This window comes from Alexandromys fortis, unplaced genomic scaffold, assembly GCF_014885135.2.
Source record: "Alexandromys fortis isolate MF-2015 unplaced genomic scaffold, M_Fortis_MF-2015_v1.1 scaffold_17, whole genome shotgun sequence".
Lineage (NCBI taxonomy): Eukaryota > Metazoa > Chordata > Mammalia > Rodentia > Cricetidae > Alexandromys > Alexandromys fortis.
In genome coordinates, this window is record NW_026067896.1 from 4,266,322 (window position 1) to 4,327,269 (window position 60,948).

The 60,948-nt window shown below is 48.5% G+C and overlaps 1 protein-coding gene across 2 annotated transcripts; it reads left to right on the forward strand.

Annotated features, from left to right (window-relative positions):
* Positions 1-2,637: 2,637 nt before the first annotated feature.
* On the forward strand, positions 2,638-49,286 carry Baalc (BAALC binder of MAP3K1 and KLF4). Of its 2 annotated transcripts, XM_050163424.1 has the most exons (3): positions 2,638-2,951; positions 38,318-38,484; positions 47,165-49,286. In XM_050163424.1, exons 1-3 carry the CDS (start codon positions 2,792-2,794, stop codon positions 47,273-47,275), a joined length of 438 nt encoding a protein of 145 aa, XP_050019381.1. In that variant the 5' UTR covers positions 2,638-2,791; the 3' UTR covers positions 47,276-49,286. The 2 variants fall into 2 exon arrangements, with proteins under 2 accessions (XP_050019381.1, XP_050019383.1); XM_050163426.1 differs by lacking the exon at positions 38,318-38,484.
* Positions 49,287-60,948: the final 11,662 nt, after the last annotated feature.

Here is a 60,948-nt window from a genome sequence, read left to right on the forward strand (position 1 = left end):
TCCCTTCTTTTCTTCTGCCCTACATTAAAAGGTGCCCGCGGTAACCTCTGTGTCTGCTGGGGTTGATTCGGAGCCCTGGACCACAGCACACAGTCCTGGCTAGCCTGGGACCCCCCATCCTCCTCCTTTAGCTTCACACAAGCAGACTTACAGGCGCACAGCGCCACGCCGGACTCTGCAAACGTTTCCCAGCTACTTGGTGAACACAAGATTGGCTCTTCCCTAGGTTTCACAGGACCAAGGCTCTCTGAATCTTTGGTATTAAATCCTAACAAGAAGGGAGTCCTTGGAAAAACAGAACTTTGCCTGGTAGATGATTCTGTAGGAATGATAGGAGGAAATGTTATTTGCAGAAAGCCCACCAGTAGTAACACCAGAAGGGAAGGAAAAAGGAAACTGGAGTAAAGATGACTACCTTTACCAGACTTCGAAGCCAGGGAGATCCACAACTGTTGTCTTGTGAGGATGACTCCTTCAGAGATGCTGATGTTGCGTGTCTTGTCCCACCAGAGCAAACGACAGCAGCACAGAGCTCTCCACGTGATGGATACTTGTACAATTGTCGACTGGAAGACTTCCCAATGCTCCCTACAGCTTAAAGCTTCTTCAGCCTCACCAGAACCCATCTGAGGACTAAGCCTTACCCCATGGACCTCGGAGGGGCATTGCTGACCCACTTTCTGGCTGGGCAGGTGCAGAGAGAGCATGGGCACACCGGATAAAGGAATGGTTTGTACTCGTGCAGAACAGATTGTGGCGGTGTAAGAGTTCATCACGCTCTTTAGAAGGGTATGTGATTAAACCATGAATTGTTTATTGCATGTGATGGTTTTGGACGTTCTTTAGAAGGGTATGCAATTAAACCATGAATTGTTTATTGCATGTGATGTTTTGGACGCTCTTTATTTTTTTTTAAAGATTTATTTATTTATTATGTATACAACATTCTGCCTCCATGTATGCCCGCACGCCAGAGGAGGGCGCCAGACCTCAGTACAGATGGTTGTGAGCCACCATGTGGTTGCTGGGAATTGAACTCAGGACCTCTGGAAGAGCAGCCAGTGCTCTTAACCTCTGATCCATCTCTCCAGCCCCCCTTGGACGCTCTTTAGAAGGGTATGCGATAACCATGAATTGTTTATTGCATGTGATCCTTTTGGACTTTAGTTGACTGCAGAAAGGGAGGACAACTAAGTCTCGACTTGCCCATCCTTTCTAGACCCCTGCACCTAGCAGGCATCTCTAGCACTTTCCTCCTCAGTAACTGGCCCATTCTCTCATCTCCAAAGGCTCACCAGAATCTACGCTGGCCCCTCTGTCCATTCATTCTCCCCTGGTTTTTGAGTAACAGTTTCCTAGAGCAGATCCTGGTGTCGCTGGTGAAATGTAACTTAAAACCTTCTTCCCCCTCCCTCTATTTTTTTCAGCAAAGCCTACACCTTTTCCTTTGTCTTCTCCAGCCTACTCCACCTCATCCCATGCTCGTGTAGTTTCCTTTGCTCAGGAGGTCCCAGGGGCAGGGCTTGTTTTGATTTTCGAGAGCTCTCCAGGCCCATTCCAACCCAATCATCACCTCTGTTCCAGCTGCTCTTCAGGCATTGTCATGGTAAAACACCTGGGTATAAAATAGTTCTTTGCTGCGGAAATGAAGGAGACACAGTCTCTGTTAGAGACGTTGAGACTTCTCTTTGGGAGCAGGTGCCTTTTGACATCATCATCATCATCGTTGTCGTCATCATCGTCGCCATCATTGTCACCATCAGTGAGATACTGGAGAGTGAGCACAGCACCTCACAAAGACCCAATTGTTTTTATACCGGAATATGCAGGGGAGGAAGCAAAAGGTGTCAGAGGACCTGGCCTAGTTTGCCTGCTCACCCTCTGCCTGAGGTTGCAGAGGCCTGTTATCTAGAGGGAAGATAAGCCTGGGCCTTGTCTGGAGGATCCAAGTCTCTTTTCTGCCTCACAGACTGGTCAGTGCCTGCCACCAGAGACTGGACTCTCTCTAGCTTGAACCTAGTCTCTCCAAGAGGCTGTTTGATTGCTATTCAGTGAGCACTCATTGGTGTTCTCACTGGTTGATGGTCCTGGTGGTCTTTTGCTTTCTTGGGAACAAAATTCAGAAGATCAGGAAGTTGCAGACCTGGCAAGGGCGTTAGTGACATGCCCTGAAATCATGGGCCCTGCTTCCTATGCACCCAGTAAATAGGCACCGACTCTAACTTAACTTTAGGGGACAACATTATTTCCCCAATTTTCTAGTTTATCCGTTGCTTTGATAACAAGTGGCTCAAAAACTTGGGTGGTTTTCTGTGAGCTGTCAGAGCTATCCAGAGCGAGACGGTATGATAGGATGGATGGGTAGATGGATGACTGGGTCAGCAGGCGGGTGCATGGGTGGACCCATGATGGCTGACTGGTTGGGAATCTAGGAGGTGGACCGAAGACCGAAGAGGGACCCCTTCCCCTCTTCCCACCTGTCTGCTTCTCCTTAGCATGTTCTCTTGCGGAGCACTGAAGGAGGGACTTGCAGCGGGGCGGTGGGAGAGGCGAGGTTGGGGGGAGCTGGGGAAGGAGAGTGGAGAGGAGGAGGAGGAGGGCCTTGGAGGCGGAGAGGAGGGGCGGCGAGCGCCCGGGGAGCCTGGTGCTGGTAGCGGCTCTGGCGGTTAGGGGACCAATGTCGCTGCCGCTGCGGCCGCCTCCTCGCGGGCCGGAGCTGCGTCGCCCGGGCTGAGCTGCAGCCGCAAGCCGCAAGCCGAGCGGCCGCCGGGCTCGCCCGCAACACAGGAGGATGGGTTGCGGCGGGAGCCGGGCTGATGCCATCGAGCCCCGCTACTACGAGAGCTGGACCCGGGAGACCGAGTCCACATGGCTCACCTACACCGACTCGGATGCTCTGCCCAGCGCCGCCGCCCCGGACAGCGGTCCCGAGGCGGGCGGCCTGCACGCGGGTGAGTGAGCCCCGCGCCCGCGAGGCCCGGCTGCCCGCAATCAGCTAGAGCTGCAGGGGATCCCAGGGCAGCCAGGAACCCCATGGCGTGCTTGCGGGTGGGGTGACAGAGGGACAGAATAGGACCTGCTGGCTGACCAGCTGCCAGAATGGAGCCCAGGGAGCCAGGTCAAGAACAGCTTCCCAGAGGACTGAGCTACCTACCACCTCTCTGCATCCTTTTGATCCAGCGCTTCTTGGCCTCAGCCAGCCAGTGCATATGCATTGGCCCGGGCGTGGGAGGGCGGGATAGGAGGACAGCCCACTTCACCCGCAAACCTAACCCTCAGCTCACCCCTCGTTTCCCACCTGAGCCGGTGGGCCTTTACCCAGCCTTGGTCCAGCTTCCCTTCTGGCCATCTCTGTACTCAATTGGGTAATTCTCCATGCCCTGGGTTATTTGGCCCTCACATCTTTGATGTATGGACAAGAATCTTGAGCAGAATGGTCGGGGTAGAGCCTTCCTGTCTCCTCCTCCATCCCCCCTTGTTGGGAATGAGCCCCGTGGCTGGGCTTCAAAATCCTAACCCAGTTCAGGGCACCAGTCATGCCTGCCCACCACCAGTGTGGCTCTCCAGCTCCCTTGCCAAGTAGTTATGTCATAGTGAAGGACTTCTCTCCTATCCCAAGATGCTTGAACGCTCTCTGTAAAGCAAGACATAACCGGTTTCAACTATACAAATGCTCACCTAGGTCATTCGTCAGACAGCAGAAATCCCATGAGGGTGTGCAGATGTTGGGAGCAGTGAGACCCCAGATCCTGAATTTCTTGTTTTCCCCTGACCTGAGTGCCCACAGCTGCTCTGAGCACGAGACCTTCAGGAGTTCCTGATGGCAGGAGAGTGGTTTCTGGTGGGTTTGGCTGGGGCGTGGCTATCTCTATATAATCTGCCCCTGTACACAATAAAGGGGGCATTCTTGGGGCTTTCTGAACCAGCGTTTGGAGGTCCGTGTGTAGGTCTGTCTCTGCGTCTATGTATTATCAACCTCCAGCCCCCTTTCCCGAAGCTCGAGAACTGGGTAATAGAGCACAGAGCACAAGGGGGCGCGGTGTGCGGCATGCAGAGACGTTTCTGGTCTAGCCATGAGTCAGGATTTGAGTTTAAAGCAGACACTCACACACACATTGCCGAGGTAGATACTGTTGAGGTAGACGGACCTTTGACCCTAAATGTGTTGGTGACGTCACAAGGAGAAACCAATGAAACCTTACCTCTTGTTACATAGATCAATATTTGGGTTTTTAAAGTTCTGTTGCCTGATCTCATTGCGCTGCGTTACTTTATAATCTTGGGAATCAACATTCCCTTTAGTCCGAGCAATTGCTCCTTTTATTTTCTTAAGGACACCAGATCTGGCTATATTGTCCAGACTGACTCTGAGCTCCTGGGCTCAAATATTCTTCCTCCCCCCAGTGCCCGTCCTCCATAGTTGGGAGCCAGGTATGAGCCTCCTCGGCTTGCCTGGGGAAACCGCGGTCACACTGGATTCATCTTAAAACTGCTTGAGTCCCAGCGACCACAGTGGCTATTTGGTGCTGGTGCTGCTGCTGTTGTATCCCAAAGGATGTTCTGGCTGAATTCGGTGTCAGGAGGAGAATGAGAAGAGCCTCTCTGAAGGTTCTGCAAATGTTAGCGGTGACAGCATTTCCCCAAGAAAGGGTCACCCTTCTCTGTAGAGTCCAAGGCCAGGGAAGCCCCGCCAGCAGACAACGGTCAGAAAGATTGGGCCTGGAAAAGAAGGAAGTACAGCTTCAAGGAGCAGCTGTTTGGCTGGCGCTCGCTCGGAGCACGCGTGTGTGCATGTGTGTTTGTTGTGTGGGTACAAAAGTTGCTATGGGTTGACTGAATAAGCACATACGTGTTCCTCGTATCTTTCCCAGCATTTGTTCATTATTTTCTGTTTATATATCATGAAGTCTGGTTGCTGCAAGGCGTGGGACAGGTACACTCATAGACGGAACCTTTCCAAACAGGAACAGCCTTACGAGGTCCTGAAGACAGTGCCATTCAGAGAAGGGCCTCGTTTCCAGTCCAGGGACAGTGTCCGAGACGCGCAGCAGCACTTTGATTCCCTAGCAGTGTCAATCAGAGTGGGGGGACACTTCTGAGGCTCAAGAACGAACAAGGCGTGCATGGGCCTAAGTTCCTCCCCCCCCCACTCCTGCCACGTGCCGTCCTCCATGGACCTAAGTTCCTCCCCCCACCACGTGCAGTTTATTTACTTGGTAACTACTACGTGGTGCACCTTCTGTTAGTCTCTGGACTTAGCAAGCGCAGGGCTGAACCGTGTGGTGACTACACATCGTACGCATCTTAGCTTTCTACCTCTGCACGTGGAATTGCACTGGAGCAGCTCAGAGCAGCTCACGTTGCTGACGTTGTCCCCGTGGTTGGAACAGGCCGTTCCTTGGCTAGATCTTTGCTTAGGGTCCCGACATTTCAGACAAGGTAGCGTCAGGCTGTGCTCCTTTTTTTTATTGTTAATTGATTTTTTTTTCCCAGCCCAATCATGGGTTTCCCCTCCTCCCAGTCCCCTTCCCGTGGGCTCCTCCTTTCTCTTTGAAAAGGACACGCCTCCCATGGATGGAGGTCAACCATGATACAGGAAACTTGCAGCGAGACTAGGCTTCTCTTCCACAAGGCTGGATGAGGAGGAAAGGGTCCCAAAAGCAGGCAACAGAGCCAGAGACAGCCCCTGCGGCCACTGTTAGGAGTCCCCCAAGAGGACCAAGCTACACAACTGTAACATGTATACAGAGGGCCAAAGTCAGTCCCAAGCAGGGTTCCTGGATGTGGGTTCAATCTCTGTGAGCCCCTATGAGCCCAGGTTAGTTGATTCTGTGGGTTTTCTTGTGGTGCCCTTGACCCCTTTGGCTCCTATAATCATTTCTCCCCTCTTCTGCAGGCTTCTCCAAGCTCCCCCTAATTTGTTTGGCTATGGGACTATGCATCTGTTGCTATCAATTGCTGGGTGAAGCCTCTGATGGCAAGTGAACTAGGTAGCAACCTATGAGTATAGCAGAACACCTGGTCTCTAGGTTGTCCAGTCTCTGGGTCCTGGCCCTCCAGGCAGTGTCAGGGATGGGCTCCCTCTCACAGTATGGGTCTGAAGCTGGACCAGTTGTTGGTTGGCCATTTCCATAATTTTTGGGCCACCTTTGTCCTGGCTTAACTTGTAGGCAGGGCCAATTGTAGGCCGGAGGTTGTATGGGCCTAACTTTTATGGGGTGCACCGGTACTGGTGGGGACCAAAGGGGCTTGTTTGCTGTGGTTTCGCAGGCTGGAAACACTCATCTTGGGTCAGCTTGGGTCATATGAGAAAGTTACAAACCTGCTGGGTTTCTGCCACCCTGGGCCAGGACTCTCCATTCTTCTGTTCCTCCCAGCCCCCTAGCCCCCCACCCATTTCATCTTTCGTGTCCCCATGTGTGAACCCAACCCCATGGCTTATGGTGCCTGTGCTGTGTAGGGGACCAGAATGCCAGTCTTTGTAATAATCCATTTCTGACGGAGGCAGGCAGATGGAAGAGCTGGATTTAAGGCAGTGCAGGTTGTAAACCAACCGAGATGCCTTTGCTCTAGGACAGAGCTGGAGAGGACCCTAGAGGTCATCTGTCCAGGGCCAGTGGACTTTCTAGGATGGAGCTGGAGAGGACCCTAGAGGTCATTTGTCCAGGCCCAATGGACTTTCAGATCAATTGTCCTCATCTGGAAACTCCCTCAACCGTGTACCTTCAGTTCCTCAGTTTTCCAAAAACCTCTCTTCCCGGGGTCCTGGTTCCTCTTCCTTAGTGTCCAGTGGGTGCCACCTTTCTCTTGGTGACCTTAACCCCTCTCTGTCTTCCACATCTAGGGGATATGTGACACAAAGCTGGGCTCCATGAAGGTTCTCTCCAGAAGGCTGAGCACCAACCGATAGAGGTTTTCTCTGAACGAGCAGCACGCGGTCCACCCTGCCCCTCAGTTGCCGCAGCTGTCCTGCATTTTCTCTTTCTCTCCTTTCTTGTAGTTCTTGCAGCTGGACATCCCCCAGCCTGAGTCAGCTTATGGAAGTTCTCCCGGGTGTCTTTCTGACCCCACAGCTTCTGTTAAGAAAGTCTCTCACCCAACTTTAACCCTTCCCTGGAAACTTCCGGCCCAGGCTAAAGATTCCATAGGCTCCCCACATCCTGATTCCACAACCCTGTCTGCTGAGCGGCTCCATTCCAGCACAGGGGCCTTAGACTCTTGCTCAGCTCCCACCCACCTTCCAGACTGAGGGCGTGCCATCTGACAAGCGTTCTGCGGATTTGTGCAAGGGTTCCGCGTGGGTGGTGGGAGGCTTATTTTTATGCCAGTTCCACAACTGAGTTTCTTGCCCCCCCCCCCATTCCTCTCACGTACAACTGATCCTGAGGTTCTATTTCCTGCTTTTGGAGGTTGTTTCCAGCAGCCAGCAGAATGCAATCAAGTTTTCAGATCCTGCTGGTCAGGAGGTTGGGATCGAAGACCTAGCTGAAGCTGCAGCAGCTGGAGGTGCCCTTCCCTGGCCCGTATTTCCAAACTTATTGCAGAAGGAGCTGGTCTGGCATGGATTGCGTCTCCTAAGCTCTGTCTGCTGGACTGGACTGGTTGTTTTGTTGTACTTCTGTTGTGGGAGGGGGACTCTCCCAGGAGAGTCTGAGGTCGCCACAACCCGCCCAGTGCAGCTGTCCATCCACTGATGCCCCCTAGTCCCTTTGCCATTCCATTGTCGGTCTCTCCTGAAAACTGCAAGTGTTGCCCGTACATTTTTTTCTAATCTATTTAGCGAGTAAAACACCTCAAGTTTTTCTCAAGTAGTTCTTTATAGGTTTAAATAATTGTGTTGGTATATAGATGGCACTTTGGAGAGCTGGGGCATGATTTCCCTAAATGAGCTGTAAGACAGTGAAGGTATTTAGTATTATCTTTAGCTACCATTTGCTGACGGCTTCTGAAGGGTCAGGCACTGTCCTTGACATTTAATGTAAATCACCACACTTAATGTGTACAAGGATGAAATAGGAACCATTGCTTCCTGTGTTTATAAGCCAGGGAAAGAGGCTTAGACTGTCACGAACAACTTCTCCATCCCAGAACTGGGATCTGGCTTTCTCTGATGGCAAACTCCACCATGGTAGCTTGAAAGAAAATGGCCCTCAAAAGGAGTGGCACTATTAGGAAGTGTGGCCTTGTTGGAGGAAGTGTGTCACTGTAGGAGTAGGCTTTGAGCCAACTTCCTGCTGCCTTCTGGTCAAGATGTAGCCAGCACCATGGCTGCCTGTACACTGTCATGCTCCCTGTCATGATGGACTGAACCTCTGAAACTATAAGCCACCTCCTCAATTAAATGCTTTCTCATAAGAGTTGCCGTGGTCATGGTGTCTCTTCAAGCAATAAAAACCCAATTAAGACACCCCCACTCTTAAACGACCTCCAGTTAATGAGGGTTGGTTTTAGGATCTTTGATTTTCAATTAGTGGAATGCAGGGTCTGCCTAATCTCTTGATGATCTCGTCTGATGTCTGGCAGCCCCGGTCCTCTGGCTTAGCCTCCTTCATGTAGGATGCTTCTTCCACCTCTGCAGAGCACCTTCCTCGAAGACTCTTCCTACTTCCTGTTCCCACCTGATGAGCCCCAGCCCTGTGGGTTCACAAACAGATCTCTCAGTCCTGGGAGATTCAGTCTATCTCCCCCTATGGCTCTTCCAGGTCAACACCGTAATCTTCTCACCTCTTGGGGCTTGACTTCATTCTCTAAATGCGCTGCTCACTCCATCCAAGTCTTTCCTTGACATGGGGCACCTTGGATTAGAGCTAGGCTATTGATGTTTGCTTAGCTGCATAGGACAGCACAAGGGACATCCTGAAGTGGCCCCTGAGTGCCCCTCTCCTGGCACAGCGAAGCATCAGGTGAGAGTTTGTTTGTCTGTTCTTGTTGGCATATCCCCTTGATGACTCACAAACACTCATGATTGCTTAAAATGCTTAGATCTTCCTTTGTAATTAAACTGAAGTTCTGTGACATCAGGAATATTGCGCTTTCTCTGCTCTAGACCCAGCATTTGGGACCGTCATTGAATGTAGATGGCACCCAATAAAAATCGAATGGGCAACTCCCTCCCAACCCCGTGGATCTGCATCAACATTCCATGCTAAGTAACCCTATTTTGGATGTCTGCATTTATTCTAAAAATTCATCTTAGTGGTTCCCAAATTACTTTTTTAAAAAGTTTATTGGCTTTTATTCACTTTGATAATGCTATGAAGAGAACCTTCTAGGTCTTCTCTCGTGTTCACAGACTGAAGATGGAAGACCACTTGTTGCTCTGTTTGTTCAGTAGTCATTTAGTGCAGAGATGAGTAGGTCGTCCTTCTTTGTTTCAAGAAGTGAATCATAAACAAGAGACCAACACAGAAACACCAACCAGGTCAGCGTGGGCTGGGCTGCAGGAGAAGGGCCGAGCAATTCGTTCAGCCTGGGGAATTGCTGTGTACACGGATCACAGAAGAACCAAGGAAGCACGTGTCTGCACTGTTCCTTCTGAGAGGGAAAAGTGGAGGAAGGTGGCCTGAATTCCCCGAGATGTGTTCGGAGAGGGACAGTCCTGGGGAGAACCTCTAACCTAGGTCTTTCTGTGCATGAACCCCCACTCCAGTCCCACTCTTTAGACATCAGTCACATCTGGTGCTTCTGTCTTAAGACAGTGATTGACTCATGCCTGCCACCTTCAGGGGTGCTGGCTAGGGTAGGCAAGGAATGCCTGGCTGAACCGCGCCGGTGAGGGAGCCCTCTGGGTGAATAGACTAGCAAGTCTGTGTGTTGCCCTTCCCCTCTACACACCCGAGAAGATGTTCCATCTACTCAGCTTTTGTGGTTCTTGCCTACGCTTGATTCTATGGTGAGAAAACATTTCTTTCTGCTAAATGTATAGCTTTTATTTTTCTTATTATTATTGTGTGAGTGACAGTGTGCATGATGTGTGTGGGGATGCGTGCCACAGTACCCTGCGGATGGTGTGTATGGGCACACATACCACAGTACCCTGCGGAGGGTGTGTATGGGCACACATGCCAGAGTACTCTGAGGATGGTGTGTATGGGCACACATGCCAGAGTACCCTGCGGATGGTGTGTATGGGCATGCATGCCACAGTACCCTGTGGATGGTGTGTATGAGCACACGTGCCACAGTACCCTGCAGAGGGTGTGTATGGGCACACATGCCAGAGTACCCTGCGGAGGGTGTGTATGGGCACACATGCCAGAGTACCCTGAGGATGGTGTGTATGGGCATGCATGCCACAGTACCCTGCAAATGTCAGATCTCTCTGTCCCCCTTTCCGTGAGCTCTCAGGGTTGATCTAGCCTAAGATCATGGCAAGTTCCTTACCCACGGAACCGTCTATCTCTCCAGGCAAACCTTTTAGTTATTCAGTTATAAGGGATTTGTTTGTTTTGTAAATGTTCCTACAAGAAACAGGTGATAACAAACCCCAAGCAATTTATACATTTCTAGGAAGCCCCAAGTTCCCCTCATTACCGTTCCTGCTGGGACAGTCCAGTGTCAGCAAGGCTACAAGGCACTGTCCTGCTCTCCAGAGTTCTCAATGGCAGCCGGATGCGGGAGGGACCTCTGCTAGATAAAGATGGCCATCTTTCAAAATGGCTGCCTTCTTATCCTCCTGAGACAAAACCCTGGTAGCTTAAGACAATGGCTTGGCAGGTTCTCCCCTTCCCACCCCGCCAATGGGGTTCTCCTGTAGCGGTAAAGGTTCTACTGACCTTTAGTTACACCATCTCATGAAAGTATTCTAAGGTGTACTTCAGTATAACATTACCTTGGGTAAACTGGTCTCTGGATTGGCCATACATTCCTGTACAGTGTGACTCTGAGCACGGTTAACTGCCCGACCACTGAACTGTGCTATCTTCCTGCTTCTGGAAACAGTGCTTGCTGCAGACAGGCAGAGCTGCCTTTCTCTAGAGGTCACAGCTGCGGGTTTTGCCCCTAAAAACTCAACCACCTGGGGCCTGAGGCTGCTTCCTGCCAATCTGCTTGGGATAGGCCCTGCTGGCGATTTATAAAGACTCCACTTGACACATTTAGGTCTCTTGGGCGGTTTTGTCTTCAGGTACCCCATAATACCCCTGCCTGTGAACCTGTCCATCAAGTTCAAGGCCAGACCAGAACATGTCCGCCTAAATTTTGTGGACCTGTGAAAGCCTTTGTCATTATTTAAACTGACCAACCCTATATTGGGGGAGGAAGATTCCCCCCAAAAGCCCTAAAATAAACAAACAAAAACTCCCAGCCGTCAAGGAGACAGGGCTTCAGCTTCCTGAGGCCGCCTTTGCAAAGCCTAGGGTCTTTTCTCCAAGTGCCTTGCTCAGTGTGTTTCCTCACCCTAAAAGCCTTTCTTTACAGGCCGATCCTGTTTGCTGTGTCTGAGGTTTCCCTTGCTGCCATGCACCTTTGAATTCTTTGACTGGCAGAGAAAACAAACCTGAGCTAGACCCCTAGACATTGCCAGTTGAACATTAAAGTCATATAATTCCGACTTGACCTGCTGTATGTTTGAAGTGACTCCATTGTTGCCTCCTGACTTTGCCGGGCCTGGGGAGGACAGGAGAGCTTTCTCTCAACCATCAAGGTGCTTTGCCTGGCTTCTGAGATCTTTCTCAAGCTTGGATGTCCTCAGGAGCCTCCTTCAGGATCCTTACTCTAGTATCTGAGCCCTCATTAGTAAACTTGGTTGTTCTTGGCTGAATCTGCCTGGTGCCTTTTGTGTGTGGCCCAGAGCCTCTTGTCTCCAGAGCTGAGACAACCACTTCTGATGTCTGAGCGGTTTGTGGTACTGTGTTATAGCAGCATTAGTAGATACCTACTGCTGTGTGAACACAGACCCTGGACGCTGGGAACGGTGAGAGGATTTCCAGTGTTTTCCTGTCTGCTTCCTCCCAAGATCGTGTCTGTTTCTCTGCCGTTTAGATCTGAGTAGCTGTTTTCTGGAGGAAGAAACTGAGGTTAGACGAGGTGAACGACTGAGCAAGGTCACACAGCTGGAAAGCTGAACAGCCTGACGGGAACTCAGCTCTCTTTTTTTCTAAACCCTGGGCAGTGTCTAAACTGCTGTGACTTCTCAGCAGGGATTCCAAGCCCTCCTCACCCCCATCTGCTTGATGTTTTGTTCTTTTATATTATGAACCCTTTTGCACCAGCATTTACGTGACTAAGGGCTGGGTTCCTGTAGCCCATCGGCACTGAGCGCGCCCCTCCCTGTGCTCTGGTGGCCCATGTGTGTCCATCTCTACAGAGCAGCGCTGCAGAGGGTGCTTCAGGAACTGTCCAGTCCCATTCAAGACGAACGTCTCTGGGAAGAATAACAGTTATCTGATTTCAGATGAAACTTTTATTCTTGATAAAAACTGAGAAAGTGGGGGCTGGGGAGATGGCTTTGGATGGTGAGAGTGGAGCGCAGTGCTGCTCTCCTGGGGTCCCATTTTGACTCCCAGCACCAACGTCAGGCTGCTCACAAACTTTAACTCCAGCTGCAGAGGGACCGAACATCTCTGGTCCTTAAAGGCATCTGCACTCATGTGTGGTGAGTGCATGAACACACACACACAGACAGACTCACGTACACACACCTCCCAGCACACACACACACACACACACAGGCACACACAGAGACAGATTCACATACACTCACCCCACAGACACACGCAGACATACAGAGACACACACAGACATACACAGACACACACAGAGACACATACACTCACCCCACACCACACAGACACACACAGACACACACAGACACACGAACATACACAGACGCACATGGACATACACAGGTGCACACAGACACACACAGATGCACACGGACACACACAGATGCACATGGACACACACACAGAGGCACACACAGAGACAGAAAGATTCACATACACTCATCCCACAGACACACGCAGACATACACAGATGCACACGGACACACACAGACACACGAACATACACAGATGCACATGGACACACACAGATGCACACGGACACACACAGATGCACACGGACGCACACAGATGCACACGAACACACACAGATGCACATGGCATTTTCTTAATTAAGATTCTCTCCTCTTGGATGACTTTAGCTTGTGCCAAGTTGCCATAAAACTGTCCAGCGCAGCCTGTGTGGGAGTGGGGTGTAGTTGAAGGCACCAGCTCCATGTCTGAGTCTTAAATGTCCACGAGGTCAGGCAGGTTGGCCATTCTCTAGACTGTTGTATAGAACTCCATCCATTCCCAACTCGGCTGGGTTCCACAGGGCAGGTGTGGAATGCCACGTCTGCTTGTGAGGGTGTTTGTGTAAGAAGCAAAGCTGGAAGCCACATTTTCTGTACAAATGGTGCAAAGTCCCCCAGACTCCAGGTCTAGTTGGCCCTCCTTCATGGCGATGCAGCCCTGTTTGGTTGTTCTTAATGTCTGCTTCAGTAGTTCAACTCAGCTGAGTCAGTGCTGCTAGCCAGATGCCTGTGTCTGGGACCCAACCAAGAACTTACTGATCTCCAAACCACTGCCCTGTGCTTGGATACAGCCACACTCAGGGGGACCACACAGACAGATGAAGCTTTTCTGTTTCAGCATCCCGCACTTCCTCCCTTTGCTACCAAGTCAGCACCTCCTGTGTGCCGTGACCCTGAGCCCCTCCCCCAGCTCTCCTCCATCCAGCCCCTCCCTTGCTGCTTTGCTGGAAGACAGCACAGTTACATGGTTAATGAATCTGAAATTTACTACGGGTGTTAGTTGTGTGGCATTAGCTGTGTGACATTGAGCCTTACCCTCACCCATCCCGGGCTTCCGTTCTTCTCTGATGGGATGGAAGTCCCTGAAGAATGAACATAGTCGTGAGGATACTCGGAGTCTCAGCACAGTCCGTCACCCAGGACCTCTTCACATCACCTTCTCAAACCTGTTTGTGTCTATCATGATGAGTCTTACTTTTGCTACTCAGAGTCTCCAGGACTCTTATAATGAAGTGAGGATCTTTGTTCCCCACACCTATCATGCGATCTTTTAGCTATGTCAGAGTTTTAAAAACATAATAGTTTTAAGGACATTTAATCTTCCAGTCTGCGAAGTTCACAGGCGAGGCTGTTCCTGTTGTAACAAAACATGGGAGGACCCATGTCTATTTGTGTGACAGTCTCCTCTGCACCCCATCATCACCATTGCCCATGTGACCTCTGCAAAACCTGCTCCAACTGTGACCCTTGACATTTGTTTTCACATCGTAGGGAGAACAGTATTTTCCTCTCTCCTTCCTCCTGCCTTCCTCCCTCTCTTTGAGAACAGGTCCACTGTGTAGACGGAGGGAACAACCTTTTAAATGCTTGCCAAGCCCTGCTATTCTTGGTCAATATTTTCAAATAGCTTCCCTCTCTCCCTTTCTTGTGTTTTTAATTTTTGAGCATGAGTGTTTCGCCCACATGTCTGTACACACATGCATGCAACGCCTATGGAGGTCAGAGAGGGGCAGAAGATCCCCCTGGAACCCATGGCTGTGAGCCTCCATGTGGTTGCTGGGAATTGAACCCAGGTCCTTTGGAAGAGCAGCCAGAGTTCTTAACCACGGAGCCATCTCCCTAGCCCTCCCCCTTTTCCTCCTCTGTGTAGAATAAGAATCCATTGCCTGACTCATTCTCTGCTGCATCTCCAGTACTGTTTATCCGGTTCTCATTCAGAGTGGCCCAGCTTGACCTGTTCTTTGTTCTTTGAATACAGGGAACCTTTTCCTCTTACCAGGCTTTGATACTGGTTAGAATGGGCTTCCTCTGAGCACATCACAGCCCTCTGAGTGTTTAACCCCACCCTTTTCTTTCTTCAGCTCTGACTTCAGATGTCACTTCCTCAGGGAAGCCAGCTCTCCCCAGTGACTGTCTAGCTAGTTACTTTCTTCTTAACACTAGTCTTTGTCTCTGTTTCCTGCTCCCACAAGGCCAAGGGCCTCACTGACTCACACGCATAGTGCTCAGCAGAGTGGATATTTACTGAATGAAGGGGACCCCTGTCAGTCTTTGTACCATCTAGACATTGTGTCTGGTTGCATGAGCAGAAGGCAGTTTAGTAAGTCAGGGTCTACAGTGCAAGTCTGGAGGTGAGCACTAGCAACTGTTCTAGGATGCTCTCAAGGACCTGGGTTTATTTGAACGCCCTGCTCTGCCATCCTTAGTGCTGGATCTCATCTCATAACTGCAAGATGCTACATCACCTTATCTATTTTCTTAAAAAAATATTTTATATGTATGTGTGGGGGTCTTTGTGCGGGTGTCTGCACATGAGTGCAGCCAGCTTCAGAGGCCACAGACAAAGGCTCAAGGTGGAGTTAGAGACACAGGGCATCGTGAGCCACCCGGCATGGGTGTTGGGCACCAAACTTTTGTCCTCTGCCAGAGCAGTAACCGTTCTTCACCACTGAGCCACATCCCCAGTTGGCTCAGTCTTGTTTCCATGGGAAGTAAGGAGAGAGCAGGAAGAAGCACTCCTCCTGAGTGTCCCGTTAGGTGGAAGACAACATCTTTGCTCAGGTTGTGGTGGCAGAACCGCGCCGGGTACTCCTAGGAGAAGGGTGGGAAACCAATGCTTGCAGCAGAGAATGTGTTATCCGCAAAGCTGCATGGCTCCTCTGGCAAAGGAGAAAGGAAGAAGGTGGCTAGCAAGACGGCTCCAGTTCTCAGCCTAAGGGGATGGTCAGAGAGCAGGTGCAAGTAGCAAGGGCAAGAGATGAAAGGAAGAATGGACGAGAGGGAGACACAGGCCATCCTCAGGAACTAAGGTGACGTGGCTGTTAGGATCAATATCTTGCTGTGATAACATTTTAAACATTCTCATGTGTTAAAGGAGTACATAAGATGAACATTTGTTAAAAGGATACACGGCCACATGGAAGACACCGCTTAGATGGTAGCGTGCTTTTCTAGCGTGAACAATATCCTGGGTTTGAACCCAAGCGCCTCGTAAAACCACATGTGGTGACATACCTGTAGCCCCAACATGGAGGTAAAGATAAGAAGGTCGGAAGTTCAGGATTATCTTCTTCTACACAGCAAGCGTGAGTCTGAGCTGCAAGTGTTAATATTGAAATACATAAATTTTATTTTGTGGTTTCAGGATGTAAAATCCAGGGCCTTTTACATACTAGGCAAGTCATGTACCATTGGGCTAACTACCCACCCCTGGAAATAATTTAAAAATAAGGCAGTGCTATCCTAGCCTTAAATCTTGTAGAATGGTCCTCTGCCATGGGATTCTCTGCTGTTTTTTTCTGCCTCCCTTTCCTGCCTCCAAAGTGCTGAGATTAACAGTGAGCACTCCCATTCCGACGCCAGGCCTGGCTTGTGGAGGTTTCTCGTGCAGGGCGATGTTCGGGCTTAACTTGGGGGCTTCTGTCCGGGAAGCTTCAGACAGCCAGTTTGCTAACTAACAGCTGACTGCATTCCCTGCGGAAGTTCCAAACAAATAAATAAATAATGAGAATTCTGTGCTTGTGGGCTTTAGCACAGGAGGAAACCAGAGAGTTGTAGAAAATAGCAGGGCTGTTGGGAAAACTGGTTGCCATAACAACAGGGCATGGCATTGGTTACAAAGACGCGACGGTGGCCTATGCACACTTCCTAAGAGGAGGGATGCAGGCTTCAGGACCTCAGTAAACAATAGGCGTGTCTGAAACCAAGGCCCCCCCCGTTTAATTATTTTTTCTAAGAACCACCTTCCAGACAGTCGGGGTGTTGCAGGAGGCTCAGGCTCCGTTGGTGGGGTTGATAAGGGACGAGCATGCGCCCGTGCGCGCACACGTGAATGCGGTCATTGTCTCACAAGCATTGTTTGCATTCATTGAATACTTCTCCAGGGCCAAGCATCCCACAGTTATTATCTGACCCAGTTACCTCCGTCTCACAGACGGGAGAGGCAAAGAGGTAACAGGTAACGTTGCCCGTCTAAACGCTCGCAGGTTGTAAGAGGTGGGTGTGGCTGAGGACCTAGCCTGTCTCACTTTGTACCAGGTGGTCTTTCCTAAGAGGCAGCCCCTTGGTCAGGCTGCTAACCCTGCTACTCATTGCTGTTTACCTAATATCTGTGGCAGCTTTTGGATTGGCCCCTCACAGCTCCGTTCCAGGGCTTTTTGCTCTTGCTGGGGAAATGTTTTGGCAGGGCTGGGATCACTGTCACGCTGTTCTCTGAGGATCATGACTTCCTGCTGCCCACTAACTGTGGAGGCCGAAGCCAGCCTGCCTCTGAAGGCTTTCTCTCCAGCTCTGTCATCCCATAGCTTCCCCACAGGGTCCCTCACTCAGCTTGACTAGAACACTCTTAGGCTCTTTGTCTCATGGCCTATGCCGCAGCCACCTTTTATGCCTGCCCCACAGCTCAGTCACAAGCTGATGGACGCCGATGCTGCTGGCTGTAAACTCACGGAGACAGACTGTAGGTCAAGGTCAGAAAATGTCTGTAAAGGCTGGATAGTTAATATTCTAGGCCACACGATTTCTTTTGCAGTTTCTCAACCTCTCAGTTTTCAGTGCCAACTCAGCCACAGACAACTCAGGCACAAACCTGTCTGTGTTCCAATGTCTACTTTTGTTCTGAATTTTAACATGTTGCTTATGTTTCCATTCTCTCTCTCCTCTCTCTGGGACTCCACTGTCCCTCCCGCCGTGCTGCCTTGCACCTGCCATAGAAGTTGATCCTCAATTGTCCTCTGCGCCCTGAGGGGACTCTCCATGGTCTGGTAAAGACCACACACCCTCAGCACTAGAAGAGGGGTGCCTTGAGGAGAGGAGTTCATCTTGGTCCAGTGTCTTTAAGGACACAGAACACAGCCTTCTGCCCCCTCCCCCATCTTGCTGGACTCTCAGAGTGCACTTGCTGCTGTAACCTCCTCTCTACCTCAGAGCTGATCTTGGCTTGTTACAGAGACCGAGAGAAGTGTGTGTGGAGGGGTGGGGGGATACTGAAGATAAATCTTCACCTCTGGCAAGGAGCAAAGCAAGCCAGGCTTTGATGTGAAGACTTTCTAGAATGTCTCCCTTCTTTCCAGGAGCTTCCTCAAGACAGGACAGAAAGTGGGGGTGTGTGGAGGAGGAGGAAGAGTGGGGCTTCTCCTGGGGCCAGCGCATGGAGGCCAGAGACTGATTTTCTTGTTGTCCAGAAAGGCCTGATTTTATTTCATTAAAAGTCTCCAGAATGTTCATATTTACTTGAACGTACCTCTGGGTTGTTGAATTTGCTCAAATCCAATAAACCCATGAGCCATTAATAAGGTGCCGGAGAATCATGGAAAGGAGACATGGGGCATGCGGACTCCTCCGCCGGCCAGATACTTAAGCTACTTCAGAGTTCAGTGCCCTGGTTTCCAGGGCACTGGTTTCCGGAGTGCGGTGTGCCATGCTTCTTATTTAGAAACACAGTGTGCAAGGGAGGCTAGCCGCCAGGTCATGCCTACGTTTTCTCCTTCCGGTTTGGGGTTCTTTGTTATAATGGCCCTTTGAAGCTAATATGGATGGGTATCGGGTCATACATTTTAGCCTTCTTAGAAGAAATGTACTTTGAGGCCTTTCAGTGTTCTTAAAAATGGAAGTACTTTGAGAAGGGGCAGGTGGCTTTCTTTAGAACAGGAATTTGTTATTTATTATCTGGCAATTTTATTAAGTAAATATGGTTTTCCTTCAATATAATGAAATTGTCGCTGTGTAGCATACATCTGTACACACCTCAATCTTCTGGATAAATTTTTTAAAAACCTGTTTGAAAACAATCAAACAAGACAGAGCCAGCTGAGCTTGAGAGAGGACAGCCAGAAAAGAAGTACCCAAGCAGGAGATACGAACAAGCATGTCCCCATCCATTGCGAGCCCACAGGTCTCTAACTGCCTCTTCCCTAAAGGTTGCCAGAATTCCAACTTGGTTTTTCAGATTCTCCCATGCAAGGCAGATTTTAGCCTGCACACAAAGGCACCTACTTCTAGAAGTCCTTAGAAGGAAGGACTTTTAGGAATTTTGGAAAGATTTTTGGAAACTCTTCTAAGGACCTCCTGTTGTATGTGTCGCGTCCTCTCCCACCCCGGCTGGAGCACGCATCCGGCTGCCCATCACCAGCTGATTCACTTGCCCTGAAGCTGGCGCTCTTCAGTTCTAAAGGACACATTCACAAAAGCTGGCTCCGCAGAGACTGGGGTGAGCTAAGGACAGCAGTGAGGAAAGGCTGCCCTGCAGGCCTCCCCCTCTGGTACCTCTGCATACCCCTTCTGTTCAAGTGGGACCTGAATAAACTCAGGAAACCCAGACAAGAAGAGTGCCATCAGGGCTCGCTAATGGTGAAGTACCCAGAAATCTGGTTTCCATGACATGAGCAGATCCCGTGTCAGCCAGAATGCTAATTCTCCAAAAGAATAAATTAGCAACTTTCTGAATGCACCTGGGCCCCAAAGTTCCCCCAGACTTTTCTTTCTGCCTTAACTTCCTTGCCATCGTTAGTCCATATTATTAAAAAACGACAAACGAGACATTCACAAGCCGCAGCTGTGTAGACAACAGTACAAACCTGCTCTTTTTGGTCACTTCTTTTACTTGAAGGAACTTTTGTTTTTACTTTTTAAAAATGTTTATTTATTTATGAGATAGGGTTTCACTATGTTGCCCCGGAACTCATTCTGTAGGCCAGGCTGATCTTGAACTCTCAGAGATCTGCTTGCCTCAACCTCTCAAGTGCTGTGATCAAAGACGCAAGCCACCACACCTGGCTGTTTTTATTTTATTTTGAAGTTAACATTGTTTGCGTACATATTTATGAATTACAGTGTAAAATATCTATACATGCATACAGCATGCAATTGCTAAGTCAAGGAGGTTAGCATTCCCACGCCCCTCCTTACAGTCTAGGGTCTTTTTAGTGTGTGTGGCCAGGCTCCCTGTTAGCCCCCTTCATGAGTCCTGGTTGCCTCTTTGGGCCTTTGCTCTGTTCTTCCTGCTCCAAACCCAGCTCCTGCCTGTGTTTGCTTCTGATGTTTCAGTTCCAGCAAACTTTTCTAGACTTAAGTTGAAAACAATGAAGGGATCATATTTCAGACATTGATCGCTGACCCCCATCTCACTCCACCGTTTTGATTTCAGATTCCCAACTTCCCCCAGTAAAGAGAGCATTTGATTCATTTCTGGCAAAGTGATCTTTTAATAAAATCATTACGGGTAAATTACAATTTGGCAGAATGACCCAAGAAAACATCTCTTGCTCTGAGAAAGCAGTCGAAGGTCACCAGGATCCCATGGAGACCGCTGCTCCGTCTCACTCGTTACCAGCTGAGGCAAATTTCTCCACCTTCTGGGCTTGTTTCCCTGTGAAGTGGAGCCAGTGGTACCAGCTTTGCAGAGGTAAGGGTTGCTTGAATGGCGTTCTAAAAACCTACCACTTACCCTAAACAGCGCACGTTAAATTTGGCAAGGCCACTCCTTACCACTTATAGACAACCAGAAGGCAAAAACAATCCACAGGTGCGCCCCTCCCCCCACAACTAGGAAGCCAGTGGCATTCTGAGAAAGAGCCAGCATTTCAGACACCGATTACCCAAACTCCTTTGTTTTATAGAAATTGAATCATAAGTACTACTTTTCTCCACTTCACTCTGCCCACCAAGTCTCCAGCTTTGGAGGATGAGGACCATCGTCGACGTCATCATCCCGATTGCCCAGCGCTGCCAACTTCGCCGCATGCCTCTGACGGGCTCCACCGTCTCCAGCACAGAGTCCCTGTGCAGTCACGTGACAGGCGATGGCTCCGTTTAGAAGCTGTCATCCAAGGTGTCATTTCGTTCCACAAAACACAGAGAGAGGTCTCACCCATATATCCCTTTCTTCATATATCAAGACAATTCACGGAGCTGTAGCCTTTAAAATGATATAGACAAGCATACTAAATCGTGGGGTAGCTCCAAGTTCAGTTCACTTAGATGAGTTCAAATTTGTTTATATTTGTTTGTATAATTATACTCCAAATGGAAGCAGTCAGAAGATGTATCCTAAGGTCCTACCCCCATCAGGAGCTTGCTAACTACCTCATTTTTAGGCAAATTGAACAACAATAACCAGCCTGCAGCAGACTTTTGACAAAGGGTAATTTTTTTTTATGAAACTGATGTCAACACTAAGCACTAAGACCATAAATTTAGCCTTCACATTTCAAGCTAAATTAACTGTATTTCAAGGATTCCATGTTTCAAAATTAACTAGATTTCAGCAATTGCATGTCTCAGAAAATTCAAAAGGGTTGGAGTAAGTGTTACTCAGTTTAAGCCCTGACAATGTTGAGCTGCAATCTAAGTAACTGGCAGCAGTGCTGCAGGCAGCGAGCGAGAGCCTCGGATGCGTGAGTGTGCCCCTGCCCACAGCCCTGCCTTCTCCTCAGGAGCTGGGAGGTCCTGGAGGAAACACCTCCAAATCCCACCACACAGAGACAGCAAAAGACCCCATCCTCACAACGAAAACATCCCCAACCTTAGAGAACACAGCAGCTCCTGCAGGGTACAGGGAGCTCAGGGACCAGCCAACCCCCAGGTGCTGAATTAGACTCTGGAAAGGGACTGGATTCTGAATCCATTCCTCCTGCCTCCTCCATTGGGATGAAAATTTAGTAGCAAAGAATAAATACACAGGTTCCAATTTGGTTGTTTGGGAAACCCCTTTGATCAAACAATAACAATAGAGGAACAACAGATCTATGTCCCAAGCCCAAATAAACCAAAGCAATAACAAACTAGGCCAGTATGTTCTGGAAATAAAAGTCATCTGTGTGTTTGCCAATGATAAACAGAAGTGTCAGGAGTTTATACCATGCAGATCCCCGGGGATCTGACTAGAAAGCAAATTCCACGCCGAGTCCTGCTCCTACATGACACAGCCTGTCGTGAAGCAGGCTTCTCTCTCTAGCGAAGGCTTTGGGAACAGGCTGCAGGAATGCAGCCAGTGAGCTGACTTTCTCTGCACATCCCGTGAAGTGCATGTATGGGCAAGGGGCAGGAGAAAGACTGGATGAATGCATTTGGGAATGATTAATGGAAATATATAAAATGCAAGAGTGATTCATTAGCATTTGGGCTTGAAAGGGCCCTGAGGATACAGCCTACCACTTCTCTAGACTCGTGCCAGGAGCTGTTGGAGGAGACTGCTTGTTCATTTCCTGGCCACCCAGCCCCAAAATAATCACACAGAAACTGTATTAATTAAATCACTGCTTGACCCATTAGCTCTAGCTTCTTATTGGCTAACTCTTACATATTAATCTAATGCATTTCTATTAATCTGTGTATTGCCATGTGGCTGTGGCTTATCGGATAAAGTTCCATCTGGCTCCAGTAGGGTTACATGGCTTCTCACTGACTCCTCCTTCTTTCTTCCTTCTTTCCAGCATTTAGTTTAGTATTCCCCCAATTACCTCTATTCCCTGCGCAGGCCCAAGACAGTTTCTTTATTAACCAATGGTATTCACAGCATACAGAGGGGAATCCCACATTGGGAAGGCGCCTGCACTACATAAGCCTGGGCAGTGTCCCATAACCACGAGCTCTTGTGGGAGAGCACAGTGGATCTGCAGTGTTAAGCCTATTGGTCAAGTGTAGTGAGCTGAACGGCTCAGATGCATGGCCACCCTCAGCCTCTTGTAGAGGATGGATTCCTCCGTCACCCATCCCTTCAAACACTGTGGGCTGCAAGGACTCAGGTTTTCAACAGTTTCTTAGCCTTTCCCCGACTCCATCCTAACTCTGTGGCTTAACATTGGCCAGTCCAGAGGAGGAAAGAGGTCAGCAGGTAGACCCTCAGCAAGGAGAAACTGGTGGGGTCTCCAAATTAAGAACTTTAAATTGGCAAACATTTTTTAAAAAATCAGCACTTACAGAAAACTGGGGAAAGGACTCAATGGCCACGGATAACTCTTGGATATAAAAGACAGTAATAAAAAGAAAAACAATCCTATAGAATGACTAGACCCCCATGGGAGGGAGGGTATTTCCCATGATGCTTTTCTCAGTGGTGCTGGGGGTGAGATTGCATTTGGGATGCACCCCCACTGAGGGCGAAAGAAGCTCAGTTCAAAATAGAACTAAATGGTGAGGAAATTTAGCCTGGAGTCGTGATGGTGCTGAGGTTGGGTGGCTCCGGGGTCAGCTCCTTCCTACTGGCCTACCCTCAGCCAACAGCAAGATCAACACAGCTGGTCCAGGCCTCGTGGTCTCACACAGCAACACGCAGGTTGCTTCTCATAGACACTCTCTAGAGGATCAGGAAGCGTAGCATCCCTCCATGTAGACCTCCCAGCGGGCTTCTAAGGGGAAAGGGAATGGTGCCAGGGCCACTGGTGAAGGTTGGTGGACCCCTAGGTGACAAAGTCAAAGCCATGCATGGCGTTCCTCAAAATCTCTACCCCGAGATCAGTGAGTTCAAGGCCTTTGGAATTCATCATCCAGTAAATTAAAATCTATTTTACACCCATATTCACACAGAGGGGGCGATTAGCTTAGCTAGTGTTTATGGAGGAACTATTATGTAACAAGGACTGTTCTGGGCCCTGTGGGGTAATGGCAAAACACAAATCCTCGTTCTCATGCTGCCTTCTAAGTATAGGGCAGTGGAAAAGCACATGGCTGTGTTAGAATTCAGTGTTCTGGGGGAACTAAATACAGTACAGGACAAGACAGGCATGACAGGGAGGTTCCTTCTGAAGGAGTTGAGGAGGCCGGGCCACCCTGCTAAGAAAGGAGGCAGTCCAGCTCTACACTCCTGAAGTGCTATATTGTCTAATTTTCCTCATGCACCCCTGGGGGAAATCGTCTCTGCAGCCTGCCATTTGGAAAACTTTCCCTGTGCTTCTCTGGGTCCACAGAGGTTGACATGGGTGGGGCCTGTGACAATGGATCAGACTGGGCCTTATCTTCCCAAGTCTTATCTTACCCAAATGACGGTTTGAACGAGAATGCCCCCCCTCCCCCGCCACATATGCTCATCTATTTGAATGCTTGATCAACAATTGGTGGACCTGTCTGGGAGGGATTAGGAGGTGTGGCCTCGTTGGAGGAGGCGTGTCACTGCAGCTTTGAGGCAGCAAAGGACCATGCAATCTCCAGTTAGCTCTGCTGCCTGCTTGTGGATGCGGATGAAAGCTCCCAGCTGCTGCTCCAGTGTAGCGCAACCTGTTCTACTGCGTGTACTACGGTACTATGCCTGTAGCATACCAAGCAGATAGTTTGCAGTTCGTGAGCCGGGCAAGGGCTGGAGATGGAAACACACACACACACACACACACACACACACACACACACACACACACACAGACAGACAGACACAAGGGCCATCCTTGAAACAAGAATGCCAAGAATGCCCCCTTTAATCAAGAATGCCAACTTTATTGTGTTCCAGGGCAGCTTATATAGGGTCTCCTTGGCCAATGGCCACGCCCCAACTCTCAGCTGCAAGTCCAATTTGTCAGAAGAAGAAATCAAAACTAGAGATATAACTTGCTTCAGGTCACAGGACGACTCAATATTGATAAAGGAACTAGGCTTCATCCTTGACACCAAAGAAATTCTCTTCACACTATACCACCTCAAGCCTCGACACAACAGGCCAATCAGAGTGTTCAAGCAAACGACTCTGGTTCCTTCAGCAAATCCCCAAGGTCGAGCTGTCCGGAAGACTCAGGATGCAGCGACCTGAGTTCCAGCCCCAGGACCTTTAAGAGAGAAGAAGAAAACTGACTCCTGCGAGTTGTCTTCTGACCTCTACATGTGTGCAATGGCACACATACACCCCACACGCTCACACACAGGTACATAAACAAATAATGACCATTTTAAACCTTAAAAAACTTCCCACTGTCCTCCCTTCTTGCCAGCGAGCTCCACTGTGCTGCGGTTCCAATTGTTTCCTCTCTGCCTCAAGGCCTCTTCTTTAAGAGACAATCTTTGCAGCCTCCTCAGAGATTCTTGACCCAATTTACCCAAGCAACACCTCCTTGCTCTCTGTCAACATGAGCCTCTCTGCTCACACACTACCCCTGTCCCTCTGAGACACACTGGGTTGAAACAGCCATTTCTGGAATTTACTCTCTGAGGCTGTAAGTTAATGTCAGGGAGATTGAAGAAACAGCAGCGGGTAATCTTGGGCCAGGCTCTGTTTCAAGTTTATGGACTTTCCCAAGTTTAGTTCTAACATCTTTGGGTATCACTGGTCTCACGGTCAGAGGTTACATGAATAAGCACACTGAGGAAATGGCTCAGTGGTTAAAGCATGAAGGCCAGATTTTGGATCAGTAATGCCAGAGGCAGAGTGTGGTGGCCAACCTGTAATTCTCAGCTCCCCCCCTGCCTCTCCCCTTTAACCCTCTCCCAAGGTCCCCATACTCCCAATTTACTCAGGAGATCTTGTCTTTTTCTACTTCCCATGTAGATTAAATCTATGTATGTCTCTCTTAGGGTCCTCATTGTTGTCTAGGTTCTCTGGGATTGTGATTTGAGGGCTAGTTTTCTTTGCTTTATGTTTAAAAACCACCTATGAGTGAGTACATGTGATAATTGTCTTTCTGGGTCTGGGTTACTTCACTCAAAATGATGTTTTCTAGCTCCATCCATTTTCCTGCAAAATTCAAGATGTCGTTTTTTTTTCTTTTCTGCTATGTAGTAAGTACTCCATTGTGTAAATGTACCACATTTTCCTTATCCATTCTTTGGTCGAAGGGCATTTAGGTTGTTTTCAGGTTCTGGCTATGACAAATAAAGCTGCTATGAACATAGTTGAGCACATGTCCTTGTGGCACGATTGAACATCCTTTGGGTATATACCCATAAGTGGTGTTAATGGGTCTTGAGGAAGGTTGTTTTCTAATTTTCTAAGAAGTCGCCACACTGACACCCAAAGGGGCTGTACCAGCTTGCATTCCCACCAGCAATGCAGGAGTGCACTCCCATCAGCAATGCAAGAGTGTTCTCTTTTCCCCACAACTGCACGGAGGCAGTTTTTCAGCTGAGGTTTCCTCTTCCCAAGTGACTGGGTTCTGTCAAATTGACAGCTGAACCTAACCCTGACATCTTGGTTCCACTATGAGACGTCAACAAAACTTCTGTTTCAAAATGGAATCGGCACGAAAGGTGAAGTCAGCTCACAGGAGCAGCTGCAGACTTCATGCCCGACAATGTCCTCACACCTGCACCGGATAAACAAGCGCCCCTCACGAGTAGCAAAGCCAACTGCCTCTACTTCCAGAACCTCCTGGAACTTGTCAAGATAGGGGAGCTTGAATTTGTCAAGACAGGGGAGCTTGAATTTGATTTGTGTGGTGAGAAACATCTGCTTAAACTTATATTCTGAACAATCTCACAAAAGCTGAAATGACAGGAAAAAGGAAATAAGAGTATATTGCTATAGTTCAATGCAAATATTGTATTGCATTCAGGGGAGGATTTTTTATGTATATTTTCTGTTTGTTTCAGACAGGGTCTCCCTATGTAATCTTGACTAGCCTGGGACTTTTTATATAGACCAGGCTGGCCTCAAACTCAGGGGGATCCACCTGCCTCTGCTACCTGAGTTCAGGAAACTTTTTAACAAAAAGCTCCTTTCTAAAGTGGTGCTTTGAGTCACAGCCTTCTGAGAGAGATTTCCAATGTATTGAGTCCAGGGTTGGAAGACAGTATCTTAGAAATGACTTCCAGTAGCCAGAAAAAAACATGAAGAGAAAGGCAACCATTTAGGATCCCTGCCTCCAAACTGGCATCTGGGTCCTCTTTGTTTTGGGGTGCCATTACCTACTGGACAACATCCATGCTTCTTAACCAGGGATATAATGGCCACCAAGAGTTGGCTTCTGTGTTTCCTTGGCTGGTCCTGTGTGTTGCCGATTTCTCTACGATGCCTCTCTCCAGCACCTCTGAGGTCCTCCCACCCCCATGTACCCCACTTTGCTTTGGACCCTCTTCCCCGATCCTTAGGACAGAGTGTGGCTCCCTAGAGAGTGTGGCTCAGAACACTATGATCTGCTCCCCATGTAGAGTTTTCTTTGGCACTGTTGGTTTTTCTTCAGCATGACAGAGATCCAGGAGCTAGCCAGGCCTCCAGTTATCCGTCCTACAGAAGCTGCGGGCTCTATTTTCATCCCTGCCGCATGGCATGAGTCACGTTGCGGCCGTCTGCTCACCAGGAGTGCTTGGACCCTGACAGAAACACCAGTCCGCTGTCAACTGGGTCTGTCACTTCTTGTTTCCAACCTGTCACCTCCTGGTTGCCTTGGTCCCTCGGGGCCCCTCGAGCTCCGGGTCTACGTGCCTTTGGAGGTGGCCACCCCTGACCATGTGAGAGGTAAAGTTGTTAACTTGGCAAAGCTGACTGTAGACGGCATCTTCTTGTCCCTACCCATTTCTCCCACCTACTCCGCGTGTTCCCTCTGCTCTCAGGAAAGGATCTGAAATCAAACATTTGTAGGTTGTCGTTGTGCCTGGAGGTGGGGCGGTATGAAATTAATCCTGACTGTGTACCGGCTCGCCTACTCTCTTCCCTTTGATCACCAATCTTTGATGTAGATATCATGATTCTCACTTCATATCTGAGGAAATTGAGGCTTAGCGATGTTAAGTAGTAGGGCAGTGACTAAGACAGTAGATAGAACAAGATGTCTTTGGGGCTGCACAGACCTGGGTTTGGAGTCTTCACTGGCTGACTATCTTTGGACTTTTCTGGGCTGCTGGGCTCTGGCTTATTCCCACTGCAGAGTTTGACACTGGAGTGACCAAAACCATGGTAGATGTGATCGTCTCTGAAAGGCCCGCAGCTTGCAAGAGTGTGGAGCTGGGATGGGCTCCAAGGCAGTGCCCACTCCGCTATACACTTGCCTTCCAGTGAGTCCTCAGCCCAGCGAGTCCAGCACCAATGGCACTCACTGAGTGAGCAGAAATCTAAGTCACAGACTCACACATTCCTATGGGTCCCTAACAGAACAAAACAGATTCAGAGGTGTGGGCAGGGGACTCAAGCCCTGCTCTGACCCCCAAGATAAATGCCATAAAGATGTGTGTCCATGTTTGATGTACGTGTGTGGAGGGCTATGGGGCCAGAGATCAGCACAGCATGTCTTTTTCAAACACTCTCCACCTTAGGTTTTGAGACAGGATCTCTTACTGAACTTGAAACTTGATTTTGCTACACTGGCTGGCTAGGAAGCCCTAGGGACTCTCCTGTCTGCTTCCCTAACGCTGGGATTATATAAGATGTGTTACCGCACCCAGTCCCCCACCCCTTCCTCAACATGGGCACTGGGAATTGAACTCAGACTCTCCACTTACATGCCGAGTACTTTACCAACTAAGTCATTTCCCAAGGCAGAGACTTTTTCTATTGTTGTGCGGTAAAATCTCTTTGACATCCTCTGACCCTCAGACTCTTACTAACCAGGCAGAGATTCAACACAAGCATCATTCTTTTCTCCCCGTGTCCCCGCCCCCACCCCATCCTCTGCATTCCTATGTCTCCCCCGCCTAACCCCAGCTGGCTAGGCCCTGTTCTGGTGTGTCCAGGAGTTACCCACATTTCCCAACTCAGAAGCCAGTCTGAGTTCGCTCAAGCAGACAGAAATTCTTCGCCTTTAGAGGGCTGAAGCTGAAGGGAGGATGTAAGATATCAATGGCTTCTGTTTGCTCTCTGCCACAGGAGAATGTGGCTCGGCAGGATCATGTTCTCTCTCTCTCTCTCTCTCCCTTGAGCTCAGAAGCAAGCTCTGAGGTCATCCTAACAAGAGCCCTCTGCCTGTGAAAGACACAGTGAGGGAGAGAGAGGCAGGGTCACGTTACCACACTCTCACTCCTGAAATGGACATTTTCATTCCCTGATGCCAACGATACTTACTGTAAAAGAAGCTATTCTCTGCTCTCAGTCCGTGTTGTTATAACAGAAAGCACGGGCTGGGGAAGTTTACAAAGAACAGAAACCCAAGATCAAAACACTGGTTGTTTCCCAGAGGCCTGGGAAACGACACCATCTAGGTGTCCTCGCACAGCAGAAGGAGCAGAAGGGCAGAGGGAGGCTGATGTCATACCCTCACAAGGCGGAGGAGTGAGGCAGGCCTTGTAGGGTAGAGCCCTCATGACAATAACTCTCAAGGTCCCCACCTCTTCACACCACAGTGGGGTGACATTTCAATGTGATCTCTGGACAATCCATAGCTCCTGTGCATGGAATTCCAGTCATTAGAGAAGAGGAATGAGTGCTTGGGAGGTTGGGGACCCTTTTCTTCTGTTGCACAAAGTTGGCCCTGCCAGTATTTCAATCCTAGAAGGTCAGACCCTCCAGACATCCCCAGAGGGTATCATTATCCAACACCCATGTCCATCACACACACAGGCTGGGATGAGTGGAAGGAAAGCCCCAGACGGCTCTCACCCATACCATCCCACCATCCCCAGCCCTGATGCCAGTGGGTGTCGAGGTCCCTGCAGGCAAGGCAGGGAAACATCCAAGGGGGGTGAATGATGAAACTCGGGACCTCTCCTAAGGATGGTTCTATGGATGGAGGATGCAGAGTACATGGGGCCTCTGGTAAGGATGGTTCTATTCCCTGAGAGACAAAGCTCAGGATTAAGGCCTAATACCCCGGATTTCGGAGGATTCAGAAAGGCTGACTCTATAGAATAACAAAGAGCTCACTAGGTTGTTAGACAACATCCACTCCAGCCTTCTGGGTGAAAAAGCGTCAGTCATTTTCTTCCTTTGAAGAATAAAGGCCTTCGTTTTAAAGTTCTGGGTTTTCTAGTGTTTTCTGTGAGCTGCCTGTCCTATACATAGGACTCGGGGTGTCTTTACAACCTGCAGGGAGGGTTTGGAGACCAGCTGTCCCTAGAGAGCTCTGACTTTTATGAGACTTGCCCTGCGGCACAACCCATCCATGGGCACGTAGCACACGCTGGGGCTTCAGGAGGAATCTGGAGAAGGCTTGCAATATTGTCCTAGTCTGTGCTCAGATGCCAGCCTTCATGGGAGCCTCTGGGGAGTCACAGCTCTGCCTTGTCCAGGTCTGCCATCTGTGAGAGGTTTCCGCTCAGCTTCCTGAGACCAGGGCAGGAAGCAGCTGCCTGCATGGTTCATGTTTGTGCCCACGTCCCTTGCCATTGCGACTGTTTGGGAAATCAAGAATAAAAAAAAATTACATCAACACCTACAGGCCTAACATCAGCTTCTTCCCACAGTGAAGTTCCTACACCAGCAGCCTGCATACAGGTCAGGATTCCTTCAGACATTTCCCGAGTGCCTCATATATACACAAGACAGGCACTGTCTTCATTTTAATGGAGCCTTTCAGATAGCATGCCAGGCAGCATGGATGAATCATTCCAACAGTTATAAAAATTCAAAGAGGAAGGGTAAGACTGTGGGGGAAGTGGGGAGCCCAGCCCTGTGCAGGAAAGCCCTTGGCGGAGCCAGACTTCTGCAGAGATGGAGTGTAGAGCAGAGACTGTACGTTTGTTTCCCGGCCACCCAGACCCAAATAACCACACAAAAACTGTATTAATTACAACATTGGTTGACCAATAGCTCAAGCGTATTCCTAGCTAGCCCTTATGTCTTATATTAACCCATTTCTATTAATCTATGTATCAGCATGAGGCTGTGTCTTACGGGCTAAGGTTCTGTTCTGGCGTCTTTCTCCTTCAGCAGCTACATGGTGTCTCTTTGACTCCACCTTCCCTCTCTCTATATATATATCTGCTCAGATTTCCCATTGGCTCTACTCTGCTGGCATACAGAGGGCAATCCCATATTAATGGAGAAGGCTGGGGGGAGTGCTTCTAAGTAAAACAGACAGTATCACAGAGTTCTGTGTAGCTTCAGCTGTCCCATGGGCCTAGAGCAGAGAGGACGGGGAAGGGGAGACTGAACCCCCCAGGCTAGGAACGTCAGGAGAGCCCATAAAGAGTGGGGTATGGGGTCTATGTCTAAAGGCATTGTGTAGCTACTGAAGGCGTCGGCTGGAGTTAACTGATAACTCTCACAGGTTTCTCTGACTGCCCAGGAAGGAGTGGAGCCCAAAGCCACCGTTCCTTCTTTACTGACTGCTTGGATGGGTTACCACAGGTCCACAGCACCCCACTTGCTGAGCTGCCTTGGTGTCATCGCCCACCTCAGAACAGGTGGTCACAATCCTGTTGGGATAGGAGATTTATCAGGGTCACCTGGCCACGCTCTTGGCTTGAGAGCCCCGGGGTATGACAGTAAGCCTGGGAGATGCTTCCTGGAATTATGTTTAACCCGCCATCAGTAACCCAGAAGGCTGACTTCATGGGTTTAAGGAGGAGAAAACACACCATAATAGCTTAATTCAATCACTTGTCCTCTTACTGGGTGCTCTGCGGTGTGACTTAATTCTGAAAGCAAGCTACTTGGATCCGAAAGATCTATTTTGCCCTAAAAGGACTAAGGCTATGATGTGTGTGTGAACGTGAGAGTGTGTGTGTGTGTGTGTGTGTGTAAATACGTGCACATCATGTCTGCAGGAACACACAGTAGCCAGAGGAAGGCATCAGATCCCCTGGCACTGGATTTATAGGCGTCTGTGAGTTGCCATGTGGGTGCTGGGAACACCACCCTGTCCTCCCGAAGAGCAGTGTATGTTCTAACCATCACATCTCCTCTGCCCTGCGGGGGTTCTCTTCAGAGTAACAAAGTCATTTATGTTGATGACACAGCACATCTACTGCCTAACCCGGAGAAGAGACAACTGCAACTCACTGGGATGTTCTCTTGTTTGGGTCTGAGGAGTTCTGTTTTTCTTAAAATGGAACTAAGTACAAATGCCCATGATAGCAAAGATCTTAGAGTTTACAAACCCATGATGGCGCCTTGACCCTGGCACCAAATGTAGGTTCCTAGACAAGGACCTGAACCTACCAGAGCCTCTGTATCCTCTCAAGAAAGAGAAGGGAGGGAAGAATCAAAACAGTTGGCTATGTTGACTGGCATTTACTGTAGGCGCACAAAGAATGTCCTGGGCAGGACTCTTCCATGGCGAGAGGCCTTCTGAACTGCAGGTGAGGGCTGATCTGCTGATCTGCAGTGGTAAGCTCATAAAGCTTGGCTAGAGGAGCTGCTTGCACCTCAAAGGCACGCTGGTTGCACTCCCACCAGGAGTGTGCTGGGGAAGCCCATGCCGCACACCCTTCCACAGTGAGGATGGCGGGCTCCCTAACTTTTGCCACTCTGTTGATAACAATACGCTGGTGTTTTATTTTGTTTTTCTAAAGTCAGAAGTTTATTTTTCAGTCATTGTTAGGGAAGCCCTAAATTCCCACTAAATTAGCACGTGACAAAGGATTGAGGCAGGTGTTTCATGCACCCCAGGGGAGCACCTTCTGAGATGCACGGTAGACACCTAACACACATACTAGAGGCTTCAGTCCTTTGGGTGTTTTTACATCTTCAAAACTTAGAACAACTCAATGGATCAAAGCTTTTTAATTTTTGTTTCCTTAAATATATATTTCTAGATCCAGTAAAGAAAAATCATGTAATTTTTTAATAACTGTCTCAGAGAACAATCTGATGGCAACTTTAGAATCTAGCAGCAATAAGTATAGAAAATGCCAAGGGATAAATCACAACCAGGAAATCAATTACCACTTTTTTAAAAGGCCAGCTGCTAGCAAAACCTCTAAACCAAGAGATAAAAAGAAAATAGTGTGTCTTAGTATGTCTCAGCTGCTATGACAAAATAACCCATGCCAGGTAGTTTAGAAACAGAAATGTATTACTCAAGGTCTGGAGGGTGAGAAGCCCCAGATTAGGGCACCAGCAGTTTTGTTATCTGGTGAAGATTTAGTTTCTGCTTCAAAGAGGGTGCCCTTTGGTACTTAGGGGGAAGGCAAGTCCTAGGTGGCAGGATACCTTGTCTGAATGTGTACAGAAGTAGAACAAGATTAAGAGATAAAAATAATGCCACCTCCCCTCAGCCCAGCAGAAACAGGCTGTAACCTGAGGAACTCCAACCAAAGAAAGCTACAACTCCTCTTGATGGAAAGTGTCACCCTGGCACTTGCTGTCACCCTAAGGGTGCTGCTTTGTGAGTGCTCGGGATTGTGCAGCTAAACAATCCCCTGGGTGGTGGAATGTAGCCTAAGAAAATGAGACCCAAAGTGAGCTTCACAGAAGAGGAAAAGACATGCGGGGGGCTCATCCCTTCTTTTCATTACGTCATCATTACGTCAGCACGCCTTCAGATCATCCACCTCTCCCTCCAACAAAGATGCAACCTCTGCTACCCAGCTCCCCGGGTCTTCTCTGGGATGGAGTTGAGGGGCTGTAGAGGTGGCACATTGTTGGAGAGTACTGGTTAATCCTGCAGAGGACCTGCTTCGCTCCTAGCAACCATGTGGTGGCTCACAACCACAGGTAACTCCAGATCCAGATCCAGGGGATATGGTGCCTCTCTTTGACCTTCCAGGTCACCAGACACACGTTTTCCATGGAGATATATCAGACAAAACATCAATATGCATACAATAAAAATAAATAATAACACCCCCTGACAGAATTTCCCTGTGTAGCCCTGACTGTCCTGGAACTCACTTTTAGAGCGCTGGTCTCAAACTCAGAGATCTGCCTGCCTCTGTCTCTGCCTACTGAGCGCTGGGACTAAAAGTGTACACTACCACCATCCAGCAATAATAAATCTTAAAAAATATATTTATAGTGAATTCTCAACCTTACCCCTAACTTTGAAATATAATCGTATTTGGAGACAGAACCTTTGAAAGATAATCTGGTTCAGCTGAGATTACAGGCAGGTGTCATGCTCGGTTTGAAACCAGCCTTTTCACACCTTCCCCCTTGGACTGCGAGAAAAAAACATTGGTGTGGTTCGTTGTGTTGTTTCTAGCAGAGCAGTACACAACCCATGTATTTTAAGTGTTTAAGAGAACTATTCAAGGGAGAGAAGTGGAATGAGAGGGGCGGTGGAGTGTTTGGGGCAACCTGGGAGGAGTATGGATGCCCAGTAACTCACCAGTAGCTACCCACCTTAGAAGCAGCAAGCGTGCATGACATTAGAGGGAGCTGAACTTGTATTATAGCTTAGGTCAGAACAGCCGGAAGTAACTATGGAGACCTGGTGAGGACAGACTTCAGCTCTATGAAAATCTTGGAGGGGAGATTAATAGGGAGCCGCCACTGAAGGATCAGAGAGAGCTACATAAGTAGGCAGAGAGAAGACATAGGTTCCAGGGAGAACACAGAGAGAAAAGTAAAGCTAGTCAGAGCTGAGGTTCTCTGTCCCTTAGGGCTGCTAATGCCCTCTCTAGCCTGTGTGCCACCTGCTGGGTGTCCCTACTGGGGGAAGAATTCAGACCTTGTCTCCACAGCACTGGCAGACAGTTGCTGTGGCTGCTGCCCCCAGTTCCAGCCAGTTCAGAAGTTAGGCTATCCCTCCCCCCCCAGCTGCTGCTGTGCTCGTCCAGATGTTTCTCTTCTCTTCAGACAGTAACAAAGTCTGAAATGTGTTGCTCACGGGTTTTCCCCCCTCTAATACCCACTCTCTTTAACTATAATCTGGTTGTATAGCCACCTGCACCACCAATTTTAGAACATTTTCATTACCTGGGGGAAAATACCATATCTATTAAGAGTCATTTTTCATCTCCTCCAATACCCGCGCCCTTGGCAATCAAGCTGCCTTCCCGTCTCTAGAATTGCCCGTTTCTGAATATTTTATAAGGTATAATCATAAGCTACCTTCTGTAATTGGCTTCTCAGTCAGCATAATGTTTCAAGCTCAGCTGGTGTATAGCATACATCAGCAATTCATCATCTGTATTACCAAATAATATTCATCCACTCACCAGCTGGTGGGATGTTTGGTCTATTGCTACGTTTTAGTTACTAGGCGTGGTGAGTCTTCCCTCTTCACCTAAGCAAAACTAGAGAGCGCCTCTCAAGACACACTCAGTGACTTCCATAGTGACTCTAAACCCCACCACCAGATTGGCAACCGAGATTAATACAAACGTTCGTGTGAACGCTTCTGTGTGGCTCTTCTCATCTCTCTTAGGTGTGTACTTAGAAGTGGCCTTGCTGGACCACAGAGGCTCTGTCTTCCTTTCGGAAAGCCTGGCACAGGGAAGCAGCCGGAATCCTGCCCAGCACACCCATCACAGAAGCGGTGTAGGGCTTCCAAGTTCTCCACAGCTACATCACTGTTTGGTCTCCAGCTTTCGTTTTCTTAAATCCTAAGTGGTAACTTCTTACAGCTTGGGATATTCTTGGCCGTTTGCATGTGTCCTTTGTGTGGACATCCACTCAGATCTTTTGCTCATACGTTAGCTGAATCATTTGTCTTTTTTCATTATTGGACTGCAAGGGCAGGGATATAATTTCTGAAAGCTCTCTCCCGTCCTATGGATTACCTCTTCATGTCCATGGCCACCGATGCATTTGATCATGTCCAATTATGGATTTCACCATTTCTATTTGTGCTTTTGGGCCATTTCCCAGGAACTGTTGCCTAACCTAATAGCATGAATATTTGCCAGTTATATTTTAAAGAAATATTTAACGGTTTTAGCCTTTACTTTTACATCTTTGGTTCCTTGTAATTTAACTTTTGTGTTGGTTGTGAGGTAGGGAATTCCCCCATTCTTCTGCACACGAACCTCTAACATATCTGTTGAGAAATTGTTTCCTTTTTGGATGATTTTGGCATCCTTGTCCAAAATCAATTGCCCAGGAATGCAAGGGCTACTGAATAGTTTGTTGGGATATCTAATAATACCTATGTCAAAGGTCACATACCATATTATATAACATGCGCAATTTGCATTTATTCATCAGACTAAAGAAATGGCAGGCAGACACCATCCTATTCTAGTTCCTTTTGAAAATTAGAAGACAGACTCTCAGTAAGTGGTTGAGTAGTAATAACTTAATTTATACCTCAATTCAGACGAAATTACCATGGGGCATGTGTTCTGGATCGGAGCCTAGACAGGGCTCTATGAGCCAGGGATCCGTCTGATGTGACTTCAGAGACTCTTCCCAAATAGAGCGCCAAGGTCTTACACTCTGAGTCCTGTCACTGAGGGAAGGCACTTGCCGGCACTTCTTCATGACTTTGGGCAGACTCTCTAATCACCTTGACCGGGAGGAGCCAGGTGCTGGGGTTAGGGAGCAAGCTCGTTCTCTGTGCGGCTGCCAGCTGCTATTTTAAACCCCTCTCTCTATTCTGCCCCCCCCCCCACTACGTGGCGTCATTTCTAAGCCAGAAGCTTCGGCAGGAAGCCGCTGGTTGCAGTGTATCAAGCATCAGCACATCCATTTTCTACCTTTTGGCAAAGTCAGTAATTTGGTTTGTCTTTTGGACAGGATAGAAATTGTGTGGAGGATGTTAAAAAAAAAAAAAAAGAGGCACTCTAGGGGCACACAAATTTTAAGGAGCTAGCGAATTTATCTTCCTTTATTATACTGTGCTGGAATGCACTGTGGGAAAATAAAGGTTTTTGCCTCTAGCCCCGAGGACCAGCAGGAGCATTAATCTGTGAGATACAGACAGGCAGGTCTGTACATAGCTACATCTACAGTCATAATATAATAAACCTTTGAAGTCTCTGAAACCCTCTGCCTCAGAGTCTAGGGTGCTTTCAGAAATCCACGTTCCCGAGGCTCTCCTGAATCAGAAGTCTGGGCAGCAGATGTTAGGATCTGTGCTTGAAGACACCCCTGGAGGGTCTCCTACACCCAGAGATCGAGAGCTGCCGACTTGGGAGCTTCCCAAGTGTCAGAAAAGCACAGATCTGGAGTTAAACTTTAATTCCCGCTCCAGGCTGGAGTAGGCAGACAGTGGTACGATGGAAGAAGCACAGATGGGGCCCGGCGCCTCGCACCACACAGGGGCCACCTTTACTGGGTGAGAATAAAGGACTTCTGGCTCGCAGGGCACTGTGAGGGTTAAACGAGACAATGCACACAAAAGCTCTAACAATGCCTGACACAGACATGGTTATTTATTTATGTGCATATCACTTATGGCACGGCACCAGCTGTCTCCCCCCAGGCCCCTCTCATTAGCCTCCTTGGTTACATTCTTGACTTAGGAGTCGCACAATCAGCTAGGTGCTTCGCCATTGACCTATGGCGCCTGATAGAAGAGCTGAGAAATTCTGATGACCAGCTGAAACAGGGTCAGCCAGGCCACTGACCACTGCCAGGTGTAATGTTTTCAGGACAACCAGCACGAACCCAGTGGTCCTAGCGTGAGGATTTAACTTGTATTTCTCAGTTCTGAAACGTGCCAAAATTGGTAAGTACAGAACATCACAAAAAGCAGTATCTTCCTCTTCATTATCCAGAATTGTACCCTAAGCAAACAAACCCTGCTGGTTGCTCTCAGCTGCAGCAGGTATCTCTGCATGGTGCAGCCAGATGGTGTGCAGGCCATGCTGGGCTTCGAAGGGCCCTGGCTTGGACTCAGTGGCTGCCATCTTGAAATTCTTAGTTATTCTCTCTTTGAACTTGAATCTTACCAGTGAAATTCAATGCCCGAGTGCAGCACCCTACTGTGAGCCAAGCCCTGATGGCCATCTAGTCTAGGCTGGTGGAGGAGGGCAGACACCCTCACGGGCTGCTCCCTCACCCCATAACTCCTGCAGCATCTGGCTGGCTTCTCTGGTTCTTGGCAGGTCCCCTCCGTGCTTCGCGGGCCTTTTTTCGCTTACAAATAAGGTACCTTTTATGCTCTGTGAATTCCCCCCTTGTCCTCCTCTTGCTTTTCAGTGAGGCTGTTTATTTAAAGTTCTATGTTTCTTGGCATTTGTCATGGGATACGCTTGCTCAGTCCTATTGGTGGAGATGGGAGGAGGGGAGGAACCCAGTGTAACCTACAAGCGAGTGACCTTAGTTCTAGGAATTTATCCCAAGAGAAAACTAAGTAAAATTATTAATCAAAAGGAGTATTATTCCAGTAACATTATTGCTAGGAAGCTAGAGGGGGTTGAGTAAAGGACGCCCTTTCCATACAGCCAGCAGACGTGTTAAAGATAACATGCCTGAATGGGCAAAGGTGAGAGGTTGTCATCAGTGTGGTAATGAAAAAATGTCAAGCAACAAAATTACTTTAAAATCTCATTTTTATATAAAAAGACACACATTTACATGGTAGTTTTCTGGGAGGCATTTGGGCTGCCCTCTTTTCTGCCATCTTGGGATTGTTTATAATGCCTGCCATTTGCAGCCTCTGTGCCATCCTCTCCTTGCCTTCCCAGGTGTGCTGGAAGATGGACTGTCCTCCAACGGCGTACTCCGATCTGCCGTCCCAGGGGGAATAGCCAACCCAGAGAAGAAGATGACCTGTGGGACACAGTGTCCCAACTCCCAGAGCCTCAGCTCAGGCCCTCTGACCCAGAAACAGAATGGCCTTTGGCCCACAGAGGTAGGGGCGCGGCCACAGAACCAACTGGGGACTGGAGAATGGGTGGCGTTTACTTTAAGTCAGGACTGCCGGCCTCGGGGATGGAGATTCTCCACCCCTCCCTTACTTAAATCCTCTCCTCGTGGGCTGAATCGTTACCTTTAAACCCTTGCTGTTGGCAAGGCAGCAGGCTGTGGTCCCTGGAGCTGGCTGTCATCTCTTACCCTTTTCTCCCTGGAGCTCTTGGTTGGATGCCCTCCTCCTGGCTGTACCTGGCTCCTCCACGGAGGGGCTGCAGCCTAGAACAAAAGTTCTGAGGAGACTGGGCTCTGTGCCCTCTCTTCTTCTTCCTACCCAGTTCCCCCTTCCATTTTCTCATGGTCCCTGAAGTCCCCACTTACTGTCTGCTTCAGATTGTAGGGCTCCACCTTCCCCTAAGGGCAAGGTTCCCGCCCAGTGATGGAATTCTTGCTCTCACCGGTCGCTTTAGAGGCTTTGATCAGCAAACTGGTTGCAAACTCATCTCTGAAGTTCACTAACTGAGTAGACTTGCAGGAGTCTATCTCTCAGACCCTCGGGTTCCTTAAACATATAACGGAAATGAAATAATACCCCAAGGAACAGAAGTCGGGTCTGCTCTTGTAAACTGAGATACGCATAACAGTGGCAAGGAGGCCAAGCAGGATAGCTTGGCACTCGACACAAGGACCTCATTAATGCTAACGGAGCCCTACTGCTAACTGGGGAGGTAGTGGACAGCGTCCTCCCAGGGCCTGGCATTGGCTACTTTGCCTGTGCATAAGTTGACCTCTAGGAGAACGAGTCATCATTGATATATCCTAAAGCAGTCTGGGCTCTACAGAACCGTGCTCACCAGTTTGGTGAGAGTTCTAGTGAAGGTTCGGGTATGTGTCCCCTATCCTCCCCCCTGTACTTGGGACTCCACTCATACAGCTAGAATGAGCTCTAGCAGAGAGGTGGCAGATTGACCTGGGAAGTGGCCTGAGCACTGTGCTTGTTTTCCCGCGTATTGGATAGCGCGGAGAGTACTAGGTACGTGATGGAGATGGGCGTGATCCCTTCCCACTGAACAAGGTGGAGCAAAGCATCAGAACACCTGGGGTGGGACTGTAGCCCCAGGGGCAGAGTCTTCCTTAGCAGAATGAAACCTTGGGCTCAGTCCCCAGCACTGGGAAATCAGAGTACCCAGAAGATGGAGCTAGGAAGATTAAAAGTTCAAAGTTATCCTGAGCTAAGTTTTCATAGTGGCGAGAAACCAACACGCACATGTTGAATATCACAATTCTAATTTCAAATTTGAATCTCTTCCTGAGCGAGCAGCACGCAGTACAACCTTCTTTCACGATGCTGGCCAGCAACAGCGGAGAGGGTAACAGCTTCCAGTCGGCCTGGAAATCACCAGGGACCCAGCTGAGAGCCCGCAGTGAGCTGCGTCTTTAAGCTGGAGCATTAGGAATGTTAGAAATGCTACATACATTTCTCAACTTGTATTGGGTTTACTAGTATGTAAGTCTCCACAATGTTGGAACTTTACTGCACTTCCCCTGTGCACCGTCACCTGGGTGATGGATCTTCTCCAGCAGCCGCCTTTGGAGAAGCATGCAGCCTCAAGCACACACCTCCTGCAGTTTTCAGATTTACCAGAAAAACGCGTGGATTAAAGACGAACCTTGCTAGGCCTCGAGAGTTTCCTCATTAGTTTCTACGAGCACTTTCAGGTTCCCTTTGAGTGCTGTTCAGATGCCAGGCACTGTTTGAGTGCCAAGAACCCGGGAGTGGGAAAGAGAGAGGCACTGTTTCCTCCAAGTGCCGCTGCCGTCAGCGTGAGAGTCAGATCAGAAGATAAATGATGTTGTCACAGACCTGACTGTGTTCTGAGAGACCTGGGAAGTCACCACTGAGGGTAGTGGCTTCTCTGTTAGCACCTCACGGGCTCACATCGCTTCTGAAGGGCGATGGGACTTGATGAACAGTATCAATGATGGCGAGCAACAGTCCTTTGTGTTTGGACAAACAAACCTTGTATTTTTTTTTCTTCAGTTCCTTTTGGTCCTTGTTTTCTGGCCAGCAATCAGCAGGTGTTAACTGGAAGAACAGTTGCACCAACAATGGTCTTTCACAAGTTGGAGCTGACTGTCTCAGTAGGGAGCTCTTTGTATGCCCTGCTTCCCTTGATTGTGTGGGGCCATATTGACCCCAGAACATGTAAGACGTCATTGGTCATTGGCTTATTCTCCTTCACCCCATCCTGTGCTCCACAAACAACACAAGAGGCGTCTCTGTTGCTCTCTGTTAGGTAAGGGGGTCTAAGAACTCTGGGCTCTCCAAGCACACCCTCTGCACCTTGATATGCCATTTTCTTCGGACTAACAGCTCATCTCATCCCTTAAAAGTCAAACAGACAAAACTCTCTCAAGGCCAGCTCAGCAGGTAAGGGTGCTTCCTACCAAGCCTGAGTCTGATACCAGGAACCTGTGTGGTAGAAAGAGAGAACCAATTCCTGAACCTTATCCTCTGATCTCCACAGGTACTCTAAGGCAAACGGGCGCACGTGCAAACACACACACACACACACACACACACACACACACACACACACACAACTCTCCACTGGGGCTGGAGAGATGGCCCAGCAGTCAAGAGCACTTGTTGTACTTGCAGGGAACTGAGATTCAGTTCCCAGTACCCACATGGTGGCTTTACCACTGTGTGAGGTACAGAGTGTCTATGCCCAGAGATAAATACTAGGAGAACCAGGAATGTAAACCATGCAGGGTTGTCTCTTCAAAGAAAGAGAGGTATCATCTGTTTCCTGCCCAGAAGGTTGGGAGTGGACACGGTTGATGGCCTGGCAAACTTTGCACTGTCTGCGTGGCCAAGACCACACTGGATCCTCCCCTAGACCCTTATCTTGAGCTTGTTTTCTCAGCAGATCTAGAGAACACATGTTTACACATGATGTCACATGCACTTTACAGAGAGTTCCAGTGTAGTCATGTTCTAGGTTTTATGGGGCACTCAGGAGTGAAACTCACCGGAACGTGCTGTGCTTAAACATGTCTAAAATAAACTACGTGGGATCAGGCTCTCGAAGTTTGAACAGCACTGGCTTCCCCATTATGTTGACTAGAACTGCCTCTTGATTGGTTAGGGTGTTTACAGAGCATGCCCACTTGCTCCCATGCATGCCCACTCCCCGCTCCCACCTTCACCCCTCCAGCCACGTGTAACTCCAGTCCTAGGGAATCTGACGCCCTCTTCTGACCTTTGCAGGGGCATAAATACACTGAAGGAAAAATCTAAGCAAACCAAACCAAACCAAACCCCCTCAGGTATTAGTCAGAGGTAGAAACGCCACTTGAACACAGCTCTCATCACGGAGACTCAGCATGTGGTTGGCTGCCCACGAGACTTTCATGTCTCCAAAGCTCCAAAGCTTTATTGTTCTTGGCAAAGTGACCAGACGCTAATGGAATCACCCATTGTCTGGATTAATTCTCGGCTAAGGGACTTGCTATAGAAGTTTCCACCCCCAGAGTCTGGCCAACAATGGTGGCAATGTGTGGCCTCCTATAGGAAGAAGGGGTGAAGCCCCACAGAGTTCAAAGTAAAGGGTCGGCTTGGGATTTCTCTCAGACTATGGTAAAGTGAGGGCATCACGGAAGAGCTTGGGAGGAATCTCTCTTAGGAAAACAGAAGCAGGAGGCTACATGGAGGGAGGGAACAGATGGAACCACGGGGCTGTCCCTAGGGCACTTGGGAGCTCTGAGCAGCCCACGCCTGGGAAAAAGGAAGGGATCTATTATAGCCCTGTGAGAAGTTTCTGCAGCGATTTGGCCTGCAGCAAAACCAGTTCATTTAGAAGGTGCTTGGGCCACAGCCCTCCTTATTCATGATGTTCTCCCTTTGACTTTCCAGGCCTCTTAGGGTTTAATGCACCTGCTAGGTGCTCATAACCACATGCTGGTAGAGTGAGACTAACTAGCAGCTCACTGAGATTAAAGGTGGGGGCGGGGCTTCCCCCCCTCCCCCGCTGCACCAGCTCTGCTCTGACATCACTGTGTCAAGGCATCTCTGTGACCATCCCAGAGATCATCTCTCCTGAGGCTCATGGGGGAAAAGCAAGGCATCCTTGTGACCCTTGGCAAAGCCCAGTAGGTTAGGTCAAAGCAGGTCTGCTCTTGCTGTGGAAGGCTAGCAGCTGGCCTCTCGCAGAGTTGGAGCATCCCCTGATTAACCCCAGGTTAATGCTCTAAAACCCATGGACTTTGGGGACTAGTTTAGTTTCTTAGTGTCTGCCATCCTTTAGTGGAGATCTGACAGAAGTCTAAGGCCTCACAGTGCAGCCTGTAAGACCCTGCTCTTTAATCCTCTGAGAAGACAGGGAGGGGTGAACTAACACACCTGGTCTACTATGTGCCAGAAGCTATATATGTCATTTTTTTTATTTGTTTGGTTTGATTTGCTTTTCTTGAGACTGGGATTCATTATATAACATCCCTGCTGTCCTGGAACTCACTCTGTAGACCAGGCTGGCCTTGAACTCACAGAGATCCACCTGCCTCTGCCACCCAAGTTCTGGGATTAAAGGCGTGTGCCGCCACTGGCCGGGCTACTTGGCATTGTTTTTAACTCCCATGACTCTGAAAGCTCACGTGTCCTTCCTGACCTGGGAAAACAGAGGCCCATCCAGCAGGATGCAGCGAGCTGTGCTATGGCCTCCCAAGCCCATGCCTTTTCCTTCATTACCTAAATCACAGTGTTGGAGGAGTCAGTGCGAGCTTGACCAGAGTTCATCAGGATGTGGGACTTGGAGCCACCATCTTTCTTTTGGATTATCACCTACAGGCCACTGTCCTCAGCAAACCACATCAGCCCGAATGCCTTCAGATGCCCTGATGTGTGAACAAGCACACTGCTCCAAAGGAGATATAAGGAACAATCAATGATTTACATAACTGAAGTCAGCGGGGAACTTCTAGGGCTTTTAGGCAGGACTGACAGGTTCTGTGCCTGGGAGCTCACTCTCCTGCTTTCTGTACCCTTTCCCCCTTCACTCTGGTTTTGGAGACAAAATCTTATGCATCCTAAAATGACCTTGACTTCAGTAAGCTGCTGAGTATATCCTTGAACTCCTGGTCCTCCAGCCAACACCTTCTCAGGTGCTAGGATTAAAGGTGTGTGTCACTGTACCTTCCCTTTGCTTTCTGAAAGTCTATCTGCGCATGTCTGGTCCACCATGGGACTGGCACCGAGCTAGATCCCACAGTGCTAGTCTGAGCTAAGCCAAGAACGTCTCTGTTTCCATTTGGGTGGAACTGAGAAGAAGCTGAGCAAATCTTGCTGCCATCTTGAGTCCAGGCGGAGCCTCCAACCTGTCCTTGACCCGCCACAGGGGATGAGCCGGATCAGGGACTTCTGAACCCCAAGAGAGACAAGTCCATCTGGGTTGGAGGCTGCCAAGACGTCACCGCAGTCTACCTGGCTACCCCGGAGAATGGCAGCCAGCAAATGACTCGTAATTAAAGGGGCCGTGTCAAGGGGACTCAAAGCTGTGACTCACAGGGTTCCGGGCCTACAGAAATGAAAACGAGACAGGAACAAAATACGCCGTCAGGATGGGTGAGAAACAGGAGGTGGCCCATTAGTGGGAGTCAGTGGTGGCGGAGCTCACAAAGAGAGAACATTAGGAGTGGAGGACGGGCTGCACTAACAGCTAGCTGTGCGAGGTGAAGGTGCCAAGTAGGTCTCTCTCCTCATCAAACAGAAGTGTGAGGGTTTTTTTTAAGCCAGTAATTACAATACAGACACTTATTTTTTTCCTTGTTAAAAGAGGGGTGGGAAAGGCTTGGCTGGCTGAAAACCACATCAGAGGGGGGGGGGGGTAAATCTATTCCTGCAAAGTGATCCTAAGAGACAAAAGGGGTTTAACTGTCCTGTGTATATCTGTAGCCTTATCAAAGAAGAAGAAATGGAAAATACCTGACATTATACTTTCCCCCTTTCCTCTCGCTTAGGCTTAGAGTTTGTAACAATCACTTTTCTCATGGCTGCTGCAAAATATCTGACAAAAGCAAGTGAGAGAAGGAAGCGCTAATTTGGGCTCGGAGGTTGAAGAGACTGTGTCAGCTCACAGTTTGAGGGGTACGATCACCATGGTGGAAGCCCCAGGTGACTGGTCATACCCTGTCCGTGGTCTGGAGGCAGGGAACAGACAGAACTAGGGCTGCGCTCTAAAATCTCAAGACCTCCCCCCAGTAAGACACCTCCTCTCAGGAGATGGCTCCTCCTAAAAGTTCAAGAACATTCCAAAACAGCGCCAGCAGCAGGGGACCAAACCTTGGAGCCAATGGGAGACATTTCACATTCAAGGCAAAAGAATCTAAAGCTTCAAAGTTGTAACTAGACTGCAGTAGTTACCAGTCTGATGTCCTCACGGGAATGAAAGGTTTGGCACTTTCCCTGGGCTGATGTATCAGCCTCCATATAGTCTTTAAAAAATTGGAAATGTCCTTTTCTAGGCTGGTGAGGTGGCTTCAGTGGGTAAAGGCACTTGCTTTCCAGCCTCATCTGACTTTCCATGTCCAGGGCCCACATGGCGGAAGGAGAGCCCCAACTTCCTACAGTGTCCACACATGCACTATATCATGGGTTCCAACCCTTGACCACCCACAAATCTATCCACCCACCCATCCACTTATCAAATCATCCACCATTTATCCAGCCAGCCAGCCGGCAGGCTGGCCGGCCGGCCAAAGTTAAACTTGGGTGCTTGCTCTGTCTCAGTACTGTGCTAGGCACTGGGGATATTATAATAGAGATAATGAAATCTGGTCTTTTAAAATTGGTAGGTAAGATTAAAGATGAAAGAACCGAAGCTGTCCTTGAACACTGGAGTTACCAAAACAATTATTTTAAGTCTGGCTCCCTAGAAGCAGAGCCCAAGATTATAACTGTACCTCACGAAACTGATAGATGCATACAGGAAGCAGGTCAGGTTAGAGTTACAGGTCCAGCAAGTACATGAGTTTTGTTGAGCAGATGTAGTACAGTCTCGCTTTGATTCCCATGCTAGGAGCTGTGGGGTATAGGTGCCATTGTATTTGTTGCCCTGTGAAGCAAGAGGGCTAGAATTCTGTATCCCCGGGAATAAGGTGTAACCTCTCTGGCACCTCTAGAGTATTGGCACCAATCAGGTGAGGATAAAGCTTTGTAAAAACAAAACCAAACTAAAAAGGTGATGATGATTCATTAGCATCCACGACTCAGCAACTGGGAGCTGCATGCATCTTCTGAGAAGGTCCAGAGGAAGACACCAGCAGTATCTATCACAAACACACGGGGTTCATGCTACTTACGAGAGCCTTAGCTATCATTTACAAATAGAACTCAATAGAGCGGTGTGCTTGTTCTGGTGCTGCAAGAATCTGCCATTTCTGGGATGTGCTTCAGCTGACATGGATGGCTTGTGTTGAGGACCCATGTGGTATGGAAAATGGGTGAGATTCCCAGGTTGTTACACCGTTCCTGCAGGGTCTGAGACTGTGTGTCAGGAAGCAGATGTGACCTGTCATTGTACGGAATATTTATCAGGAAGTGCCAATAGGATGCGATGGGGACGGGAGAGCTGGAAACAGAAGCAGGCAGAGGGACGCTGACCATTGTTGGGGGCTCTGGGGACGAACGGCTTGCCGGAGCTGGGCTGGCTTGGGCTGTGATGATCTGGTGTTTGTATCTCTTTCCTCCGACATTGAACAGCTGTTCTCTAGAGAGAAGGGCACAAGCTTAGATGAGGTGGCTCCCTGAAGCTGAGGTCACCCCTGCAAGGACAGCTAGGGGCTCTGTGCTGGCTGTTCCCTGTCCCCCAGCTGTCGCTGGCCAGCAGATCCTCCTGGAATGGAAGTCAGGGACATACGGCTTGTAGGGTCATTTTGCACTCACTGCCATTTTCCGGGATCTGCTCCCCAATCAAACTTACTTTCACTTTATGAGAAGTGTGGGGGGGGAAACATGTTGGAAAACCTACAGTTTAGTTAATGCTCTTGTGTCTAAGGTTAATTCTGGACTTTCACCAGGGGTCTGTCTTCACCTAAAACTAGACAATTCTGTTTTGTGATTTCTCTTTATTTAATAGCAGACACTCTTTCAGATGTTATACATGTGTTACCTTATTTTATGCTTACAAAAGTCATATGAGGTAGATAATATTCCCCCCACTTCACAGACCAGGAAGTCCCAAACTGGTGAAGTTAGAAATGTCTGCCTCGTGGAACTAAATAGCTTGTGTTTGAGCCAAATCTGACCCCGAATCTCAAAACCTTAACCATGTCACTAAGACCAACTGTTACAATGTCCTTACTTCCCTTTAATCCCAGTGAATTTATTCATTCACCCGTGTTTCATGGGCACATCTTATCCAGGCACCTGTGCTCGCTTGAGAGTCAACAGAGAAGCCTCTGAGAATAGCCATGTATCAAGGCATTGCATGCTACCTCCTTTAATGTGTGCAATTTTTATGCTTTTATGGAGCACTGAAAACCTCTGAAGAGGGCCTTAAGTGTATGAGTCTTTGTAGGTCATTCCCTGGCCTGTCTGCGTTGTCTCAAGAAGTTAACACAAATGGGATGAACTCTGGATATTTGACAGGAACTAAATTCACCGTTTTCAACTTTTTTCACAGGCTAAAAGGGATGCCAAGAGAATGTCTGCAAAAGAAGTCACGATTAACGTTACAGAGAATATCCGACAGATGGACAGAAGTAAAAGAATCCCAAAGAACTGCATCGACTAGCAGTGCCTGGATGTAGGAGCCGATGAACTCTTTGTGGAGCCCAGTCAAAGAATCTTGAGGAAGAAGTGTCGCTTGCTAAACATGGCCTCCTCTGCGTATCTGTAGCGGTGGCTTGAACAGGCAACACACAGCCACTCGTGCTTTGAGGACCTTCTCAGCTTCCTGTTTATCACATGCAAAAAAAAAAAAAAAGGGGGGGGGGATGGAAAAGTTCCGAAATATGTTCTGAAATTGTCAAAATGTGGTTTGTTTTTCCCTTTTGCAGCTTCTGTAGCCTGGTTAGCCATGGTAGCCATGGTGAAATTCATGTGTCTGTGAGTGACACAGACACGCAGGAGTAGTGGGTTTCCTGGGGTGGTCTTCAACAGGCCCCTTCTTTCCTCCTTTGTAAGAACAGCTCTCACAAAATTTAATGTTTCCACCGTGGAGCTGGCTCTCATCCAACTCTAACCCAGAAATAGAAAACCCGAAAAAAAACAGAAAAACTCAGTTTGAGATAGATCAATCCCAGTGGCACACGTAGACGCCACCAGGGCCCGCAGAGTGTCTGTGAGAGGTGTCTGGGACAGTCACACCGGTTCATCGTCTACCTGGAAAGGCCTCCCAGACTGGCATCTGGACACTGGCCTCCAAACCAGAATATTGCGATGTCTGTGGCCATCGCATCCAACCTGCCAGCCCCCTGGGACCTAGCTACATGTGGCTTTTCCTCATAGCTTTCCAGTTCCCTTTTATTCTCATGACCTCCAGTCAGGTCACGCACAATTGTAATCCAAGACTGGATACCGCTCATGGGAGGGAAGTGACCTAGGAAGACAGGGTGGTGCACGTGATGTCCCTGTGGCCTGTCTGCATACAGCCCCAAGGACTAAGGTTTCTGTAAAATAATTAGTTTTGGAAGCCAGAACATGGTTGACGTATATTCATGTTGACATAAGAAAACAGGCAGCCAAGTGAAATGATTCTGGGAGAGGAATATTTTGTCCAGCATTCTGAAATACATCTTCCTGCACAGGATAACGGAGCACGAGTTTGAGAGGCCTGTTAATGTGCTGGGGCTTAGGCAAGGTGCAGTCCGAGGTGCATCAAACTGTACCAACAAACTGCACATTTAGCAGCCGTAACGGCAGCTGATGACGTGTTTATACCACGCAGGCCAAGAGAAGTATCCTCAGCAGACTATTATGTGAATGTCCGTCCACTCCTTTCTCCGGTATTTCTCCAACCCAGGTAGAACGGTAGACTGCATCTTAGTTAGCATTAAACATTCACTGCCAACCTTGTGCTGGCTATGGTAACAGACGTGGGAGGATTTGGAGTCTGGGCAGTCACGACACCATCTTCTGACTCTGTGGGTGAGCTTGATACTCAGGAGACTGAATTGGACGCTACAGCCCAGGGCCAATTACTGCAGTGGAGTCTCGGCCTTAGGTTAAAGGTAACTCTCTGTCCGTCGCAGGTGTAGGTGTTTTCCTGATCTCTATCCATGCCTTTGCCGTACACCCCACAGTTTCCCCAAACCTCTCTCATCTTGACTCCTTGTCAAAGGGCTTTTAGGGAACTTCATGTTCTGACAATTTAACTAATAAAACAAAAGCAAGCCCCGTGACTCCTGTGTCCTCGTGGCACCGCTCCGCAGGCATCCTGCTGCCAGCTTGGCAGTGGTGCGGTCCTGCGAGCTCAAGGGCTTGCTCTCCAGGGCATGTGCGCTGTGTTTTGACACGCTGCTTCCCCAGCTGATGGGCTGTCAGCCACGGGCTGAGGCCAGCTTCTCCTCCCGACTCTGTGTTTGCCTCGGTTCACTGATGCACGGCATTTGGAATTTACCATCTGCAAAAGTTGCCTCTGCATATATAGCATCCTTGCTTCAGAGAAGAAGAGCCGGAGGGAGGGCCGATGGTCTTGGCCACGGCGTTGAGATTTCCATCTGGCAATTTTTAAGACAGGAACTGATTCTTACTATCCTATTGGATAACATTTTCCATTTCGAAGTTTGTGTCAATAAAGTCATTAATTTCAAACATATGTGGGTTGTTACGGACTCTTTACTGGAACCTTAAGTCTGTATGCGCAACTGTGTAGAATTTTTCTTTTAAGCAAAGGTGTTTTACAGAAGTGATTCCTGTGCGTCCTTCAGACAGCCTCGTGCATTGGGGGAAAGGGAATGCAATCAGCTCCAGCTTACACCTGCAGAGGTATTTATAGGCATTGCCTGGGATGCCAGACAGGAAAGCCAACCACAAGATCGGTGCTTTCCCATCCACTCATGGTGCCTGTCTCAGAATGCCCAGCATAGCTGAAAGACTCAGTCATTTAGACGGGGAGCTGTCATGTACCCCGAAACTGAGCCATACCCAAGCTTATGAGGACATGGGATGTTTGGAGAGGGCCAAAATTAGAAAGTCGGGACTAGCCTGAGCTCACCACAGCCTTCTGGACAGGGTGAGCCTGATGTGGCTTGAGAAGGCACTCTGCATTAGGGTCAGAAAGCAAATTGATAGTTCAGGGAAGACAGAAACTGTTCTCCTTGTAATAACATGTACATAATATATTACGTATAATAAAGAGTAGGAGGTGAGGGCTCCCTAGGTTGCTGACATCTCCCTGAACTCATGGGGTGTGGCGTTGGCAGACTGCTCCTCCAGCCGCCAATCTCCACAGTGCTGCGGGCACCCAGTCCGTCACGGAAATACCTCCCCTCCATATCTGCTCCTTAGGAGGGGTTCTGCTGCAGGTATCTGGGAAAGGGTGTATTCAGCTGTCATGCTGTGCAAATGCTGGCATCCCATGGATGTGCTCCAGCAGGCACCCCTCACCGGGAGCACCATGTACATCTCTCCTCGGCTAACAGGATGCCCGCTTAGAGTGAAGATGGCCCTAGTGAGTCTCCCTTCCTGCCTGCGGCTTAGAATACGGAGGTAAGGGCTGGAGGACTGTTGGTCCCCTGGGCTGTCAGGTGGCCTTGGAAGTGGAAGTTACATTAGCACGGGGTCCTGGTTCCGTGCAGCCTCCCTGAGCCCTGAACTGTACATACTTGACTGCGTGTCACCAAGAAATATGTGTTTGCTTCATTTAATCTGCCCTTGCAGGCTGTGATTCATCAGCGAACCTAATTTAAATTGGAATAGAAAATTTCATCTTCTTTAGAAGGACCGGAAGGTCTCTGCCGCTGAGTCCCTGGGCGCCAAGATTTCTGGACCTCAAGTCTGCACGAGCTAGAATTGGTGAGTCCAGATGGTGAGGGTCCCACCGTGACTCATGTGACTCACACATCATAACTTTGCATTTGTGTGTGACTGAGGTGTACAACCCCTACTCCAATTAGCTCCCCAAATACCTGCGCTTCTTGTTCTTTTAAGGGTCATTCAAATGCAGATTGTTCTCTTCTCCTCTCCACAAGTCTGGGAAGCAGCTAATTTGGGGAAATTTCCTGAGGAGGTAAATTACGAATATGACCCAATAGCTAAAGTTATAAAATTTCTCACTTTCTTATACTATATTTACTAAAAATCTTTACTGTGCCAGAAATAGGAAATTATTGCAATCACTTATTTATTTGTCTATTTACTGTTTTTTTGTTTCTACTACATCAGCTCCACAAAGTCAGGAGCCACGTCTGTTTTATTTCCAATTTCGAGCACATTGAAACTTTTCTATATATGTAGACTGCATTTTGATCTTATCCCCCCCAAATCACTTGGATCCCTTTCCACCCCCGCTGACCTCTTCTTCACAACTAATCCCCTCCTCAGTTCTCCACGAAACGTTACTTTAGTGAGATTCTTTATACAGCCTTCTCCCAGCCCTGTCTCTGGAGATAAGGAGGTTCCTTGCATCCGTACAGAGAAAGCAGCTTCCCTGGGCTTTATCTCTGGCCCTCAGGAGGGAAAATAGCCAGAGCTTTCCTCTTGGAACATTTTCTAGAGTGTTGTTAGTTCCAAATGACCCTTCTGCCAGCCTGACATCATTGTGGCCACAGGCTCCATGACTCTCCCGTGACAATTTGGCAAAGTTATTAAAATAGGAAATGCCTACATCTTTCAACGATTCCGTTTTGAACTCTATGTGTTACAGACTGAACTGCATACCCTCTAAACTCCCATGCTGATGTCCTAAACCTGTGGGTACAGAATGTGACTTTATTTGAAGATGGGTGTTTAAAGAGCCCACCGAGACAAATGAGGTCATGGGCCCTAATTTAATGTAACCTTGGTCCTTCTACAAAGGAGAGGTCAGAACATGTTGAAATAGGAGAGGCGGCGGGGCTGCGTCCCCAACACCCCAGCCGCTTGGCTAGCTCATGCCCGAAATAACAACACACAAACTGTGTTCATTTAAGAACTGCTTGGCCCATGAACTCTAGCCCTTACAGGCTAATTCTCGCACCTGGATTAGCCCATTTCTAATGATGTGTGTAAGCACCCCAAGGTGCGCTTACTGGGAAGATTCTAGCCTATGTCCATTCTGGGGAGCTTCATGCGTCTGCCTCAGAGCACAGAGCTATCGTGTCTGTCCGGGCGCAGAGCAGAGTCTGACCTCACTTCCTCTTCCGCCACGAATTCTATTCTGTTTACTCCTCCCACCAATGCTTTAACCTATGAGGCCAAGCAGTGTGTTTATTACTTAACCAATGAAATCAACAGATTGATATATGACACTCCCACATCAAGAACACACAGACACATGGAAGGAAAAGCCCCTGTGAGATGCCCACATACAGACCAATGTTCCCCCAGTCCCAGACATTAAGACCCAGTTATGAGAATAGCAAGGTCTTGTTAGATCACCAGGGCTGTGGGTCTCTGTGAAGGCATCCTTAGTGAGCTGGTACAACACCCTAGAAAAATGCATGGATATTTCCAGAATTTGGGTGTATGGGCCACTGCTCAGTCTTTTGAAACTTGGCTTCAAAGCAGTCAGAGTAAGGGGACAGGGGACACAGCGCCACAGGTAACACTGCGCCTTCTACTTCCCCTTAACCCTTTGAGCTCCCCAGGGATCTTCCAACTGGTGGAACACCGGCCTTCCTTGGCTGGAGGACTTTCTCTAACCCCTTCCAGCATCCTTCCCTGAACGACTGATTCTGGAAGCCACTCAGCTTTAGGTGGGTAATGCTAAGACAGGTGTTTTTTGTGAGCTCCTAGAATTTTCCCGACGTGTTCATTCCAGTTACCCAGCAGGCAGCGAGTTTAACAACACAGCCTTATCCCATTCTCCTCTGATTGGTCTCAGGGGCAGGTACACTGCTGGAGCTGCAGGCTTCAAGATGAACATCGTTCTTCCTCCTGCCGCACCATAGATTTCAAGGACTTGGTTTCTTCCGTCACTTTCTCACTCACATGCTCAGAATATCAGAAAAGTCTTCGGTTGTCAGTGTGCCTTCATCGGTTTCCTGGAAACTCTAAATGTTTTGCTTGAGGACGGCATCACATCCAGCTGATTTTACGGCAAAACAAACAGGTAAGTGTTCTGTTTTACTTTAGAGACACAGGAAATGGTGTGGAAAGAATCCCCCCAGAGACGCCTTGGCAGAAGTCAGTAGCTCCATGAGTTCGAAAGACAGGCGGTAGTAGAACAAGTCTGTAGACCGTTAGAAGCAGTGACAATGATTGCGTGTTGTGTTTAGGGCCACCTGACGCTAAAACAAGACACAAGTGACAACAGAAAACCGCTTGCTGAGGTAAACGGCGGCACCAGGGTTTGCAATCTATTCTACAGAGCAGAGTCGGACCAGATTCACGACTGATACATTTGAGGACAGCTTATACTTGCTTTTGACAAATTTATTTGCCCTTTGAACTTGTTCTCCTCTTGGAACCTCTCTGTGTGAACGTGTGTATCACACTATCTCCTATGAAGACTCCACAGCCCTTTCTGTAACTTTGCCATATGCTGAAAAGATAGCAGAAATTTTGTTTGCCTTTTAAATTTTATTTAATTATCCGGAGGTTGTCTCCTTATGTTTGAATAGACAAAGCGACTGCTGGATGACCTGGGAAGCAAAGAGGTAGCCAGAGGGCCTGGGAAAAACCGAGATAACACAAGCTTCACCGGCAGAAGACAGATCCCAGCTTGAAGTCTCCAGCTGTGTGTCCTGGGGCACACGACGGAGCTCCCGGGACTGCTTCCCTTCAGTGGAGTAACATCATCGTTTTGAGGGTGTATTGTAGGATTAAGTGAGATAACAAATGTAGATAATACGGCTTCTGACACAGGATAATTATCGGTCTGATGTCAGGTACCGTTCTAGGCGCCTTGCACACGCTATCTCTGCTCCATCAACATCCTGCCCAGGTAAGCCTTACCAACCCCGCTTTACATATGAGGCAACTGAAAGGCTCCCAGAGCCACACGGCGAGGAAGCCACAGAGCTGGGCTTTGAACTTAGGTCTGCCTGTCTATAGAAACCCACGGTCCATTGCCAGTCCGTCCTGGGGACAGCCCTTTTGATAGCCTCACCCTCGCAACACTTCCAGCTTGCCAGGGCTAATCCGGGAGGAAGTATGGCGGCTCATGTCCAAGCCTGCAGAATTTGACTTTCATTTCTCTTGACTCTCCTGAGCAGCAGAGCCCAGCAGTCCTCTGAGCTGTGCCGTGACCTTAGTCCTCTGATAGTGATACTAATAAATCCGGGGACTCCTCAGGTACTTTGTGAATCTAAGCTGTCATAGTAATCACTGCCCTGTCGCGGAGGAAGGGGAAGCCTGAGCGAGGTGGGTCCCCCAAGGAGAGATGAAATGCCAGACTGCAGTGAAAGCAGCTTAGAGGGTGAGGCAGGAGGCAGGAGGATCACTTGATTGAATTGTTCAGAACCTGCCTGGGCAGCCTGAGACTAACCCAGCCAAACGAGCCACCATGAGGACATCTTGAGTCAGGCTCTGGGGTTTGAAGGGGCCTCATCACCTACCTCTGCGGCCATGCGTAAACTGCTTCAGCTCTCTGTATTCCTGTTTGCCTGTGTACACAGTGGGGCTCACAGTACCTCCTGGTTTGGGGGCACTTAGTAGGGCTACAGACAAGGGGATGAAGACAAGACTTAGTGCTGAACTCAGTTTCGTCACGGATGTCCAGCTCTCAGAGGAACGTGTTTAGAAAGCTGGCTCTCTCTTTAAGCGCTCTGTTCTTGAAGGCCACAAAATATGCTGTAGCATGAAACGCAAAACCCAGAGACAGATATTGGGGTTCAACCTGAAGATCAGGAAAGCAAGGCACCCGACCACTAAGAGCTCTTACCTCTATGAAATCTTCGGACTGAAAAGAGAGCGGGTTCCTGTCTGATCCCACCTTATATTCCTCTCTAGTGCTGGGATTAGAGGTGTGCACTACCACCATCCAGTCTCTACAGCTAACTAGTGTGAGTGCTGGTATTATAGGTGTGCACCACTACCACCCAGTCTGTATGGCTAACTAGTGTGGCTGCTGGGATTAAAGGTGTGTGCCACCACTGCCTGGCTGACTCACGTGGCTGTTTATATTCTGATCTTCAGGCAAGCTTTATTTATTAAAATACAAATAACATATCACTGCAATCATTTTAAGCTAAGCACCTCTTCCTCGATACAGAATTACCTAGGGCACATGGACTCAGCCATGGACAGAAGGGCTGACTCCGGGGGACCTAGATGAAGGAAGTTTTCTAGTTGGTGGGAGGAAAGAGACCCCCTTCTTTGTCTGCAGCCTAGTGGTCTGCTCCACCACCTTAGCTCCCAGGTTTCTGCCAAAGTCCCATCCATCTCTACCACTCACCCATGCCTAATTTGGGTGCCACACTGCTGACAAAATTACCTTTATGCAATGCAAATGAATTGTTGAACTGGCCACCCTCAAGCACTTCTGTATCTGGGGTAGGTGATGTGGGGTGTCAAGCAGGTCCTTTCAGGAATCCAGCGGAAGCGAGAGCTTCCCCTAACGTCTGAAATTGCTTTGTTTGTGGAAGCGGTTCAGTAGCGAGCATATTATGAAGGGGAGTCTGACTTCCTCTCGTTCGGGACCCCCGCCTGCCTCTTCCCTCCCAGCAGCTAAATCCAGCCTCACTCAGTGCAGCTGCAGCACAGGCAAGGACTGGGGCGTGGTGGGAGTGTTCCCCTGAGAACAAAGAGATAGGATCTTGCTCTGCCACTTTCAATATCTGAACCTCCCTCGCCTCATCTAGAAACTGGAGACACTCAGCATACACTAACTGCCGTAGGGTTTCGGTCGCTGTGGCGAACCCCATGTCCAGAAGCACCTGGGGAGGAAAGGGCTTATTTCAGCCTAGAACTCTCGGGTCTCTTTAAAAGGAAGTCAGGGTGGGAATCTGAAGGCAGGAACTGAAGCAGACCCATGATGAATGCTGCTTACTGGCTTGCTCTCCATAGCTTTCTCATAAGATTTTGGATGACATGCCCAAGGGTGGCACCACTCCCATGGGCTGTGCCCACCTACAATAATCATTAATCAAAAAATGCCCTACAGACAATCTGGATGGAGGCATTGTCTCGTCCAGGTTCCTCTTCCTGGACAACCTTAGCTTGTGTCAAGTCGACAAAAAGAAAAAACCTAGCCAGCAAACTAACCAAACCTCACCCTTCCCTTCCCTCCGTTTTCTGCAGTTCTCAGTGCCTGAATTAACCAACTTCCCAGCACAGCAGTTCTCACAGCCCCGCTGGTCTCCGTAGCTCTCACCGGATTCGCACACATTTGGAGCCACCCTAGTGCTCTTCAATGCCGCCTGCTGCCTTCTCAACAGCCATCCTGTGCTCTGGGCCAGGCACTACGTCCCGGACCATCTTTTTCTCCACTGCTACTGGTTAGCTCCAAATCTACTTCGATCCTCAGTAAAACCTCTTTTATTCTCTTTATCACCTGCGCTCTCTCCGTCTACCTGATGCCCAGCCTCTCTTTCTACGTGGTGTGTGTGAAATCCATGGATCTGTGTCACAGAAGGCCTTGTTGTTGTCTACTAAGCAATTAGTAAACCTCACCTTCTTATCATAAACTGTGTAAGAAAGCTATGTCCCATAGGAAAAACTATGTTGAAAATTTTGTACGTTCAACAAATGCTTATTAGATTGAGGGTCCTTATGAGATATAAAGCATTAGCAGGGTTTGTGGCCTAAAAGCTTACTTGGGACTCTGTCAACTCGTTTGTTCATTAACCAAGCCCTTACAGGGTGTTTTAGGGACTGGGGACATACAGAAGTTCTGTTCAAGTTCCAACCTTGAATATCATAGAGAGCTGAAGTACAACATGGTAAAGACAATAAGAAGTCAACAACAACAAAAAAAGCAACCATAAGCACAGATATTCTACCATTCCAGACTACAGAGACATGTCTTGAATGAGTCAAGCTAAATTTTTAGAAAACCCCGCCATATAGATAGGCAAACCCAGCCACGTTAGCTTAATAAGGGGTCAAGGCAACACTAGTTGTTGACCGCATGCATCCTAAATGCCAAGCAATGTATACACAGTACACCACAGTCTCAGACTTGCGAGGTTATAGTCCCCAAACCATGGTGGGAATTGTCATCTGCCTTGCGTAATGTCACGGGAAGTACTTAGAAGTTGTGAGCCAGGTGACTAACCCGAAGTATCAAATTTCTGGACACGATCAGACAGCACTGGAGGGCAGCAGGTTGCCCGTCCTCCTCACAGGCAGGTGTTCTGGGAAATAGAGCCAGCTCTCTGGAGCCCCGTGAATCTGTGCCTCAGCCGGAAGGCTTAAGTATCTAAGGAATCAGTGACATTGGTCCTGGAAGAGATAAGATGCAGGATCCTAAGCCCTCAGAGACAAGCCAGGCGGACTGTCCGTCTTGACGGCTGAAGACAAAGAGTTCCTTCTGACGTCCTGCCCTTATAAACAGCAGCACCTCCATCTGGGGCCGGAGAAAGGGATCATTTATTTATTGGCAGTTTTTAAAAGATTTATTTATTTATTTATTTATTATGTATACAGTGTTCTGTCTGCATGAATCCCTGCACACCAGAAGAGGGTACCAGATCTCAATACAGATGGCTGTGAGGCACCATATGGGTGCTGGAATTGAACTCAGGACCTCTGGACAAACAGCCTGTGCTCTTAACCACTGAGCCATCTCTCCAGTCCCTATGCCTAAAATACATTAGATTTTTGGTTGATTAAATTTATGGATGCAGAAAGCCAACTGCATATTGCTTAATGTAAATTTTTTGTTAAATCACTAATAAGCACTAATAAGATAAAAATTACACAGCCTTGTTTTCAGAAACAGTTCCTTCCCATAGGTTTTCCTGAGGGTTCACTCCAGAGGAGAGACTGGCAGTTCTCTGCATCAATTTCTAAGGAAGTAAAAGTTTTCAAAATCCATGCTCATTATAGAAAAATACAGAGATACATTTAAAAAAAATCATTCTCCAGGGGCTCAGCCGTTAAGAGCACTGACTGCTCTTCCTGAAGACCCTGGTTCAATTCCCAGCACCCAAATGTCGGTAGCTCCAAGATCTGACACCCTCACACTAACAGACAGGCAGGCAAAACACCAATGCACACAAAATAAAAATAAATATAAAAAAAACAATTAAAAAAATCATACCTCATCTTACTTTGCAAAGCTAATTGTGACTGAGTCATTGTGGTTGTGTTGAGACAGTAAGGGAGGGGCATTTGTCATTTGGGAATACAAACTTAGGGGCATTTTCCTTTCTCTCTCATAGGTAAATACCATCAGTCTCTCTTGTCCCTCTGACTGACTGACTGACTGTTCTGTCCTGTCCTGGCTCAGTCCTCCCACAGGAAGGAGTCTGGCAGCCACAGAACTAGCCAGAGGACAGACCAGCTACAGGAAGGTCAGGAGGTGAATGGCATTTCCCAGGCCCCACCCTGTTCCACACACCCCCTCCCAGCCAGGCTCCCTTCCTTGAGGATCCTTAGTTTCTGAGTTGCTTTAGTTTAGAAGGCAAGGGTTTTAGAAAACTATCTCCAAACCCCACTCCTCTAAATCCTATATCGCATAGTTCACTTCTGTGGAGATTAACTTCCAGCGTGAGTGTGGGAGGAACACCATGACATGATTCAAGCCCTTGCAGTCTGCTGGGGATTCTAGCTGACCCTCCAATTTCCGCGGTTACAACTGAGGTGACCCAGGGAGAACCGGCTGACCCTCTGCTGTCTCCTCCTTAGATCTTTGTTGGAACAAACACTGACCACATCCCCAAAGGCAGCAGCAAATAAAATAAGCAAAACTCCAGGGGAGGGGCTCTGAGAGAGAAGAAATGACACCGGCTTTGGGGCTGGCCAGATATCTGCTCAAACCCTGGTCCAACCAACCACTACTTGTGTGACTGGGAATGAATTACCTACTGACTTCAAGTCTACACCCTCCTCCCTGTGAAACAGAGGGTGAGGTAGAGTTGAAAGGACTCAGGTTAAAGGCAGGACAAGGGAACTGGCATATATAAAACATGAAGCTGCCAGTACAGGGCAGGCATGCAGCGAGTGTTTGTGCTTGCCCTTTGATAGCAGATAGAGGCTCAGAAGGCTGGCATTCTTCTGGGGAGAGGGACAGGCTCTACAGACCTCCCACTTAGAACAGACTAGAAGGCAGGCCTGGATAGAAAAGGGCACGGGGGTCACACTGCAATTTTCTCTCACATTTAATCACAGGGAATATAAAACGCAGTTCCTAAGTACATTAATATGCTTTATTTTTCAAAGATTTGTTTCAGTTTTAATTATGTGTGTGGGGTGTATGTGCACTGAGTGCAGGTATCCATGGAGACCAGAAGAGGGCATCAGGTCCCTGGAGGAGGCATTACAGGCAGCTCTGAGCTGCCCAAGTTGTGTGCTGGGAATCAGATTCGAATCCTCTGCAAGAACAGTATGTGCTCTTAACCACAGAATCATCTCTTATAACATGGCTTAGCTGAAGCTGTGGCATATACTACAGAATCTATACAGTGAGTATTCAGAACCTTTCTAAGGTATTTTTAGATGCTGTAACTTACAGAATGCTATTCTGTTCCACATACTTTATTTTCTGCTTCTCTAATGGCGACTACGTGAGACCTTTACAACTTTACATTCTTTACAGCAATACTCAGAAAGGTTCTGTAGAATAAGCAAACTTAAATTCTTTCATTTGAACAAACTATGACTTATCCAAGATAGTCCATCTCTTCTCTGGCTACAGAGGAAGGGCTAGATGGGTCTGTCTGATGGGTCTGTCTGTCTGTCTACCTAGGAGACAGCCCCGGGTTAGTTGTCAGTGTCTCGGGATGAAAGCTGCCGGGGAAGACGGTATCCAGGTCACAAGGAAGGAGCAAAGCCTGCGTGAGAACACGGGTCACACTTTATTTTACACCTGTGAGGGCTCACGGAACCGTCCCTGGAGATAAATCTGGAGCCAGAGAAGCCCCTGGACAGGCTGAGGGCAGTAGGCACAGGAAATGCAGAGGGCAGAGGACTATGGCTCACCTGCCTGGAGAGAAGAAAGGAAGAATCCACTGAGGAGGTCAACCAGCTGATGTGGGCTGGTTGCCGTCCCTGAGGTGTGAGGATCTGAGAGAAACAGCTGGCAACCAGCTGAGCCCAGAGCACGACAGTTGGTGATTTTTGGGTCAGGTCTCTTTTTGCTCTTAGCACCGAAGAATAAAGGGCTAGCCTCACACAGACAGTGACTCACAGTCACAAGGCTTTCTCACCCCCTCCAAGGATATAGATATGGGCATTATATAAAGAGAGGAAAAAATCCACACAGCTTGCAGGGAACCTGGGCCATTTAGCCTGACAGCGCTATTCAGCTTGGCTAATAATACCCCCACCCCCGATTCAGGCACATAGAGGAAGCAGATTAATGCTTTCTTATAAAAGCTATTTGATATAAGCGCATATTCTGTGTGCATAGTATGGTCTAAGAACTTGGGAGAGAGACATATCTATTCAAATTCCAATTCCCCAGTTCCTAGCTGCATAGCAATCTCGTTAGGACACAGCTTCCTTGACCTTGAGATGAGATGACAGAGCCGACACGGATCTGATGGGAGCGTGAGGACCACGTGTTTTGAGTTGATTGCCCAGTATGGAAGTACTTGGGATAGAGTCTGGTTCTTAGCAGGGGCTGGTGACCCCGAGCCACTGTGGGCAAGGTTGCTTCCTCTCTCCCCAAAGTTATAACCTGTGCTAACCTTCAGCACAAGTTGTTTTAGAGATATCTTTCTCTCCCCAATAAACTTCTCCTAAACCAGGAGATAATTATCCTAGTATTTCCTAAAATAATGCTTAAAACTCATCTTTAAATGACCACAGTGCTGGATTCATGTAAAGTACAAGAGCTATTAATTAATACTTCAAAATGTTATCTCTTATAGCTACTGTGTTTTATAACCCTGAAGTCAGGAAACTTCCCTGTACCCATAGTCTGACAAAGGACAGAGTACTTAGAATTGAGACTTCCTCAAATCATCTTGACTATATTCTATAACTGAAATGTATTGGGCTCGAGTGAATTTTGTCATAGAAATTGCTTCCTAGTTCATTTCAGGCCTGGGGAGCCCATGGCATACCGCTTTGTGGGGATGGGCTGGGTTTCTCTTCTGGAGTGTTGCCCCTTGGTGCAATGAGATGCCACCCTCCCTCCAACTTGTCTGGTTTCTGGAGCAGCTGTTCTTACACAGCATCCCTACAAACCTGCATCCCAGAGCCTTACAAGACAGG

Excerpts from the sequence above, each read along its gene's own strand:
- Baalc (XM_050163424.1), top strand. The coding sequence starts at position 2,792 with ATGGGTTGCGGCGGGAGCCGGGCTGATGCCATCGAGCCCCGCTACTAC. Across the intron at positions 2,952-38,317 it reads GGCGGGCGGCCTGCACGCGG|GTGTGCTGGAAGATGGACTG; the intron begins GTGAGTGAGCCC and ends TTGCCTTCCCAG. Across the intron at positions 38,485-47,164 it reads ATGGCCTTTGGCCCACAGAG|GCTAAAAGGGATGCCAAGAG; the intron begins GTAGGGGCGCGG and ends CTTTTTTCACAG.